Raw genomic sequence first — 72,089 nt, 5'->3', positions numbered from 1 at the left:
TAGGTTATCTAGATTCAACACCAATTGCTGGATTATGGTTTGAATTTTGTTGACACCTCCATTTTCTGTGATAATGATGCGGCTATTCAAATTGCCAAAAATCTAGTTCAACATTAAAAATCCAAGCACATCGTTTGGAACAAATTCACACCGATAACAATGTGGCGGATTTGTTCACCAAACCTTTTAGTAAGGCTCGTTTCGATGTGCTTGTGGGTTTTTAGAAAATGATTCGTTTCGAAGATTAATTTTTTTTTATTTTGTTTTGTTTGTTTAAATTTGCGCATTTATTTTATTTCCTTTCTTCCCTATGCACAAATTTAGGGGGAGAAATCAAAAATCAAAAACAAATTATAAAATAAAAAAAATTATAAAATCAAAAATTCCAAAAATATGTCTTCCTATTGATCTAAGTGTTTTGGGACTTACAGATAAGAAAACCAGTAGGCCAACATTGGTTCCTTCGACCCACGGTACAATGAGGTAAAACTCAACTCAATAGAAGAACTCTGAAACACTGCGACGTGATCCCTTTTTTGCACTGCTTGCACCCATGAATCCACTGACACCAGAATCAGATAGAATCTTAATCAATAACCCAAAATCCTCAAGTTTGATCCAAAGTAAAACTTTGTAAAAAAAGTCAATGGTCATCGGAAGTCAACTAAAGTCAAAATCCAAGGCAGGTTGAGTACGCCCTATGTACTTAACTTACGCCCAACATATGTGGTTCAAACCTAATACACCCAGCGTACATAAGTTGGATTCAATATTTCCATTAAGCACTTTATCCCTTAAGACGTTTTGTCCAAAGCTCATATCTAAGTCCAAATGATATCTTAAATAAAGTTTCCAACTTTATGATGTTGCATGGCTAGAAAATGTGCAAATCCAAAACCCTAACTTTTCATAAGATTATAAGATTCAAAACTCATGCATGAATGGAAGAACAAGAACAAGACCAAGATTGCATTTTTATGACTTGCCACCCTCATATACATATGAAAATGCACCTCATAAGATCTGGGACAACCTACACTCAAATGGACCAATTTGAGGGACAAAAGGACATAACTTTAACACCTTAAACAAGATCTAAGGAAACATTCATAAAGCTTCTAACTTTATACCTTATGGAGATAAATGAGGGAGGAGAACTTCTAGATCCATGGTTGTTTCAAGCTTCTAAGCACAATCACCACATTCTTCATCCTTCAAAGACACTAAAAAACGCCTTCTTTAGCTCACATAACTCAAACTTAGGTTAGGGTGTCAAGGGAGGACGTTGGAGAGGTGGAGGCTGAGAATGGAAAGGGTTTGGGAAAGTTAAGGAGATTAAATAGGGCTCAAAACCCGGAAATTAGGGTTTGGGTTTTGATCGAGTACGCCCAGCGTACCAAATAGTATGCCCAACGTATGCTTCTAAATGCATGACTTTGCCATGATGGTATGCCCAACGTACCTAAGGTACGCCCAACTTACCACCCTCATTCCCAAATTTAACCCACTTTCAATTTACTACAACTTCTTCGATTCAACTTCGATTTTAACGTTCTTTAAATGCACGGAAAGGTATTGAAGATCCCCAAAATATTATCTAGATATCTTGGACTAAACACTTCTCAAACAAAAATCCATATTTCATATTTTCATATAAGAACCCGACCTATGACTTTTCCCTTTGTACCCTTCGGTTGAAAACAAAGTTCAAGGGTTAAATCTCTTAACTGTCATTACCTCCATCCAAAAGATCTAAACTTTACCTCCTTAAGGCCCAAAGCCTTTACAAAATCGACTTCCGGCCCACGACCCTGGAATAAGAAATGACAGGAAATAGGATGCTACAAAATAGAAATTACATTATCTTAAATCATTTAACCTTTTAAATGATATAAATACCACATTTGAATTAATCCATACCATATGATTTAAGATTCAATATTTGTAACGCCTTGTTTTGAATCGTTCGCATTTTAGGGATGGTGATCATGGATTGGGTGTTAGCAGGCTTCAGATCCTTGAGGAATTGAGTTTTGGACTCAGTTGGAGTTGGATAATGTAATTTGGATGCTCGGGTATTCAGTTTGACTTCTGGAGCCAAAGGGCATTTCAGTAATTTGTCAGCTCGGGCTTTTATGGAAATGGATGTTCATTCAGGATATCTTATGGCAAGTATGAGTTGATAATAATGTGGAGCTTCTTGATACCTTTTCATGGATATATAGATGGTCGAAATCGGAGTTGTATCGAGAAAGTTAATGTCTTAGAAAGAATTAGGGTTTGGGAAAAACCCTAGTATGTGGGGCGTACTGATGCGAAGCCGGGTACGCAAGGCGTAGTGAAGAGTACACATAGCATAGTGCGAAAATGGGTCGGGGTGCGAGACCTCGTGCGATGGGCGTACGAGGAAGTACGTTAAGCATACGAGGGGTAGATAGAAACCCTAACTTTTGGGGATGTACCTTATATAAGCTTAATGTTAGCCTCTTTCCTTCATTTATAAGTCAACCCCCACCCTCTAAAAACCCTAAATCGACCTTGTAGCCTCTTGGAGGTGTTCTTGAGCTATTGGGAGGCTTTGATGCTTATTTTTTCCCTTGGGAAGGAAAGAAGAGAAGTTGGAAGTTGTTTGGCTTGGTGGGAAAGCTTTGGATCTAGAATCATCACCTTCTGGGGAAGCTTTTTGAGGTAACAAGTTTGCATCTTGGCTTATGTGTGATTATATATCTTCATGGCTATCTTATTATGATTTTGGTCTTCTTGTTGAGATAATGGATGAGTTAGGTTGTTTAAGGGTTCATCCTTTTAGATCTGAGTTTGTTTTGGTATCCTTGAGCAAAAAGGTGCAAGATTTATGGGTATTATGGAGTCATGCATGCATTAAGTCAACCAATTAGTCCCTTTTTAAGCTTAAGAGCTCCTTCCAGTCATGTATGAACGTAAAGTTGGCAACTTTACGTGGTATTCCAACTCAAGGAGGTCAGATATGTGGTTTGGAAAGCTTGTCTTAATGGAATAAGTGAAAATAATGTTAGGCTGAATAAGGTGAGTACGTTGGGCGTACAAGAAGATACGTATAACGTACAAGCCTCCAAGCGAGTATGCTGCGCGTACATGCATGTGCGCCTCGCGTACTCGGTCTGAGTAGGTTTTGTGTATTTGGGCTTCGGTGTGGGCTATCTTTTGGGCTTGGCTGCTTGGGGCTTTGTTGGGCCATTTGAGAATGTGTGTTTTAGATTAGGGATAAGTAGTGGGCTTTAGGGTAAGTCCCAAGTAGGGTTTGGTCCCAATTTGGGCCATAAGTGGGCTTTGGATGATTATTGGTTTGTGGGCCTTTATGATTGAGAGTTTGGGCTTTAGTCTTGGACCAAACTAGGTGAGGGGTAAATGGTCTTTTTACCCTATATATGGATTACTGGATTTGGTTTGGAACCCAATTGTTAATTGGGTGTTAATTATTTGATAGCGCGGGGACTTTTAGCGGATCAACATTCAGAGAGTTATTCATGGGTTCGGATGTCGATGTTGAGTCTTCTCACTATATCCATGGGTCGAAGGCACCAATTTCGGCTCATTACGTGTTATGTGATATGCTAGTTGTCTCTGTGATACTTGCATGGAAGACTCCGGGGGTAGCCCGTTAGCGGGTATGTATAATACGAATTGAAGTATGTTAGTGAAATGTATAAGATGTTTCATGTATACCACTTTTGAAGGGGATGACTGTTTGATCTTCACCTAACCCCAATATACGAACACCACATTATTCAGGTTCAGTAATGAAGATTTGCCTTTAGTTGTTTTCATAAGATAATTCAAAATAACATTGTACTTTAAAAGTACATTGTTATATTAGGTAGTAATGGTCCTGTTACTATTTTCTTGAAAAATAGTTTGAAAATCTTATTAAAATGTCATATGTTGCAAGATAATAAATAGCAATGTACTTCGAAAATAGCAATGTACTTTCAAAGTACATCGCTATAGTTAAAAAAATATTAAGTAATCAATAATAAATATTAATAAATTATAAAATGCATGACTGAAATGACGAATAATTAAGTACTTTAAGTAAAAAAAAAAAACAATGATAATGATAATAAAAAGTCAAAATGTTGACTTAACATAACTTTTTTTTTTTTAATAACTGAACCAAAAGTTTGAATAAAATTAAATGGCCATTTTAACCTTCCAAATATTCTATATATTTTATGTCTTTAACAAATTTATACAATATAGTTAGAATCAAACATTTTATAAATCATTTATATGATACGGTAAGATGAAATTTATCAAACACAAATTGATGCAAAATCATAGCCTTACACATCTAAGTATTCCTCGTTACATTCCTATCAAATATATAAAATAAAGCAGTAAATAGCTCAATTGAAATGCTTACAAAAATAATGCCACCACCATAAGTGAGGGTGAAGAATCGCGACACGGCCAACCATGACGCGATAAATAAGGGAGTCCCGCGACTGTTTTGTTATGACTGAACCACGGTGCCGCCAAGGATTTGCCACCGTATGGTGGCCGTTGACCGTTGACTTTTTGACCAACTTGACTTTTGGTCAATATTGGTGAAACTGAGTCTTGGATCATTGATTAAGGGTAAAATGGTCTTTTGCCCGAAGACGAGGATTAGAATGAGAGACTTGTTTAGAAAGGAAAGTTAGGTATTGTGCCTTATTTATTGAATTAGGGTTATTTTATTGTGAAGTAGATCGAGGAAGCATTAGTACCACTTAGCTCATTGTATGGATTTTCCTTATTAGTCATTCAGATGAGTTCTCATGAACTTACTTATTATGTAAACTATGTGATATTTGTATGTTAGACCATGAAAAGCCTCCTGAATGGAAATGGTCAAAGGATGGCTAACTAGAGAAAAGTCAACTAGGCGGTCATCAGCTAGCGCGATTAGATACCATCCTTTAAATGAATCAAGTTCCATTACAACTCGGTTATAAAATCAAGAGTATAGACAAGTAAGACAAAGTATATCATTTGAATTGATAGCTATAAAATGTCAAAAGTTGTACAAGCAAAAGATTAGTCGAATTAACCAAGCATAGAACCATAGAAGAAACCTAAAAATAATCCAAGTGTTTACACATACCAAATAGGCATAAAACAAAACAAATCACCTCCCATAAAAACTATTACCCACAAATCAACAAACTTACTCTCCACCACCACCATCTGAACTAGAACCCCTTGCCAACTTTGACACGAAGATATGTAGTTCAGCAACAAAACTAACACGAAAGCCTGATTCAGACAAATAATCACCACAAAACAAGTTGGCAAATGCATCATTCATTCGTTCAAGCCGGTCGGAATATAAAAGAGTACCTTGTCTTTGGGCAACCCCAACGAGAATTCTTGGTTGATAAATTCACATTCCAACTGTTTACCATGATCGGTACAAATTGATTGCAGCAAATGATTCATCTCAAAGAAGGGATACCCATCAAAAACCTGGTCCACAACTCCATTAATGCCTTCAAACAATATTCAGCACATGTCGTCCTCTATTTCCTCACCTGTTTGGTCAACCTAGTAACACTTGCTTGTAAATATGTATTTGTCAAGTTCACATTAGCAATATCATGCATCGATTTGCGACTTTCGGTCTTAAGAATATCAACTTTATCCACCAAACCAACTTCCTCTAACTCCGGTGAAGCAACCTGAGCATGCAACATATCAATCTCATCCTCCAAATTAATACTTTGAAAAACTTTTACATTCAAATATCCTTCTCTTCCTTTAACAATACCACATCCCTCTTCAACACCTCAAGCTTAGATTAAGGAACCATATGAACATTGGAACTAGCTCCTTCCAGCTCGATCTCTTTCTTCGACATAGCAACGAACTCGTCTCTAAATAACTGAACATTCTAAGACAAGCTCTCATATGGAATAATAAAGGGTTTAATAACTTATGACACCACCTTAAATTGATCTCTCAAATCATGGCTCTCTCGACTAATACCAGAACACTCTTCATACCACCCAAGGACCTCACTAGCCAATGCTAGACTTTCGACAATTTTCACCTTAAACATATCATGTACGGTATCCCTATGACTAGTGCTTAAACCAATTTGGGTACAAGGGGAAGCAAACTTCCCTTTATGTTCTGACTATCCCTACGTTATTTTTTTCGTTCCGACTATCCCTATATTATTTTTTCCGTACGTACTATTATTGGGTTATCTTTTCGTTCGGACTATCTCTGTGTTATTTTTTTTTTCATTTGGACTATGTTTGTGTTATTTTTTTCGATCGGATTATCCCTATGTTACTTTTTCGTTCAAACAATCCTTAAGTTATTTTTTCGTTCATACTATCTTTGTGTTATTTTCTCTTCCTGACTAGCCACGTGTAATTTTTTTATCCGATCCCTGATCCTTGTGTTATTTTTTCGTTCGGACAACAATATGCTTCAGTATTTGCCCTCATCGCCCCATTCAATAGAAGGTTAGAGTTACATGCCTTACTTGATAGGAGGCTTTAGGGAAAGAGATCCGAGAGTTTTAATTGATAGTAGTTTCCTTCTTCACCCCATTCAATAAATTTTTTTTACGAAAATCACAACAAAAGAATAACACGGGATAGTTCAAACAAAAAAATAGCACAATGATAGTCCGAATGGAAAAATAACATGTGATAGTTCGAACAAGAAAAATTAACATAGAGATAGCTCGAACGAAAAAATAACAAATGGATAGTTCGAACAAAAATATAACATAGGGATACTTGGAACGAAAAAATAACATAGAGATAGTCCGACCGGAAAAATAACATAGATCTAAATGAAAAAAATAACATATGGATAATCTAATCGAAAAAATAATACAAGATTAGTCCAAACGAAAAAAATAACACAGTGATAGTCTGAACGAAAAAAATAACACGATAATAGTACAAATGAAAAAATAACATAGTGACAGCTGGAACAAAAAAAATTGCACAGGGCTAGTCAAAACGAGAAAACTACACGAAGATAGTTCGAATAAAAAATAACACAAGGATAGTCCAAACGAATAAATAATATATGGATAACTCGACTGAAAAAAAAAAATAATAACACAATAATAGTCCAAACAAAAAAATAGCACATGGATAACCCGAACGAGAAAATAACATATGATAGTCTAAACAAAAAAAATAATACAATGATAGTCCCCCAACTAACAAAAAAGAAAAAAAAAACAAAAAACAAAAACAAAAACAACAAAATGAAGATAAAAAAAAGATTTTGTCAAATAAAAAATACATACAGTAACATCCAAAAAATGTCGCTTTATTTATATGTATTTTGTGTCGTGCCAACTTGGCATCAGTTCCATGTTTTTGTCAACATTTAGGCAATCGTGTTTTTTTCGTACACATTTGATCCTTAAACTTGTTTGACATGTTCAGTTAAACAATGGCAGTATGGTTGGTAATTTTCGATGATATTACCTTATTATGAACAATTCAAACAAGTTTACTGTTCAAATGTGTACGAAAAAAATAGTTACCTAAATATGGACAAAAATTTAAGTTCCTTACCTATTTTAGTAATATTGAGCCTTTTATTGTAAATGCAAGTAGTCATAAAACACACAGATGTGACATGGAATCGGGTCATCGAGTCTTGGTGTCATATCTGGATTGTAGATGTAAAGTAGGTGTTGTTAGTGAGTTACTTGATTCCTAGCTACCATGAGGGAACAAAACCATTAGACAACATCACAGATTGCAACTATAGAGAGACTCAGACGATCAAGTAAAAGCCATGTATATGAGGAGATGATTAGGTCTTAGGCCAGCCCAGTTTAGGCCAAACTAGGCGCTAGGTTGTGTGCGCTTTAGGGCATGCTAACTACACCTTCTTCAGATATGGCACCATGACCTCCTGCTAGCCTGATTATATGTCACATCAATGAGTCTTACTACTAGCATTTAGCATAAAGAACTCAATATTACCAAAACAGGTAATGAACTTTGGTTTTTGTCCATATTTAGATAACCATGTTTTTATACACGTTTCACCAGTTAACTTGTTTGGTATGTTCATAACAGGGTAATATCACTGGTAATTGCAAGTCATATTACCCTATTTTGAAAAGGACAACGAGGTTTAATGGTCAAATATTTACGAGAAAAAAAACATGGTTACCTAAATATTGACAAAGATCAAAATTCGTTATCCTCCTTAACTCTTATGTTATGTCAAATAGTGATAGAAACATGAGTGAAAATAAATCTTATATTTATTTTTTATCTTTCGTGTATTTTTTAAATACATATAATAGAAAAAAGAGGAGCAAAAAATAAATTGTTGGTCACTGGAGCCACGTGTGACACTTGTGTCCAACTTCGGGGTATGTATACTTGATACTTGATGATCTAAATTAGGGGTGTGCATCAAACCCCATAAACCGCCCACACTGCACCATACCGCACCACATAATGTGGTTTTCAACGTTCTCGGTGCGGTTTGCGATTCATAATTTTTGTAAACCGCAATATGCGGTGCGGTTTGCGGTTTATGATTACAAAACCGCGATTTAAACTGAACCACACCACATAATGAAGCATTTTGGTTTATATATATATACTATTATATAAAACATTTTAGACATTTCTTGAAATTTAAGAGGTACCACACCTACTTCATCATGTACAATCAACGTATGCTTACCATTCAATACACATATTACATTTCAGTTTCAGAAATTAATCAAATTAAACATTAATGCTTCATAAATTAAATCAAACGATATTCTTTCGTAAATTAAATGACTTTCATTCTTTATTCCCCCAATCACGTGTTGTTATCTCCGAACTTCCCCTATTAAAACACACACTCAGTTTATCTAGCCATTTCAATCTTAAAAAATGAATCCTAAATCTCATATTCTCTGTTTACAAAGTTCCAAGGAATATGGACACATAATAAAAGGGTTCATGGCCTAGGGAAATTTTCTACAATATTCTTTCTCTCTAAATATTGCATTTTTTTCTTACCGTAAACCTAATTGGATTTCTTGTTAAAATAATGTGCCCTCAATAGAAATAATGGTAATTTTGGGTCTCGATGGTGATGACAATATCATTTATCTTCTACACCTCCTGATTAGATTATTAAATGCATGTCAATATGTCATTTTTTTGTGGAATCGAGTATCTAACACCGCCATCAGGAGTGCTAAACCCATCATGGTTGCATATTGTTATCTGGGTAAGCAACCATGAGTTTCTCTATTACAAATCATCTCTACTTTGTTCTCGGTAACTAATCATGAGCTTATTTGTTGAAGGTTATATTCAATCTATTCATGCATGACTATTTCAAATTTGTGATTTTTTTTATAATCCACTCATAATCATATTGACATTTCTCAACAATTGCATTCTTCATTCTGTCAAGTTAGAGATGACTTTGGATTTTTATGTGGAATTTTGTCATCTGTCTAAGAAGGTATATGGTAAAAATCTTTTTTAACACAAAAACAAAGTAAAACATCTTTCCATTTTACCCATTTGTTTGTATTGTTGGATTCTATTTGTTTTGATTTTTAATAAGCATCTAGGATTTTAATGGTCCTATCCAATTCAGAATCTTGGCTCAGGTAGATCTAGAAACCTTCCACCGCCATTTCTTGTCCATGTTTTGGCCACTTATCTCGGCTTCTTCATTTTCTTGTGCAAAAATCAAGAATAGTTGGGATCTCAGGAATGATGGTGGCTAAAAAGAGCAAAATTTGCTTAAAAAAGGTGAAATCGGCCAAATTTAATTTAAATACAAGTACCATCTTTCCCAATGTTGCAGTTTTTGTTTTTATAGGGTCTTTATATTGACTTTTATTAACTTTTCTACTTTGTGGAGCCGTTTGTCCATGAGTCATATCTCCCTTGCAGAAAATGACTTCAAAAATAAGAATTCTTAATTCCAAATCTTTTAAATTTGGGTTTCTCTATTAGCAAATTCTTTATTTTTTTTTATTCTCCTGGTTGTTTGGTACACTATTTTTAAAAGGTAATTACCTTTCTTTTTTTATTTGTCACATGTGTGTTGGATTTAAAAAGCTAACTATTTTACCTTTCTTCCTTCAAAAATATGTGTGGTGTTTCAAGATAAAATAAGGACATTAAAATTATTTTAAATATTAGGCACGATGGAGAGAATTGATTATTACCATTTTCAATAGATAATTTAGGAGTGGCACAAAGTAGTATAAGAAAAAAAAAAGCAAATTAACTATTTTTAAGAGTAATATTTTAACTCAAAGTAACTCTGGCATATAATTTAATGTTTTTTTTTAAATAATACACCTTTGATTACCTAATTAGTTATTACCGGTCTCTATTTTATTATAAACAATTTCTTTTTAAGCAAACGAAGCATTTTAAAATCAATATTTGGTATCAAATCTATAATCATTGTATCATGGTGTTTGTATATTTACTAGGTTGAAAATCTTAAATATGGGTGAAATACGTTCCAGTGGTTGTCTTCACACCATATGGTTTTTCGGAGAGGTAATTATAAAAAATTTGAAAAATACATTGTTAAAAAATAAAAGTAAAATGCAAAAATAAACAAATAAATAGATAAACATTTGCGTTAAATTTATAAATTAAAATGGTTTCAAGATTACAAAAAAACTTTATATATATATATATATATATATATATATATATATATATATATATATATATATATATATATATATATATATATATATATATTAAAAAAAATCAAATTGAATTACAACCTACCAAACCGGTCAAAGTTCTGAAACAAGTTACTGTTATTAGAAGTTAACATTATGAATGAGTGATTAATTGCAATTTGCAAGGAAGTGACACATAAATGGATTTATCATGTTTAAGGATTATAAAAACGAAAAAATGATCAATATTGCAACTTGGTTATACTTAAAGGTTTTTATGGTTTGATCCGATATCCGCAAGGATACTATTAACCGAAATAAATTAATAACCGTCCAGAAACTATTTGTTGCCGCCGCTTTGCGCGGGCACACGTGTGTGTGTGTGTGTGTGTGTGTATATATATATATATATATATATATATATATATATATATATATATATATATATATATATATATATATATATATATATATATATATATATATAGAAGTAGGTTCAACGGAAAATGAATAACTAGGACATCATATGCTGGAACCAATGATCAAGTGACACGTGTCTATTTTCTTTACTCATGTATATATATATACACTAGCCGTCTACCCGCGCAAAGCGGCGGACGACGAATAATTTGATCTCTTTAGAGTTAAAACCATTTTGCGTTCACTTCGAGAAATGAATATTAAATGACATCTATTTTTCAAGAGCATTACCATACCATATTAAAGGGGTGTTTGGCTAAGCTTTTTTAAAACAACTTATTAGGTTCCACATCACTATAAGTTAAAAAAGTGTTTGGATTAAAATAACTTATTCTGGTGGGGAACCTCTAATATGTCATTTTTTCATAAGTTACCCTACACTTACTTATTAACTTATAAGCTAATAAACTAATAAGAAATAAGCTTTTTTGCCAAACACCCCCTAAATGGTTATTACTTCCATTTATCGTCCTCTTTTTTTTTTTCGTTTTCCTTAATTCCTTTATTAATTTAATGTCCTACTAAGTAAAACGCTAAAATATATAAATAATAGTTTATAAAAATAAACCTTTAGATTGTGATTCAAAAGTCGATAAATAGGCCTTTGAGAAGGCCAAAATACTCAGGTGTCAACTTGTTCGTTGTGATTTTAAACCAAGTTTGGTCACAAATTAAAACATTTTCAACGATGGTATGTAATTCAAGGATTCATATTGATTTAGGTTCTCGAAACCTTAAAATATTGAACAAAATCTATATAGAACCTTATAATAAGGACAATAATCACCGTAATCAGGAAGTCAATGTGATGAAACTTGATAGTATAAGGACTAATGATGAAAAATGTTTCATTTTTAGACTAAACAAGATGAAAAATATACAAACTACCTTAATCATGTCAAATCTTGTGTTTAACCGCTCTTTATTGCAAAAGTAAGATGCCAAAATATACAAACTAATGATAATATAATGCTCTAACTGGCCCTCTTGGTTGAGTTCTTTGAACCTGCAAATCCAATACATTAAAGAAACATAGTAAAAAACCTTTTTAGGAACAAACCTGACATAATAAAGCCTTCACCCAATATATTTATAAGATAAAAATACAAAAAGTTAAAAATGATGAAATCAATTACAAGTAAGGATTAAAATAAAAACCTGTTAAGAAAGAGCCATCTGCAGGAAGGATATTTGAATCAACATGTATTTTCTGATGGTTTCAAATTTTGAATTATCCGAAATTCAGGGAAGGAGATAGAATTTGTTGAGATGTATAAGGATTCAAAACACAGGTTAAAATTTAATATTATTTTATTGATGACTACTTGTACTATTAGCTTAATGATTTGAACGTCTTAAAAAAATAATATTATTATATTCAATTTATTTTTAGAAATAGTGAGATTTCTTTTATAAGATAGTAAAGATATATATATATATATATATATATATATATATATATATATATATATATATATATATGCTTAGGTTATTCTATTCAAAGTAATTATTGTGTTATTGTATGCATAAATGTGGGCCAATCATTTTACTTATTTTAAAAAAGTGATTAATACATATTATTTAATTAAATATGATTGAAAAATACCATCTAATTTAACTAGAAGGCTATTTTAGTCGGTTAACATAAATTTAATAAAGGAAATTTGCATATTTTAAGGGATCAAAGATTCTATTAATTTTTAAAATCCGATTTTACAAATTATAAGGTTTTTAGTTTGTACATTCTGATAGAATATGTTTGAGTATGTTCAAAAATAAAAATATTCTTGAACCATAAAATAATAAAAATATTCTTGAACATATTTTTTGATCAGGACTTTAAAAATTTCTTGTAGAATAACAAAATTCTCGAACCATCAATTGAAGAATTAAAACAAAAATTACATTAATTCTTATAGAATACGTGTAACAATTGCTAAGAATTACATTTATTTTTACAGCATAAAACTAAAAAACTTTCAAATCGGGAAAAAAAACATCAAAATCTAACAAATACACTAATTCATTCTAAAAGAATAATGTTGCTAAGAAACATTTTCAATTTTTTTGTCCGTTCTTCAAGCATCAACTTCTGTGAAAACAAATTCAATTGTAGTTTAGAATCCAATAACGTATTAGCAAATAAAAAATAAAAAACAAAATTCCTTTGGAAAAATATGTGGACTTGTGAATTGCACCAAAACCAATAACCAATCATTGTAGAACATGCATAAATCAGTGAGAAAATATTCATATTCCATTCCAACAGAATTGGAATTCGTGATTCCATTCCGATAGAGTTGGAATTCAAGATTCAATTATTGTATGCATTCTGTTGGAAAAGTATCCAAATAAATCAGTAGAACATGCATAAATCTGTCAAAAAATATCCAAGTAAACTTTTGGGATACCCGATATCATATGAAAAATATTTGTAATTTGTCCAGCATTAGAAGATTGAAATAATGTTATAACGGGTATACCAGTTTCCTATTGAGAAGCAGCAAATAAAGGACAAGATAATCAATCCAACTTAAATAGAATTAAATACATGACACGCTACTCTGCAAATTTCCACCATTCAATGTTTGAATCTAAGTGTCAAACATGCACCACATTTTATATTTTCAAATACATCTTTTGGTGCCATAAGCTTATAAAGCATCATTTTTGCATAAAGTATCAAAAGAAATAGCTTAACTGAAACACATAATATTACCTTTTGCAAAGAATAGTTCAAGAAAGTTTGTGAATTGGCTAATTATGATTGCTTTGGCAGAACCATTCCCTTCAACCATGAGTCTATTTCCTCCATATGGAAAACCATATAAATAAATGATGTCTACAATAAAGAAAATAAAAATTGCCAAAATATGTCAAGCGTATTAAAGGACAGCGTACTAGATCATCAATTTTTGTGTTGTTGCGGAATTCTTGAAGATCGATTCTGTGAAGTATACTTGCTGGCTTAAAGCCTTGCAAATCACTTTTATGTGTCTGGTTACTAGTGGTTGTAAAATCGAATCACGTTTTGTTGTGACGGCAATTGCAAAGACGATGGTGATGGATGGCGATGGTGGCTCGGTGATTGCTGGTTGTGAAATCAATTAGGAAGCTGATGAAGAAGCCCCTAGTTGCGACGATCGCCGGTGGCATAAACTACCTTCGGTTTCCCCAATCGTTGCTCAGTTTTCACCACCACATGACCTCCTTTAATCGATGTTCTTTTGACCTGATGATGCCAAGACGAGGACCGAAGTCGCTTTCTCAGCCCCCCTTGCGATCGATCGAAATGTCCCGGAAATGCCCTTTGTAGAAATCGGTTCTTATTGAAAAAAAAACCGCAGAAATCGCGTTTGGGCATGGTACCGCTCTATGAAGAAGACGATGAAAGGCAACCCACAAAGTCGCTGGCGTCAATTTGTTCAATTTAGGGTTTTCAAAATCTGTTTTTAGATAAAGGGATTATTTTTGGAGACAATAGGGATTATTTTTGGAAGTTATTAAACAAATGATTAAATTATCCTTATTTATTTATTTAATTATTTAATTTTTTATTTAATTTGATTGGTTCATATTTATGTATACAATAATATAATACTTAGTTAAAATATTTATATTTGAACCTCTATATATATATATATATATATATATATATATATATATATATATATATATATATATATATATATATATATATATATATATATATATATATATATATATATATATATATATATATCCATTAAAAACATCAAGTTACCTGGGAATATAAGAAGATTTCGGAATGTTGATTATAATAAACCAAGATTTTGATTAATCATAGATTTCTTACTTAGAAATGGTATAATTATAATTTTCTAATTAGAACATAGGTTTGGTCGTATATACAACTTGTTCATTCTATATTGTTTCTTGAATTAAAAACATTATATTTAATATTAATAAATGGCTTCTATGATTATTTTTTCTTTCGGTGTTCTATTGGTACACATGAAAAGAAAAAGACAATAGAACTTATACCTCCTGTCTCTTCGATGGAGTATAGTAGAGACCAAAAAAAAGAGTTTTTCTATTTATGCTCTTTTGATCATATCAAAAAAAGTAAACAAAAATGAAATATACTTTTATCTATATTCTCGAATGTTATTATCAAAACACAAACAGCATCAAAAGCGCCTGCGCCGCACAAAACTGCATAATGCGGTTTAGAACCTTCGCGGTGCGTTTTGCGGTTTCCGAAAATCTCAAACCGCACATGTGATGCGGTTTGAAGTTTTGATTTTAAACCGCACCAAACCGCAACGTGCACACCCTTAGTCTAAATTACATCATTTTAAGAAAGAAAATGTTTATTGGTTTTATCTAGAAAAATGTAATGGATACCAATATAGAAGCAATTTCGCTAAACGAACTCATCCAAAAATAAATTATTACAAAGATGGTCAAATGATAAAACCATCCATTTTTGTTTAATTTTTCGACAAATTTTTATTTATTTACGAGTCATATCTCAATTTTTTATCATTTTTGTGATTATAACTTTTAAAACGCAACAATCCAAAATTACCACAATCTTAAACTTCAATTCAATCAGTTTTAAGTATTTTTTTAAAACACAATATTTTATCAAACCATTATTTATTTTATATCATTTAACTTTTTATATAAACCTATAGAATAAATTAATAACCACCTTACTACTTTTTAAAATCTAAAAAAGTACCCTTGCATTATCTTATTCAAATAGCGCCCAACCCTATTGCACAGAATAGCATAGAAAACTTTATGAACATGACCAATAATATTGTCACATTCATCAATCATTACCCATTTTTATAAAACTTCACTACTTTTCAAGTTTCAACTGCTCAATTATAGCCACAAGTGTACAACTACTTTTGAGATGGATTATTGGTAGGTCTTTTCCATATTAAAATATAGATATAAAACTGAGGACAAGGTACAAATTCCACTGCACGACGTACACATGAGATATTTATCAAAATGGTTGACCTGTATAAATGGTGTTAAATGATAAACAGAATAATGAATTTTGGTGGTTGGGGAGGGTAATCAAACTGGGAAAAATAATGGTTGTTTTTTTTTTATACAGCTTTTGAAAAACATTTCAAGTAAATTTGAGCTTTGACAGCTGTATATAATAATATAGTTAATATGGTGCATGAAAACCGCCTTGCGATGTTCTCGAGGGTCCCACAACCTACAAAAATATGAAATTTTCATGACAACATCAAAGCTTTGATATTATTTTGAAAAATCTACCCAATTAATTATAACAATTTCATCCGTATAGAAAGCAATTTTCAAACTATATTTGGATTTTTCAAACCGTAATAAGAGAGAGTAAATTACGTTTTTGGTCCCCAAGTATAGCTGATTCTTTCCGTTTTCGTCACAAAAAGTTCTCTTGCAATTTTGGTTCTTATTCAAAGTTTTTATAACGTTTTTGGTCCTTGTCTCACGTAAAATAACTTTTCAGGACCAAAATTGCAAAAATCAGCTTTACTCAAAGACAAAAAATAGTTGCATTTTATATGGAACAAGGACCAAAAATGTTACAAGAACCTCAAATAAGGACCAAAATAGCGAGAGAAAACTTTTTGGGACCAAAATTGCAAAAATCAGTTACGCTCAAGGACCAAAAATGTAACTTAGTTAAAGAAAAAAAGTAGAAGTAGGATGCTATTTTCTTGCATTTAGCACTTAGACTCACCTCTCTGCATGCATCAGAAGCAATGCTGGATCTATTTGTACAAGGGTGGAGCTGTCCAAATCCCAATCTCGAATCAAAACCCAAACCCAAACCGGGCCCACCATGTTCACCTTCCAATGACACGTCAGCACCAACACCAACATGATTGTCCCTTTGACTTTGAGGTTGATCAAGTTGAGACCCAAATAACCTAATCCCTGAAGCAGAAGAAGAAGAAGTTCTTCCTCCATTTCGATTCACTAAATCATTCATTCTGTTATTATTCAAAAACCGATGATGTATTTGGCGATGTATTCTCCTCCTATCTCTTAAAGTAGTAGCAGGTGTAAAATCACCAGGTTCAGGTAAAACCAAAACACGTGTTTGTTGAGATTGAGGTTGTTGTTGTGTGAGGGGCGTTTCGGGAACATATAATTCGTTTAAATCGAAACCTCCGGGAATGGGAGATCTGGAAGAAGATGGTGGTAAAGGATCTGATGAATTTAAGGAACCGAAAACAGTCGGCCTACAGCCGTCACAATACCAATTTCCTTCCGGAACCTCCCTTCCTAGACCAACACAAAAAGTATGTGCAGATGAATCGCATATGTCACATAACAACATTAATGCGTCTTCCCCACCATGGTGACACTCTGTACATATCACACTTTCGTATGGGTCAAGATACCCCCTTAACTCTTCTTCAGATGGCTCATATACCTGTCAACAACAAACAATTCTTTTAATAAATGACCATTTTACCCTTGCATTTCAGTAAAATAATTAGATTACTAACCTGGTCGCATTCAGGAACAGGGATGACAACTGTTCTTGAGTCAAATCCAGTGTCTGATTTTGCAGCTTTTGTGATTGTTGAAAATCTTTGTTTACATAAAGGGCAACGGGATTCCACTTTTGACCATTCCATGATGCATGAGAAACAGAAGTAATGGCGACAACAATTTAGGACACCTCTGACAGTTCTTTTTGCTTCTTCTGATAAACAGATTCCACAAACTTGTTTTCCTATTTCGTCTTTTGTGTTTTCTTCTAGCTTTTCTTTACCTTTTCTTATTGGGTATTTTTTTCTTTGGGTTTCTTCTTGATTTTGGGAGGAGGAGCTTCTTAATTTAGCTCTTAGATTTGCACAGTATACTCTTGCTTCTCTCATTTGTTCTCTTTCTTCTTCTGAGATGGTGTATTCATGGTCGGATGATGGAGGACTCACAAAATCTGAATCGGATTCTGGTGTGGGTTTTTTCGTCTTTTTGTCTTTGGTAGAAGCTACCTTTCGGGGGTTTCTTTGTTTTGGCCTTGTGGGCTTTTTCGTCTTTTTATGTCTTCCACGGATACTCTTTTTTTGTGGTGGTTTCTCGGGTTTTTTCATCTTTGGTGTTTCGTCTTCATCATCAAGAAAATCACTCTCACTTAACTTGAATTCTGCATCGTTTTCATCTTCTTCTTCTTGATTGTCTTCTTCAGATGAAATCCTACTTTTTTCTTGAGGGGCATTTATTGGGTTTGACTTGTTACTTGTGGAAATAAAGTCAGAATCATCTTCTGTGTATGAAACCTTCCTCTTCTCACGAAGATTCTTTTTCTGGTTTACCTTCTCACCTGGATACATAAACTCTCTATCATCATCATCATCATCTTCAGTGTCTGAAACCCTCTCCTTTTCTTGAGGCTTCTTTCTACCCAAAGAGACAAATCCTGCATACTCTCCCTCATCATCATTATCATCATCCTCTTTTGTATATAAAACACTTTCCTTTTCCTTAAGGTTCTTTATCTGGTTATCTTCCTTATCATCAACCTCATCATCATCATACTCTTCTTTATATGCAACCATATTCTTTTCCCTGGGCTTCTTTATCTGTTTACCTTCCCTACCAAAAGATATAAACTCTTCATCATCATCATCATTACCAAGATCATCATCATCATCATCATCCCCTTCTGTATATGAAACCCTCTTCAATTCCATAGGCTTCGTTATCTTGTTAGCTTCACTATCCAAAGACATGAATTCTGCATCATCATCACCATCATCATCATCATCATCTGCTTCTGTATCCGAAATCCTCTTTTGAAGCTTTTTTCTTTGGGTTCTATTTCTACCCGTAGACACAAATTCTGCATAGTCCTCTTCTTCTTCTTCTTCTTCTCTATATGAAACTCGATTCTTTTCCCTAGGCTTCTTTATATGGTTAGCCTCCCTACCTGAAGACATAAATTCTGCATCATCCTCATCCTCTTCTGTATCTGAAACCCTATTCTTTATGTGGTTTCTACCCTCGGACTCGAATTCTGCATAGTCCTCATCATCACCAACATCCTCTTCTGCACATGAAACCCTCTTCTTTTCCCTAGGGTTGTTTACCTGGTTACATTCCTTACCCAAAGACATAAATTCTGCATCATCATTATCCTCATGCTCTACCCTCTTCTCTTCGTGACACTTCTTTCTCTGGCTTCTCTTTCTACCTGAAGACATGAATTCCAAATAGTCCTCTACATCATCATCCTCTTCTGTATATGAAACCTTCTTCTTTTCCCTAGGCTTCTTTACATGTTTACCTTCCTTACCTGATGACATAAATTCTGCATCATCATCATCTTCATCCTCTTCTGTATATGAAACCCTCTTCTTTTCCTTAGGTTTCTGTCTCTGGTTTCTCTTTCTACCCAAAGACACAAATTCTGCATAGTCATCATCATCCTCCTCCTCCTCCTCATCATCATCATCTTTTGTATATGAAAACCTCTTTTTTTCCACAGGCTTCTTTATCCGGCTACTTTCCCTACCCGAAGACATAAATCCTGCATCATCATCATCTTCTTCTTCTTCTTCTGTATAAGAAACCCTCTTCTTTTCCCGAGGCTTATTTCTCTGGTTTCTACTTGAAAACATAAATTCTCCAAAGTCTTCATCATCATCATCTTCTGTATATGAAACTCTCTTCTTTTCCCTCCGCTTAGCTTCCCTACCTAAAGACATAAACTCTTCATCATCATCCACTTCTGTATATGAAACCCTCTTCTTTTCCCTAGGTTTCTTTATCCGTTTAGCTTTCTTACCCAAAGACATAAACTCTTCATCATCATCTTCATCATCATCATCATCATCATCACCTGTATAAGAAACCCTTCTCCTCTTACGAGGCTTTGCTATCTCATTCCCCTTCCTACCTGCAGAAGTCCTCCGGGTGTTTCTTGATCTAGCAACCCTCCGTGACTTTCCAAAATCAGCTAATATCTCTTCTGATTCATCACCATCTAAGGAATAGCACTCATCTGACTCATCACTATCTTCATCTTCAGCCACATTATATTCCTCATCTGACTCCTCTGAGTCCTGTTCTCTTTGCTGAATCTTTCTCCGCTTATTTCCCTTGACACCAACACCATTTCCTCTTGTCATCTGTTCTTGCAATGCAGATAAGCACAAACAACCTCTCACTCTGAATAAAATAAGAGTACACATATCAAAATATGTAGAATAATATGTTACAGAGAAGATCTAGACTCCTAGGTGTATTCAATGAGATCAGAAGAAGAGGAAAGAAGTGAACTACACATTACTTGTTAAGAACCTCGTCATTTGGAGGATATTAGCAAAACAATCTTTGAAAAAAGGAAATCGGATATTACATTAAACCTTCCTTGAATCCGCCAAAAAAGGTTACAACTTGATATAAACCCTAATGAAATCCAATGTAATATAATAAATCAACAAGTATCATTTGGATTTTTTTAATTTTAAAGTATGAATTGCTTTGAATTATAATAGAACTAATTACAGAAACAAAGAAACCCAAATTTTATATCATAAACAGCACGAAAATGAAAAAAAGGAGGAGAATTACCAATAAAATTATTAAAACCTCATAATTAAGTCGTTGCTATTGATGTCTCTATGTCAAATCAAAACCCTAGATCATCCCAACCACCTTACAACTCAATTGACCAACTCCATGAAAAAATTCGATACTGTTCACAAAAGTTAGACATCTGATAATCGTTTGCTTGAAATCATCTGCAGGAGCAGAATCATTTAAAGGGGAAATCGTGTATAGAAATGGAAATTAACGGGGGAAAAGCAATCCAGCGAAATCCATATAAGGAAAAATTAGCATATAAGCAACAAAAGGTTCTAACAATTCCGATGAACAAGCACAATGAAAAGATTGATTCGAGGCTTTATAGAGAAGAAGAAGAAAAAAAAAAGAAGGATTTGGTTACCTGCAGAAGGAGAGGAAGAAGGTGCATCCGAAGCCCAAATAAAGAGTTTACCGCTCCTTTATATAGATGCAATCAACGCGGTAAGTACAAAACATAACTCTCACTTTAGTTTATTACAGTAATACAACTCAAAAACCAATTGATAAAAAATTAAAAATACACTATGTTTTTACAAAATTATATATATATATATATATATATATATATATATATATATATATATATATATATATATATATATATATATATATATAAAGTTATTATCATAAAAGTTCTGATATAGGAATTTTCTGAATTAAATCCTATTTTTTCTAAAAAAAATCTTGTAATTTTATTTTTGATTTTCTCCTAAAAAGCTCTCACCTAGGTTTTTGTTTTTTTTAGAAAACCTTCGCATTTGAAAAAAAAAATTAAAAAACTGTTAAAATTGTTAAATAGAATATATATATATATATATATATATATATATATATATATATATATATATATATATATATATATATATATATATATACTAGGTGTGAAACCCGTGTATTACACGGGTTGCTTAAAAAAGTTAAATATAAAGTGTAGTTCAATCTTTACTAATAAAAAAAATATTATCATATTTAAAAACATCATGTTGAATATGAATGTGTAAAAATTAAGTATTTTTTAAAGCAAACTTTCGAAATAAATACAATAAATAGAATAAACCAGAAGGACCATTTATGTAATTTGTCTTAATTAATCTATACTAATAAAACTAATTAATATAAATTCACAAATGGAATTCATTAAATAGAAATATGAATTCATAAATAGAATATTTACTATATACATTAATTCACATTACTTACTATAAGGTGACATTTAATAGATGGAAGTTGAATAAAAATGAAAAAAATACAAAAATTACAAGTGGAAAAAAAATAATTTTAAAATTCTAAGAAAATGATATGTATCAAATTCAATAAGAAGTTGACATTTGTCAAAATTATCTTTATTTATTAGTATATATATATATATATATATATATATATATATATATATATATATATATATATATATATATATATATATATATATATATTAAATCTTTTATGACCTTGATGATAAAATACTTTTTTTTTTAATTAAACAAAATATAAAATATATAGTTATTATATGTAGTAATATATACTTTCTACATAAAAAATGATTTAAAGCAATAAATATATTATTAATGTATGTCCTTAATGTTGAATTAAAGAATAATATACGATAAAAGCTTTACTTTAGATATTAAGAAAATATAAAAGTTTAATTTTGTAATTGCATGTATCATTTGCTTCTAAATTTGTAATCGTTTGAATAACTAGTTTAAAGACAATTTGATCTGTGGATTTCGATCAAATCTAAACGGACTGAAAATGATGTTTAACCAAGTTATAAATTTGGTGGATACGTTACTAGAATTGAATTTTCTTTTTTAAATGTATATATTTTATTATTCCAAAAATAGGGATAATTTGAATTTTAATTTCTTTTACTTCGTTGTGGTTAAACACAAGATATTGTTTATTGGTATGTTATGGTTATCATTATAACAATTATTTATTGTTTTTATTAATGATCAAATCTAAATCTAAATACTATTATAAAAACGCTGTTTTTATTATTTCTATTTGTATCATTATTTTATTATATTGAATATATTGATAAGTATGGTATTATTATAACTATTCATTAATATTATATGTTATCTATCATGTTACTTGTCAAACTATTAATTATCAATTTCAATCAAATTTTAAATTTTCCACTCTAATTACATTAAATTAATAATTGATTCTCCATTTTAAATTTCAAAATTAATTTTTTTCACTTTAATTATATTAAATTAATAACATTAGATTAAAAAATAAAATAAAATTAGTACAGATTATACAGTGATATAACTTTACGTATTTATTTAAGTCAATAATTACAATTTTATATAACTAAAAAAATATCTCTTAAGTAATAATTTATTTAAAATAACTGATTAATAATTTTGATTTTTTAATACGGTAATTTAATTAAATTTATAACATGATTCTCAGGGGTTATAAACTAGTTATATTATATAGAATTGAGTTATTTTGATAACCAATTTAGAATAATAATAATAATAATAATAATAATAATAATAATAATAATAAATCTTCATAACCAACTAATCATCTCGTTTAAACCAATTGCATGTCAAAAGTCATAAAATAAAAAATAAAAATAAATTAAAGAGAGGTAGAGAGAGAAATGATCTTTTCTTTTGTCCCAAAATTAATTGTGAAACTCGTGTATTATATGAGTTAATTTAAAAAAAAAAAGTTAAATATAAAGATCAAAATATTTGAGATTTTGAATTTATAAAAAAATAATGAATTATTATAATGGAAATATGTTTTTATCTTTTAAATTTAAATAAATAAAACTAATGAGCTTTAATTTTGAGAATTTTGAAATTAAAATGTAAGTTCATTAATGAAATTGATATTAAATTATTACTACATTTATTACAATTATTATATTAAAATATTATACTAAATTTAATTAAATAGAAAAACTCATAGATGGCCATTTAAAACACTCGAACTTCATTCGGTCATAACTCCTTCATCTCAAGCTCGTTTCCAACGAACTTTATGTCCACGAAAATCTGATGAGAAGCTCTACGCTTCTAACGACTCACCATTACCTTAAAACTTCCCGCACAAGAGCCCAAATTCCATAAAGGCCCGAACTAGAAAATTATGATTATACCCTTGGGCTCCGAAATGCCATCGAACACTCGGATCACTTAAACTGTAGTACCCACATCCAAAAAGGGTCAAATCCTTTCTTCCCCAAGTCCCTAAGCCTCATGATAACTGACGATTAAGCCACAACCCTGAATAATGAAAGAATTTTGAAACCGAGTGTTACAACTCTCCCCCACGTAAATTAGATTTTGTCCTCGAAATCGCTCCTTACTAACACTCAGATCATACCAAACAACCCAGGGAACACAACCGAAAATTTTGAGCCTAAAATGACCTTCCCAAGACAACTGAACCCAGACAGAAACTTCCAACCCAAAGGAGAACAAATCCTTAGCCCCTGTAGAAACCACTTTTACCTTTCTGAAACCTAAAAATTACATTGGTATGACTCCCTAATAGATCGCCCATGCTTAATCATGCCCATTTCCTTATCGAATAACAGACTAAAATGAGACATGCAATTGGTTATCTTGATGCTACCAATGGAAACTAATTCACTGACCATAAACAACTGTAGAACACTTATACTTTATAGAATGCTCAGATAATCCTTCGAGTAGAAGATCCATCCCTGTAATGGTTAGACTGAAACGAGAGCTGCGCAGCAGGGTCAAATCAATTGTTCTGAGATTATTTAATCCAAACTGCAAGTGACCTAGCATTTCCTGAACAACAAGCTACTTCACACACACGAATCCCAAATCACTAATATTGCCTGAAACATCACGCTGCCTCCTAGCTTCTTTCCGAAAGCAACCAAGACCTCTTTGGTCCTAACTTGCCTACCAACTATCTGAAATACCGGATTCCTTACCGGTTGATGAGCCAAAAGACACCCATAAAGTCGGATAATGCGACTTTCGAAAGAAAGCCTCAACTGGCAATAATTACCCGAGCCATCTCGTCACCAAACTCAATGTTAAACTAAACGCTACAAGACCTATTGTAGTCTTACATCATATTCGGTCTCCTACGACCTACCATTTTATGATTCCAAGCATGTTGTGACCCTCCCACAGCCTTTCGAACTGACCCACCCTGGTCTAAATCATCTGAAGAAATCCGTGACCAAATCATAGATTTGTCACACTTTCACCGCTGCATCGGGACCGGTGAATGCTACGAGTCACCCTGCATTCTTACATTACTCCCACACTAATGGATAACTAGTGAATGCTACGAGCCACCCAGGAGTCTTAAAACACTCCCACTTTGCCATAACCACCGCTCATGGTCTTACCGTTCATTTATCTATTCGAACACACCCAGAGTCAAACATGCATTTGACCAAGCACCCAAACTGAACTCGAGACATGATCGGAATCCCCAACCCGGGTCCATCAAAAGCCTGCTAACCATCACCAAGAAGGCTCTAACCTACCGTTAGGAAGTTTCCCGAACTTGCAACTCGCACAATCCTCAATCTAGACGGCCACTTGGGCCACCTTCCTCCTCGATGGGGATGTGAAACTTATCCTAACTTCAGGCCTGATTCTGCTCCTGAATACATGAACGGTCCTCCCCCACTTTGATTCAGCTAAGCTCTCACAACACACAAGATTTGAAGGGTTCCCAATCCATCTTACCCTCCAATGATCGAACTGCTGACAACCCGCACTTACCAATGTTAGTTATCCATTACTAGCCAAAACCCAAGAGACCGCACAACCCCAGAAGACCATGATGAACACTCCCTGAAATCCTAGCAAAACTGATAACCCCAGAAGCTTTAAATGATAAAAAGCTCAAATCTTAAAGCCCTCTGAATAGATGCTCATACCAAAACCTCAGAAATAGACCACTTCCCTTGACACCCCCAAGAGCCAACCAAGCACTATTGCTAAATCCACTAAATCCTGACCATAGACCTTCCACACAATACCCCTGAACCGATCCCGACTAAGAAGCAAAATAACAATTGGACATACTAAACCTACTCAACAAGATGCAACCCCTTCTGACCCATTAATGATTCACGAAATGTGAATGGTATATAGCAATTCTTGAAGATATAAGCCAAACATAAACAGATAAATAAAAGAAGGATAACGCCTACCCAAACCGATGCAAGATTCCAAACAACATAAATATTGATAAAACCGAGGAGAAAGAAAAAGATAACATTCTCGCAATATCTCCTGCTAGAGTCCTGACCTCCCCTATCTGAAACTGCAATGCCCGACTCCTCTCTGTTAGGCTCCATTTCTACCCTCACGACCATCAATGATCCTCAAAGTAGTCAGGACAGCTGCACTCACTGCTCCTCCCCTCAACATCGGACAATCGGCCTTATTGTGGCCCACCTAGTTGCATTGAAAACATAACGGGCTTGTCCCCTGATGGTAATCCCTGCTGACATGACCAACCCTGCCACACTTGTAGCAGTCCAAACCCCTGGAACGAAAAACCTCATCGTGCAGTTTCCCGCACGTGCTACACTGACTCCGGCTTGCTGGACCCTCAAATGTTAATCCGAAATCTTGGGTCTCTTCTCGGGGCCCTCCACTACCTGCACCTGATCTGGCCCCCTCTTCCCAAGGTGCTCCAAATCGATTTCCCGCTCTCGGGTTCTAGAAATCATATCATTTAGGGTCTTGCACCCTGAAATACTCACAAACTCCCTGATATCATCTCGCAACATATCATGATACCTCACCTTATTCATTTCCTCATATGGTGCATATTACAAAACCAATAAAGCCCTCTCCCAAAACTTGGCAGTGATTTATGCCACAGTCTCAGTAGTCTGGAGGAGATCCTGAAACTCTCACGACAATTGTTACACCTAGATCACCGGTGCAAACTCAACTCGGAACCTGGCCGGGAAATCCTTCCATGACATAGAATCAACAACATCATCACCCACCTGATGACCAACCTCTTCCCACTAATCCCATGCACTAACTTTCAAAAGGTAGGAAACATATCTGACCTCCGCCTCCTCGGGGAAGATTCTCATCCAGAACGCGTTAGCCATATCTGCTAACCACCTCCTACTGGAAATGGGGTTCCTCTCCCCATAGAACGTAGGAGCTCCACAAGCACGAAACTCATGGAAGAAAGAGTGTGAGCTCCAACGATAGCCATAACCTCAGCACAGAACGCTCCCAAGCGCTCATCCAAGATCTCCAAAATACCACAAGAACCCTCCGATGAGATGAACTCCCGCATCTGCTCGCTAATCGGCTCGTTACATGCACCTGAGCCGGAGCCAGAACCTGAACCTCCTCCCATAAGGTTCTTAGATTCTCCAAGACTTTCCCCGATCCGAGTATGGATCCTGTGCTTTCAGTAGTATGGGCCCAATACTGATGGGTTTTGAGCATATCTACATTCCTATGTGATCATGCAACCCTAATTGATTTGGATCTAAGTTTTTCTCTATTGAACATACAAATATAAACACCAATGCAATAACCCTATAGACTAGCATACAATTTGTAATTTCTATGTATAAACTAGGGTTAGATGATTACCTCACTTGTTATATTGTAATAACAAGAGAATCTTGGAAGTCTTTGACTCTTGAAAACCTAGTACCACAAGTGTTGCACCTCTAATGGAGTCACAAACACTTAATGCAAAGGATGAGTAGGAGAGATGAGGAAATCGACTAGGGTTCTCTTAGAATGCTTGCATAGGCCGAAAATCCCATAGTGGAGGGTTCCTTATATAGCTGTGGGCTGCTAGGGTTTGTAGAGGAAACCTTAATTCCTGCTTAAGGCCTAAGCAGCCCATGGACCTCCTCTTTATAGCCCTTAGACGAAATCTTATGGTCTTACCCGTAAATTTCGTCCACTCCACTCTATGGAGTCCATCAGCCCCGTTTTGCAACTATCAATGATTTGCAAAACAGTCCCTCCATTATTAATCAATTCCTTTAATACCAAAATTAATATCAAATTAATTTCTGATTAATTACTAATTAATAATATGATTTCCAAATAATATATTAATCTTATAATATATTAATAAAATCTTTCTAAGTACTAATTTATTATTCATATAATAAATCCTACTATCTCTCTCTCCACTAGTCAGCCTATCAAGTTGCATGAGTGAAGGCAACCCAAAAGGACCATGCTACAAATCAAATCAAGTACATACCAATTATAGTTATGGGCTTAGACACCTAATCCAATAGTCTCCCACTTGGATATGTCTAATAACTATTATTGCAAGTATGAATTCAAAATATGACTAGCAATAATAGCTGTCAAAAGCCGTTGTTGAACTCTGATCTTATCAGTAACACGTCATTTAGATAAGGGATCAAATATTCCTCCATTCTACAAGATATCGTATGGACATGAGACATGTATTATAATCATTCTCTCTGTCCAAGGTTTGTTTCCCGACTTCCGATTTATGACGCCTGACTAATTTGAATAAATCAAATCAGTCCAGGCTTGGCCAAGCGCTTAGGGTGTCATCACTAAATCATAAAGGGCCCCACAAATATCGCTTTTATCCCATATATGGTAAAAGGAATGGATAAACTTTGACTCATATGCTTGTACTATTTACTCATCAAATCACACACAACATTACGTTTTATAACATCAAGTTACGGATGCATTTACGTATTATCAATGTACAACTGAGTTGTAAACAACAACTATATGTCTTTGTTTCAAGAATATAAGATATTATCGTCTCACAATCACTCGTGATAAAATCCATGAAGTGATTCAAATGAGCGTGGGTTTAATTTAATACTCAAATTCTTATTTTAGGAGTACTCACAAACACTACAGCAGACATTTGCTATGTCTAAGTACTTAAACAATCTACAGTCGGATTCATAACAGTCTTACCTCATTACTTACTTCCAAAGTATGATCGACTGTGGATGTTTGAATAATCTTATTATTCGGGAAGTAAAACATGCGAAGTAAAACACAAGAATAACCTAATCCAATATGGTCTCAAAACTTTTGAATATAAATAAAACACTTATTATTGAATCACCATATTGATTAGCCCTATTTCATTTTATAATGTTTCGAACAATCAACTTATTACTCGAATTAAAACAATAGTCATCCCATGCTCCAAGCATGCACACTATGTTTATCTATGGTCCTTTCCTTGTGCAATAGATCAATCGAACACATTTCCAATGATGCTTATTTCACAATTCCAAATCCTTATCACAAGTGTAAGAATATCAAATTCTTGTCACTACTATAATCTGTTAGAGTCTAAGCTTGCATGCAATGATCCTTTTGTAATATCAAGGCACCGAAGTCACAGATACTTGGCCAATGATCTTACAAAACATTCCATTGGAGATTTGTTACCAAACAATTCCAAAAAAATGAAGTCTCACGTTCAAAGAGCATTCCTTGAACACCCTTCTTGCATTAAAGTTACTAACTCACACATAGATCTTAATATCGAACTCCCATTATAGAACATTTTGATAACTGTCATATGACAATACATTCTTAATAGAATCATATCTATTCAGAATTATATCAATATGGTCCATCGATTACTACACTTCCAAGTGTCCACAAGAAACCAATCTTCGGTAAACCTTAGATTGTCCTTGACAGTTGTTTAACAGCTTTAGTCATACCTGGTTCCAGTCCTTTTTCCCTCTTAATGTGCTAGGCATTTGGAAAAATCAGAACAAGCAAATATTATAGCATATGCAATCGATCCTATTCCCGAAGCATATGGGATTCGATACATAATGTCTTACATAAAGACATGATACTTAATCAGTCTCGTGCTATAATATTTTCATATATTGAATTTCTTATGTTGAATCATTTCAACATGACATTCATATACGTTCATGACAAAGTTCTATTTCAATCTAAATTTTTAGATTCGAAATGAAGTATAAATGCCCTCTCCCTTAAGCCTTACTATAGCAATAAGTCCCGAATGTTCAAACTAATTGCCATTTCTCATAATTCAAACTATGAAAAGGGATGTCGTAATCACACTCGAATTTGAGAACGCAATCACCACACCTGCTAACTTTAATCTTTAAAATCTACAAGTGAAATCGTTTCCTCACAAGTGAAGTTGTAACTTCAGATCTGGACTCCTCTAAGTCCCTATAGCCATAAAGTTATCAGATTTAGCAAGCTAAGGCTCTTCTTCTTGTTTTAAACCTTTCCATTGGCTTGGTTTTGGCATCTAGGACCATGCATGTATGTAAAGTTTGCAACTTTAAGTGGAAACCATGCCCTAGGAGGTTAGATCTGCAATATGGAGCATTAGGGTAGCTTAAAAACATCTGGATAAGAAATCGACTGAAGGGACTCGACGAATCGTATGGTCGACTCGACGAGTCGGTTGAAGATTGTATGTGTTGATTCTGAATGAACTCGGCGAGTCAGTAAGAAGACTCGACGAGTCAGTTAGGGTTTTCCTGACATTTGGACGCGCATGGACTCGACGAGTTGGTTGGAAGCTCGGCGATTCAATTAGCGTTTTATGATTTCTTGAGTTCTTACGGAACTCGACGAGTTGGGTCAACATGGACTGTTGACTTTGACTTCGACCAAGGGTTGACCAGTTGGACTTTGAGGGTATTTTGGTAATTTGGGATTCTGATGGACTTGGTCCTATGGTGGTTATAGGTGGTTGAGTTCGTGTCTGTGATTCAGAAGTTTGATCTTATCACTACAGTTCGACATCGTGAGGTGAGTTCTTCTAACTATATCAACAGGGTCTAAGGCACCAAGTCCGACCCTTATGATTTATATCCTGGGTATAGGATGGTTGCTATGTTAGTGATCTGTTAGATCGGTATCTTGGTTATAAGATGGTTACTATGTTAGTGATCTGTTAGATCGGTATCCTGGTCATAGGATGGTTGCTATGTTAGTGATTTGTAGATCTGTATGCTTATCTGTATATGCTAGCTAGCATATGATATTTATGTCCACATGTTTTTTTGGTTTGGGGGATTGGGTTGAGGAAGGTACTGCTTTGTGCTATAGTTCAAGATACCCAGGGCGGACCAGATAGACTGCAGACCTGGTTAGGGCATACTAGTCAGACCGAAGGCCCGACGAGCGGTCTGAATGGGCTGAAGGCCCTACGAGGCGGTCCTGACGTGCCGAAGGCCCGGAGAGTGGTCCAGATAGACTGATGGTATGTGAGGCGGTCCAATTATATTGATGGCTCATTATGCATGTTATGTTTGTTTATATGATATGGTTATATCAATATGACGTTGGTATTTTGGGAGAACTCACTAAGCTTCGAGCTTATAGTTGTTGATTATGTTTCAGGTACTTCTGATGATCACGGGAAGGCGAAGGCGTGATCGTGCATCTCCTTATATTTTCATAATTTGATTATGGGGATACTCTGATGATTAAACTATTTTGAAAACAAATTGTAATAACTTAATGGATTTGAAATGTTTTAAAAAGTTTAAATTTGGCATGATTTTTATGGATGTTACATATAAACCTACTTAGAACATGTCACTCAAGGTAAAACTTGGAGTAACTAGAGTATGACTCTAAGACTCGATTTTGGAACGAAGTATGACTCATTTTCTTGATTTAACCATTTCAACAATTCCTTATTTCTCTTCTTTTTCATGTAAATGTACTAAGGTGTACTTCGAGTATCAATTGTGACATGGTTCCATAATCCTTAGGATGATCATAAAACACGATACTAAAGTACTCTCCTTTCCTTTCAGATTGGAGAAACTTTTATCTTTCTGTTCAATTTGATTTTTCTTATTCGTTCTGCTATATACTGAAACTTTTTCATTGTATCAGAATTACACTTAAACTTGTAAGCATAACCATATTTACTGAACCATTAATAAATTATGACGCATAGATTTATCATCCTTTGTGGTGGATATGACAAGTGCACATCAATGTGTACTAGATCCTATAGTCTTTCACTTAACTCACATACATATGTGAATAAGGAATCGGTCCCAATTTTCCAAGGATCAAGATTCCCATACATCACACAATTCAAATTATATGATTCCAAGTTTCTGTCCAATTGAAACTTGGGTGATGAGAATTCTTCCTCACTTGGTAAATTATGACACTACCACAAGCGATATAACTAAGAATAAAATCCTTTTTCAACATTGCTATCAATAGAAATATAAACACTAATTTTCACAAATGCCATTGCAAGGGTACGTAAAATAAGATAAAATCAAAATTTAATTTATTTATAAAATACGGAAAAACTTGTCTTTACAACGCAAATACATATGAAAACTATGTTACTAAATATTCCTAAGCAATCTATCATAACTCCTAAGTAGCAGCTCAAAAATATGATCATCGAACGATGCGACCGAAATCCACTTCTTCATGATTAGACTCAGCTTACTTTTCCTTTAAGCTTCCTTCTTTCTCCTAGATTCTGCAAAACATCAAAATTTAACTTTACATCATGTAATAAGAATCTATAAATAGGAACTTAATAAAGTTAGATGGTGAATGTACCTAAAGTAGAGCCATACAATTTGACTTTACCATCTCTTAGTATTCTCAGGTAGTCAGGGCAGCTTCGCTTCTAATTCCCCTTCAATTAGCCGTAGAAACAAATGGACTCACTAAATAGCGCCACTAAACCCAATAAAACATATCCTAGGCTCTCTTAGGTTCCCGACCTCACCCTGCCCTCAGCTGTTGAAAAGCTCCCACTAGTGTTAACTAACTACCTCATAAACACAGTTACATGCAACAGAGATCAGATAATCCTTCGAGTAGAAAACTCAACCCTAGAACGGTTGAACTCAAACAAAAGTTGTGCAATAGGGTCAGATCAACCACTCTGAGAGTATTTAACCCGTGCCACATGCGACTTAGCATATTCACTTAGTGGTTGATCCACACTGCTAAGAGCCCCACAAAGCACAAAGCAAGCAACATTCATGCAATGGAAAATCTAACAGCATACACTAAACAATCCATTATATCCACTTATTTGGAATCCTTACCAACATGAAATTCTAAAGCTCATATAATCAGGCATATAAAGGCATATCTCCTATCATATAATATTGAGCAGACCCTTAGCCCTAATCTAGCATACAATTCTCACAATCATATCATATATCATAATAAACATGTATTAGTATTCTGGGAACCACTTACTTGGGCTCGACCGACTGGACGCATCACACCCCTTTCTTTGATTAGAAATCCTTTTTGATAAGACTTTTATTTTATGAAAAATTTCACCAAACCCTCAGTTTGAGTCTAGGAATACTCAAGAGTATGTCTGAATCCCTCAAACCAAGGCTCTGATACCAATTTGTAACATCCCGAAAATCATAGGGTAACAATTTCATTTTTAATATATACTCAAACATTCATTTATCTTTGTTCAAACATTTAAAGGTATTCCAGAGTAAACAATTATCATAGTAAAATACCAAAAACACATCTTGCGGAAAAAAACAAGTGTATGTGTTGCGATCAAGCCAGACCCTTCCCTTCCGAACCGGAAGTACCTGAAACCATAATAACAAATTGTAAGCACAAAGCTTAGCGAGTTCCCCAAATACCACATACAACACCAACATACTGTCAGACATATCTAAGTGCCCGACCTACTCTGCCGAGCATATCTGGGTGCTCGACCTACCCTGCCAGACATATTTGGGTGCTCGACCTACCTTCCGGTCCATTTCAACCGGTTACGGGGTCTATTTTATCCCTACCCTTACCACATAATAGCATACATAAATCACATGATCATCAAGCAATACGTGAACAATGATAATTATCACACAGACAACCATCATACTATGCAATAAATAAAGGGCTGGCCTTGGTGCCTTCGACCCATAACATTCACGAAGGGAGACTCACCTCAACAACTGAAACCACAAAAATATTTTTGCTTGAAGATCCACTAGAATCTTCGCGCGGTCAAACAAATAACACCCAATTAACAATTAGGTTCCAAACCCAATCCGATAATCTATACATGGGGTAAAAAGACCATTTTACCCTTCACCTAGTTTGGTCCAAAACTAAGGCCCAAACACCCATCATAAAGGCCCACAAACCAAAAGTCATCCAAAGTCCACTTATGGCCTAATTTTCGAAATTGGGTCCAACCCTTACATAGGCCTTAACCTGAAGCCTAAAACTTTTTCCTAATCCCAAAACACATAATCATAGCTGGACCAACAAAAACCCCAAACGATAGCCCAAACCCGAAATGACACCACAAGGCCCAATAAGGCCCAAATCCATCATGGACCTATCCTGGGAAGGCCCAATATCCAAAAAGGCCCAAATTAATGAATGGTCAACCCTAGTTAACTCCTTGTCAATGATCAAATGTCCAAAAGGTCAACAACTCTAGAAAACCCAACCTGATTGAGTACGCCCCGCGTAATCAGCTGGGATGCCCAACGTACACTCTTTGGGGCCAGTACGCGCAACATACCAGATAGGTACGCCCAACGTACTCCCCTGGACCCTAACCATTCTAAAAATCACTTAATCACTTAAGCCCTTGCTCCAAATTCTTAGATTTGATTCCTATAGATGACTTATCACGTAAAGTTGGCAACTTTACTTGCATACATGGATTAATGGGACTCTAGAGCTCAAAAGAGCTTAATGAAAGGTCTTAACACATGCATGAGTCCAAATAAACCATAAAGATCACATTTTTATGCCTTTGGGACACCTAAAACGTCCAGATCCACAAGATCAAACCTCTGGAACAACCATAGCTCACAAGAACCACCAAAAGAGGCTAAAAGGACTAAGAACAAACCCAAAAGAAGACATAACCAAAGAGTGAGCAAGATAGAGAACTTATACCTTCAATAGATTGCAAAAGATGGCAAACTTATGGATCTACAAGCTCTCTTCCAGGTGGTGATTCTTAAACAAGCTCCAAGCTCTTCCAAGAGCACAAAAATACTCCAAAATCCTTCACAATGGCTTAAAAGCTCCAAGATAAGGGTTAGGGGTTGACTTTTAGGGTTTAGGAGGCTTAGAGGTTGATAAAAGATGAGGCTTATGAAAGAAATGAGGTTTAAATAGGGTCAAGGGTCATAATTTAGGGTTTCATGGTTAAAGGGAGTACGCCCCGCGTACCCCTTAGTACGCTTGTCGTACTCGAAGACCACCCACGACCTCTCCACTTGGTACGCCTTGCGTACACATCTAGTACGCCCCGCGAACTAGATACCCCTCCAAAACACTCGAAATTCATTCGGCTATAACTCTTTCGTCCCAAGCCCATTTCCAATGAACTTTATATCCACGGAAAGGTGACGAGAAGCTCTACGCTTCTAACGACTCACCATTTCCTTAAAACTTCCCGAACAAGAACCCAAAATTCATAAAGGCCCGAACTAGCAAATTACGATTATACCCTTGGGCTCTGAAATGCCATCGAGCACTCTGATCACTTAAACTGTAATACCCACATCCAAAAAGGGCCAAATCCTTTCTTCCCCATGGCCCTAATGTTGGATTAGATGTCTAAGCCCATAACTATTATTGGAATGTATTCGACCCGAGAGTAGCATGGTCCATTTGGGTTGCATGGCATCGAAACAATTGGATAGACAAAATAAGAAAAAGGATACTTATAATTTATATTAATATATTATAAGTTCTAATATATTAATATGAAATCATATCATTTAATTAGTATTGATCAAGTATTAATTTAGAATTAATTTAGTGATCAAAATGAACTAATTAAATATGGACTCTTATATATATATATATATATATATATATATATATAGGATGGGCCAAGTTCATTTAGGTTGGGCTAAGCTTTCATGGATAGTCCATGGAGTTTTTAACCCATGGATCCTATGGAAATGAAAGGTCATGGGTATTAGGGTTTACATGAATGTTGATGGATTTTGAGCATTCTAACACCTCCTAAGTGTACATGCATCCTTAATAACCTTGGATCTATGTTTGTCTAATAATCATGCAAAGTTGTTTTCCAAGGTTATGAACCTATCTAGCATACATGGGGTACAATTTTCTTTGTATAAAAGATAGAACTACATACCTTGTTGTTGAAAGTGTTCCTTGAAACCTTTTGAGCCTAGCACCTCAAGTGTGATGCCTCAAATGCTTCACACAACACCAAATGCAAAGAATAAACTTGAGAGAATACTCTAACACATGCAAAAATCGGCCAAGCCCTCTTGTTTTCTTAGTGTAGCTGATTTTGGGGAGAGTTACATTGCTTATATAGTGTGTTGCATTAGGTAAACCCTAATGTTCCATGACTCTTCATTTCTTGATCCATGGGTTAACTCCATGGAGCATCCATGGAGCATCCTATGGGTGGAACCCAACTTGATAATCCATGGAGCCTCTTAGCCCACTATATAAGATATGGAAGATTTACATAATCTACCCATATCTTTAATTAGTTATCTTTTGATCACTTAATTAATTCTAAATTAATTCTTGATCAAAACTAATTAAACAATATTATTAATATATTAGAACTTATAATATATTAATAAACCATATGTGTTATTTCTCTCATTTAGTTTATCCAATTGCATGGTGCCATGCAACCCAAATAGACCATGCCGGGTCGGGTCAAGTACTTACCAGAAATAGTTATGGACTTAGACACCTTATCCAACAGTCTCCCACTTGGATAAGTCTAATAACTATAACTGCAATACTTCAAGAACCAATCGGCAATCAAAGCTATTTCAAGGTCTCTCGGATCTGAGAAGATGTTGATACGCCATTTAAGATAAGTGATCATATAATCCTCTGTTTTAGATATCAGCCGAACAATTACATGGAACAATGTCTTACTTATTGTCCAGCAGTTTGTTTCCCGATTCTCGATTTGTTTGACAAAGAACTTAATTGAACGCATCAACTTAGTTTTGACCGGGCCCGGTACATAGGTCAAAACAAAATCATCGAGGGGCCCAGATATCAGCTTCTAATCCAAGAAGGAACAGATAAACTTCGACTCATATGTTTGTTCTACTACTAGTTGAATTATACACAAAAGCACGTTTTATAACATTGAGTTACCAATGCGTTTTCATACAATCAATGCATAATCAATTCATAGGCAACAAATCATATCTCTAGGTTTGAAGACTTATATGATATTACCGTCTCACGATCACTCGAGATAAAATTCCATGACGTGATTCCAGTGAGCGTTGGTTGATTCCAATACTCAGAACTTATGAGTACTCATGAAGTGTTATCTTATATCCTGACACCTACAACCAACTTCATGACAATCTTACTTCATATCTACTTCCAACATATGACTGACTGTGGAAAGTTTGAATAATATGCGAAACCACACCATACTATTCTGGAAGCCAAAACATGCAAAAGAAATTATAGTAAACGATTGACAAAAGATAGTAACACTTTACTCATAAATAAACACAAATTTTTATTCATCATCAAATGTCAATTACACTTTACAAATTTTGTAATTTATCTAACTACTAAAACTTATACCATCCTTCAGCCCTATGCTCCAAGCATGCTGGAGATGTTTAACCCTACTCAGTCCCTTCGTAAGGGGATCTGCTGAGTTCTCATCCGATGATACCCTCTTTTCCACGAGGATTCCTTCTTCTATGCGATGTCTGATAAAATGATATTTTCTGTCGATGTGTCTGAATCTCCCGTGATCCCTTGGTTCTTTGGCTAAGGCAACAACACTTTCACTATCACAAAAAATTTCCATGGGCTCCTTTATAGTTGGTACTACTCCAAGGTCTCCTATGAAGTTCTTCACCCATATAGCCTCCTTTGCAGCCTTGCTTGCTGCTATATACTCTGATTCACAAGTGGAATCAACCACCTTCTCCTGCTTGGAACTCTTCCAAGTGATTGCTCCTCCGTTTAGGGTGAGACCCAACCCAACTGAGAGCGGAAATTATCCCTATCAGTCTGGAAACCAGCATCACAATACCCTATAACTCTCAAGTCATCACTCCCAGCGAGGGTAAGGACCCAGTCCTTAGTCCTCTGTAGGCAGTTGAGGATATTCTTTACCGCAGTCTAGTGAGCCTTGCCAGGTTTCCCCTGATACCTGCTAACCATGCTCAAGGCAAAGGCTACATCAGGTCGAGTACAAGTCATAACATACATGATCGAGCCTACTGCTGAAGCATAAGACACTCGACTCATTTCTGCTATCTCAGCCTCAGTACTAGTGCTTTGTGTCTTACTCAATCTGGCGTTACTCTGGATGGGTAACTCTCCTTTCTTGGAGTTCTGCATGCTGAATCTCTTCAACACCTTGTCCAAGTAGGTACTTTGACTAAGTCCAATTAGTCTTTTACTCTGGTCTCTCAAAATCCTTATCCCTAGAATATAGGCAACTTCTCCTAGGTCCTTCATAGAGAAACACTTCCCAAGTCAGGACTTAACTTCCTGCAGAGTTGGGATGTCATTTCCTATGAGTAGTATGTCATCCACATACAATACCAAAATGCTAACTATACTCCCACTAGCCTTGACATACACACAAGATTCATCTTCACTCCTACAAAAGCCAAATTCCTTGACTTTCTCATCAAAGCAAAGATTCCATCTGCGAGGTGCTTGCTTTAATCCATAAATGGATTTCTCAAGCTTACACACTCTATTAGGGTACTCGTTACTGACAAAACCTTTTGGCTGACTCATGTAAACATCTTCAGTCAACTTTCCATTAAGGAAAGCGGTTTTGACATCCATTTGCCGTATTTCATAGTCATGAAATGCAGCTATGGCTAACATAACCCTAATAGACTTAATCTTGGCTATTGGAGAAAAAGTCTCATCATAATCCACTCCAGGAGTTTGAGAGAAGCCCTTTGCAACCAGTCGAGCCTTATAAGTGTGTACATTACCATCCATGTCGGTCTTCTTCTTGAAGATCCATTTGCACCCTACAGTCTTACGACCTGGTACATTCTCAACCAAGTTCCAAACTTGATTGCCATACATGGATTGTATCTCGCTATCCATATCCTCTTTCCATTTAGCAGAATCAGAGCCTGCCATGGCTTCCGTGTAGCTGTTAGGTTCATCCAGACTTACTAGTGTCTCATCACTAATAAGTGTCTCACTTTCCGCAATAATATGGAAACCATAGTAATGCTCAGGTGCATTCCTAACTCTCGTGGAACACCTCAGAGGTACAGACTCGTCAATTGAGTCAACAGGAGTTTCCTCCTCAAGTTGAGGGCTAGGGTTTGAAGTTCCTTCACCACTTGACTCTTGAAGTTCTTCAAGGTCAATTTGCCTCCCACTGTCTCCTTGGCTTATAAACTCTCTCTCTCGAAAGACTCCTCTTCTTGCTACAAAGACCACATTATCACTAGGTCTGTAGAAGAGGTAACCAAAGGATCTTTGTGGGTAGCCGATGAAAATACACCTCTCGCTTTGGGGTTCTAGCTTATCATGAGACTCGCGCCTCACAACCCCAAATCTTGATGTGGTCTAGTTTGGGTACTTTACCAGTCCACATCTCGTGAGGAGTTTTGGCAACTTTCTTTGTAGGGACTAGATTAAGAATATGGGCGGTAGTCTCTAAGGCATACCCCCAGAATGAGATTGGTAGCGAAGCTCAACTCATCATGGAACGAACCATATCCAACAAGGTTCGATTACGCTTCTCAGCCACACCATTCAACTACGGTGTCCTGGGAGGTGTCAATTGTGAGACAATCCCACATTCCCTAAGATAGTCAAGGAACTCTGAACTAAGATACTCACCACCTCGATTGGATTGAAGCATCTTAATGTTCCTGCCCAACTGATTCTCGACTTCCTTTTTAAATTCCTTAAACCTTTCGAAAGTCTCTGACTTAGGCTTGATTAAGTAGACATATCCATATCTACTGTAATCATCAGTAAAAGTCAAATAATAATGATTAGCATCCCTTATGGCATGTTTGAATGGTCCACACACGTCCGTGTGTACAAGGTCCAACAAACCTTCACCCCTCTCACAAGAACCTATGAAGGGAGACTTTGTCATTTTTCCAAGTAAGCATGATTCACAACTATCATCTGACTTTAGGTCAAATGACTCCAAGACTCCATCCTTTTGGAGTTGGTCTATGCGTTTCTTGCTTATATGGCCAAGACGACAATGCCATAATGATGCTTTATCCAAGTTATTATTATTAGGAGAATCAATACACAAAACATTATTTCATAAGTTATCAACCACATATACAGTTTCATACACACCATCACAAGGTAATGCTTTAAAATAAAGAATATTATTAAAGAAAGCATTAATCGAACCAACTTCGTTATCAAATGAAAAGGTAAAACCTTGTTTATACAATGCATGAAAGGAAATAATATTTCTTTCCATTTCTGGCGAATAACAACATTTATTCAAATCTAAACTAAACCCACTACATAGTGATAAAGTATAAACTCCAATCTTGGTGACAGGTGAAGCTTTCCTGTTTCCCATGATCAAGTTTATTCTTCCTTGATCCACATTCTCACTTCTTCTTGGTCCTTGTAAATCAGAATAGATATGAATACCACAACCGGTATCAAGGACCCATGAGTTAGAATTGGGTGAGTTATCAGATAAAATAGTGTAAATACTTGCATGGTTGGGTTTGACTTTCCCATCCTTCACATCTTGCTGGTACTTTGGGCAGCTCCGCTTCCAATGTGCCTTTTCATGGCAATAGAAGCATTCAGCCTCTTTTGGGTCAGAAGAAGGAGTGATGAAACCTTTCTTGGTTCCACTTGAAGAAGAGCCATCAAGGGTCCTAGCCTTGGTACCCTTCGAAGAACTCTTTCTCTTTTTCCCTCGTCCTTTCCTGATTGCCAAGACAGGGGCGGAGTTGGTAGGAGTAGGAGTAATAACAACCGCCTTACCCTTAAGACCACTTTCCGCGGTCTTTAAGAGTCCTTGAAGTTTGCTGAGAGTGACCTCTTCCTTGTTCATGTGGTATGTCAAGCGGAATTTATCATAACATGAAGGTAAGGAGTGCAAAATGATATCTATTGCTAGCTCCTCGGGGAAGTTCACATTAAGCTTCAGCAAACGGTCCACAAATCTTTGCATTTTCTGCATGTGGCCTGTGATGGGTTCACCATCCTTCATTCGGGTTGTTATCATGGAGGAGATGATTTCGTACCTCTCTTGTCTTGCACTTTGATGGTATATTTCCATCAAATCTTGGTGCATTTCAAAAGGGTAGAGGTCCTCGTAGGACTTTTGGAGGTCGGCTGTCATAGTGGCCATCATGATGCATGCCACCTTGGTGGCATCCCTTTCATGTGCCCTAAAGTCAGCAATCTCTTGAGGAGTAGCAACTGTCTCATCAATCTCCTTAAGCTCCATATCGAGGACATATTCCTTGTCCTCGTAGCGGGTAATCATTCAGATGTTTCTGATCCATTCATCAAAGTTGGATCCGTCAAAAGTGACTTTCCCACACAAGTTCATAAGGGTAAGGAGCCATTAGGATTAGAGCCAGAAGCAGAAGTGTTTGCAAACATCTGAAAAGAAGAAAAGTTTAGTTTAGAAATAGAGACAATCCTTAATAAAACACCCAAATGTAGTATTAAGGCTAGGACCCAATCACAATATATTATAATTAGAAGAGGTATGTCGTAATCTAAGTAATAACATATTTGAAAGGTAGGTGAATGACGACTCACCAATTTCCACCAAAGACGAAATATTAAAAATATTTAATTTGGTTCTTAGAAACTCCTAGATTCTTTTGAGATTCAATGAACTTTTCAAAGGTATGTTTCAATCTCGAGTGTGCCCTCCAAGTTTTGTGACTGGGATGCCGAGGATCACAAAACAAGGTGTGAAGTAACCATGCAAATTACTTGGTACCCTTAATGTATTACCCCTCAATCGATGTGCCGGTTAACCACACACGCTCCATCGATACTATGATAAACATCAAGTCACCCTTTACCTACCTTGTTAAGTTCAAGTTAGTGTGCCGGTTAACCACACACGCTCCACTAACGACTTAGACAAAGTGTAAAGTGTAATTTCATGGATTAGCACCTTATTCACATTTTTCCTAAAGTAACTGAGATTGAGAATTTAATAAAACATTTAGTTACTTTATAATTATCATTATACTTTTAATGAGAATTTATAAGTCCTTGTCCTACCCGTTCGACTAACGACCCTACACCAGTCAAGCAAGTGGTGGGTGAGAGTGGACACCCATTAAGTTGCCATTTTATAGGCAACAACCTTATACCCACCTTATAGACTGGCTTCGTGAATGAGGCGTACTAGCGGTAAGACGACTTTGATCTTATATATATATATATATATATATATATATATATATATATATATATATATATATATATTAGTATTAACTTATAATATTATAAGTATAAGGGTTGAATTTTAACTTTTAAAATTCTAAGGGTTGGAACTAAAGTTTTAATATGACTTTACTTGTTCCAAAACTTGAGGGCAAGTTTTGTAAACTTTCAAAACTTTTCATTTCTTGTAACTTATGAGTTAATTAGAGTATTAAAAATGAAGACTCTTCATTTTTATAACCCATGTGTTCTTTTAATGGTTTTAAAAACAAAGTGTCTTTTGGTTTTCCATAACCTGAGGACAAGTTATGGACTCCATTAAAGCACATAATGATCATGAATTAATCTACCACATAGGTTACAAATAATTCCTATGATCATCTAAACATCATAAGATCAAGAACATGAATATGAACACTTTCATAAATAAAACAATTACACTTAAAAAACTTGTAATTTTGATAATTTGTCATTGTAAATGGATTAACATGAACATTACACCAACTAAAACAAGTTATAAAACATCAAAACAGTTTAGGGTAATGTTCGCAGTCCATTTCTAGCAACAAAAATCAAAATTCTGAAAACTACAGCCTCTACTCGTCGAGTGCATGAACTGACTCGACGAGTAGCTTGCATTTGGTCATGGACTCGTCGAGTCCCCCCATGGACTCGGCAAGTTCATATGGGCAGAAAGTAGAAAACTCGATTTTTCAAGCAGTTTGCACAAAAATCAAACAAGCAAGCCTAGGCTCTGATACCACTGATGGGTTTTGAGCATTCTAACACTTCCTAAGTGTACATGCAACCCTAATAACCTTGGATCTATGTTTGTCTAATTCTCATGCAAAGTTGTTTTCCAAGGTTATGAACCTATCTAGCATACATGGGGTACAATTTTCTTTGTATAAAAGATAGAACTACATACCTTGTTGTTGAAAGTGTTCCTTGAAACCTTGTGAGCCTAGAACCTCAAGTGTGATGCCTCAAATGATTCACACAACACCAAATGCAAAGAATAAACTTGAGAGAATACTCTAACACATGCAAAAATCGGCCAAGCCCTCTTGTTTTCTTAGTGTAGCCGATTTTGGGGAGAGTTACATTGCTTATATAGTGTGTTGCATTAGGTAAACCCTAATGTTCCATGACTCTTCATTTCTTGATCCATGGGTTAACTCCATGGAGCATCCTATGGGTGGAACCCAACTTGACAATGCATGGAGCCTCTTAGCCCACTATATAAGATATGGAAGATTTACATAATCTACCCATATCTTTAGTTAGTTATCTTTTGATCACTTAATTAATTCTAAATTAATTCTTGATCAAAACTAATTAAACAATATTATTAATATATTAGAACTCATAATATATTAATAAACCATATGTGTTATTTCTCTCATTTAGTTTATCCAATTGCATGGTGCCATGCAACCCAAATGGACCATGCCGGTTCGGGTCAAGTACTTACCAGAAATAGTTATGGACTTAGACACCTTATCCAACAAATGTAACCCTAATCATACACACTATGTAAAGAGGTATCTAGTTCATGAAATTGGCACTAGTGCATAGACAAAAAGGGCTATCCGATTTTGGTGCAAGTATTCTTTTTCTCAAGTTATTCCAAGGGTTTTTGGTGTTGTGTGAACTATTTGAGGTGCAACACTTGAGGCACTAAGCTCTTAAAGGTTGAAGACTTCAAGCTCCATCAAAAAGGTATGTCATTCTACTAGATTCTTGTATTGTATATACTTCATATTATGTTAGTTAGGATGAAACCTTGGAATATTGAATATTTGCATGTATATTAGACTTAGAGAAAACATAGATCCAAGGTATATAGGGTTGCATGTACACCATAGGAGTGTTAGAATGCTCCAAACCCATTAGTGGTATCAGAGCCTAGGCTTGTTTTCTATATACTTGATGCAAAATGCTGAAAAATGTCGAATTTCTACACACTGCCCAGTTGAATCACTGAGTCCATCATGGAACTCGACGAGTCCATGCATATATTCAACCAACTCGTCGAGTCAGTTCATGCACTCGACGAGTTGGTAGGCCTGAGTGCAGATTTTCAATTTTTGGTGCAGGAATTGGTCTAGAATCATTACCTTAAACTGTTTTGGACTTATAAAACCTGTTTTTGATGTGGTAATGATTATGGTAAACGAATTTCAAGGTTATTATCAAAATTTCAAATTTTATATGTGTTTATATGAGTCTTGAAATTGTTGATATGATTGTTCATACACTTATGAGTTTTGGTAGATCATACGAATTATTTGCAAATTGTTTGTTAGTTAATTCTTGATCTAAATGTTTTAATGGCATCCATGATTTGTCCTCAAGTTATGGATTACCAAAAGTCACTTCTTTTAAAGATCCATTAAAAACTCATAAGTTACACTATTGAAGAGTCTTTTTCATCATAAATTGTCTTATGAACTCCATAACTTGTCCTCAAGTTATGGATGTTCAAGAGTCTCTTCACTAAAGTTTTTAAAACCTTGATTAAACTCATAAGTTGAAAATCCAAAAGTTTTTTGAATTGTTCAAAACTTGCCCTCAAGTTTTGGAATTTGTAAAGTCTCATACACACTTTAATTTCAAACCCTAGAGTTTTAAAAGTTAAAATTCGACCCTTATACTTTATAGTATTATAAGTTAATAATATATATATATATATATATATATATATATATATATATATATATATATGTATGTATAAGAGCAAGTCAGTCTTACCGTTAATAAGCCTCATTCACGGAGCCGGTCTATAAAAGGGGGGGGGGGTATAAGGTTGGTGCCTACAAAATGGCAACTTAATGGGTGTCCACTCTCACCCACCGCTTCCTTGACTGGTGGAGGGTCGTTAGCCGAACGGGTAGGACAAGGACTATAATTATTATTATAAGTATAATGAATAAATATAAAGTAACTAAACCTTTTATAAATTCTCAATCTTAGTTACTTTAGGAAAATGTGAATTTGGTGCTAACCCATGAAATTACACTTTATACCTTACCAAGTCATTGGTGGAGTGTGTGTGGGTAACCGGCACACTAACATGAACTTGTAAGAGTAGCAAAGGGTGAATTAATGTTTATCATAGATCGGTGGAGTGGTGTGGGTAACCGACACATCGATTAGGTGATAAAGATTAAGGGTACCAAGATAATTTGCATGGATATTCACACCTTGTTTGTGATCCTCGGCATCCCAGTCACAAACTTGAGAGGGCACAATCGAGATGTAAAGATGCCATTGAAAAGTTCAATGAATCTTAAAAGATCTAGGAATTTCAAATCCAATTAAAACCTAATACCTATTTCGTTTTCATTGTGGAAATTGGTGAATCGTCATTCGCCTACCTTCAAATATTTTGTAGCTTGGATTACGGCATCCCTCTTCCAAGTTATAAAATATTGTGTTGGGTCCTAGCCTTAATATTTCATATTGGGTGTTCTATTATGGACTTAAATCAACTAACTTGAATTCCTCCCATTGTAGATGTCTGGTTCAGACAACTATGATCTTCACAAATCTCTTGGAACAAGCTTTCCTAATGAACATGATGTCCCACGATTGGATCATTGAAATCATACTTCTCTTCCTCCACCTCCTCCAATTATACTCCCTGACCCACAAGCTCGAAGACTTGAAAATTTCAAGATCACTCAAGCGCTACTTGCAATGAAACATAAAGATGGAAGACTCGTGTGTAATCATGTCTTAGAGATGAAGTCACACATTGACAGGTTGAAAATGTTGGGTGTCGATAACCCAAGGATGTTGGCTATTGACTGGGTTCTACAGCCACTTCCTGAGTCATATAGTGAGTTCACTAAGGACTACTATGTGACAGATCACGACATGACCCTTATTGATCTTTCTTATTTGCTTGTTGCTGCTGAATCAGACTTCCATGGATATTGACAATGGTAACATTAGAAGTCCAGAAAAGCTTTCTCTTCCCAATGGAAAGGGATCTACCATGGTCAACCCAGTTGACCAAAAGGTAAAGGGAAAGGCTAAGTCTGTGATAGTCCCGTGTACGATTCCCAAAGATTCTATATGTTTTTATTGTCAAGAGAAGGGGCATTGGTTTTGAAGCTGCCCTGACTACCTGAAAGATCTTAGAGAAGGAAAAGTCAAAAAGTTTGACTTCGCTTCAAGTAAGTCCACTATCTAACTCTGTTAAGTTCCTAATTGTTGATTCTTAATACATGATGTGACTAGGTTTCATTTTGATGTTTTGCAAGATCAAGCAAAGGGAAAGAAACTTAAAAGAAGAGTATGTTGAATCAGATCGCGAAGATGGATTTCAATCACATGGTTCGAAGATCGGATTTTTGAGCTACTACTTAGGGGTTATGATAGATTGCTAGGAAATATGTAATAGCACAACTTTCATTTAAAGTTTCATTGTAAGGAAAAAGTTTTTTTTTCCGCATTTCATAAATAAATAAAATTTTGTTTTTGTTTTATTCTATATCTCCTTGAAATGTCATTTATGGAAAATTGATGTTTGTATGTTTCTAGCAATAACGGAAATATGAATTTGATTTTTTCATTTGTGGTAGTGTCTAATTTACCAAATAAGGAAAGATTATCATCACCCAAGTTTCAATTGGACAGAAACTTGGAATCATGCAAGTTGTATTGTATGATGAATGAGAATTTTCATCTTTGGAAAAATAAGACTAATTCCTTGTTCACATGTATATGTGAGTCAAGTGAAGGACTAAGGGATTGAGTACACATTCTTGTGCATTGGTCAAGTCCACCACAAAGATCGATAAGACTATTCGTCATGATTTACTAAAGTTTAGTAAATATGATTATACTTACAAGTTTAAGTATAATTCTGAAACATTCGAAAAGTTTCGATGTATGGCAGAACGAATGAGAAGAATCAAATTAGGCAGAAAGATAAAAGTTTCTCAAATATGAAAAGATGGGAGAGTACTTTGGTATCATGTTTTGTGATCATCTTAATGATTAAGAAACCATACCACAATTGGTCCTCTAAGGACATCTTAGTGCATTCCTATGGCTAAAAAGAGGAATCATGAATTCTTGAATTGGTTCAAAAGGGAGAGTACTTTAGTATCATGTTTTGTGATCATCTTAATGATTAAGAAGCCATACCACAATTGGTCCTCTAAGGACATCTTAGTGCATTCCTATGGCTAATATGATGAATCATGAATTGTTGAAATGGTTAAATCAAGAAGATGAGTCATACTTCGTTCCAAAACAATTCTTAGAGTCATACTCCAAGATTGTAACTTGAGTGACATATCTTAAAGAAGGTTTAGAACACTTGTCAGATGTAGAGTAAACGTTTTCTACTCTTGTACATTTGAAATTGGTAAGCTGTGATGTTTTGGATAAAACAAACTAAGGCCAATTGTATGAAGTGTTTGTCTTGATAAAGAATCCGCACTATCTCTTAAATATTTGTCTGTTAAGGAATGGTTCTTGGCAAGAGAGTCTTATATGTCAAGAGGACAGTGGGAGTCTTAAAGATCCTGAAAGAGTTTCAAGAACTAATCAAGAATAAAACTTGTAGTTTATCACTAGCACACGACTTGAGGTTTATAACCTATCGTGTTGACATATTCTAGCTTTTGTGCCCATTCCAGTTAAAGTTGGCTTTGCGTATGAGTTCTGAGAGTTCTCAATTGGTTGCATAACAACCTGGAATCAATGGTAGGCCCTTGTGCTGCCATGTGGCAAGAAATTAAGAATAAACAAGTTCAATCCATATGAGTTTGGATTTGTCACTAACCTTGTCTTGTGATTATGATTATGACAAATTTACATGGATAGGAACACATACACCATAGAAATCTAAGTTTCATAAGGTTTCTCTTCGTTTCATGAAAATGATGGTGAGGAAATGCTTTCACTGAGTAGATTCTAAGTAGATAGCAATTATGATATTTGCATTCTCAAAGTCGTTAGCGGAACGTGTGTGGTTAACCGGCACACTAACATGGACTTGTGAGAAATGGCAAAGGTCTAAACAATTGAGACTATGATTACGGCATCCCTTTTCATAGTTCTAAAATTGTTTAGACACGCATGTGAGCTATCTAAGGAAAGGTGTATAATTTTAATAAAGTTTTATCAAAGCATCTCGTATCAGAAATCTAAACTTTGGTAAGAAAGTCAATAAAGTATTGATTTCTAGAAGTCCAACTAATTTCTGAGTACATGTCAAAGCTAGTGTGATCATAAGTGTTATGCTAATAATCATCATGTTAGTGTGAGCATGATAATTATGATAAGTGTTGCAAGTTAGCAATGTTAATTATAGAAAACAAAAGTTTCAATTGGGAAAAGTAGTTTTTCTATAATTAAGGGAGAGGAAATTATACTTCATTTCAATTCTAAAAGCTTAGATTGAGATTTTAATCATCTTTAGTCAAGGATATATATATATATATATATATATATATATATGAATTTTATGTTGGAATGGTTCAACATAGGGAAATTCCATATATATTGCGTTCTCAAATTCGATTATGATTACGACATCCCTCTTCATAGTCGAATTATGAAAACAGGGCAAATAAAAAACATATTGTAGCAAAAGACTGATCTAGGATCATGTCTTTATGTGAGACATCATGAATCGTGTCCCATATGCTTTGGGTATAAGATTGATTACATGTGATATAATATTTATCCTTTCTAAATTTTCCAAATGCCTAGGGCATTAAGAGGGGAAAAGGTCTAGAATTGGATATGACTAAAATGATTAAGCAATTGTTGAGGACAATATGAGGTTTTACCAAAGATTGGTTGCTCATGGACAGTTGGAAGTATGGTGTAAATATTTGGAAAGGACCATATTGACACATTCTGAGAAAGAGGCAACTCTTGTTCATAAGTGATAGTCAAAATGGGAATATGGAAATGTCTCCATAGGTGGAAGTTATTCAGTCTGTGTAAGATTAGAAAAACTTAATGCAAGAAGTATGTTCAAAGGAATTTACTTTGAATTTGAGACTTCGTTTCCATGGAATTGATCACCATTGGAGTACTTTGTAATGTTTGTTGCCAAGTCTTTGTGACTTTATGCATAGTCATTACAAGAGGATCAATGCATATAAGTTTAGAATATAACTGATTTCGGTAAATGGCAGGAATTTGGAATTCTTACACTTACGATAAGGATTCGGGATTGTGAAATTAGAATCATTGGAATTATGTTCAATTGATCTATTCCACAAAGCAAGGATCATAGACAAACATAATGTGCATACTTGGTGTATGACATAACTATTGTTTGGACAAACATAGTGTGCATGCTTGGAGCATAGGATGACTATTGTTTTAATTAAAGTATTAAGTCGATAATTTGAAACATTATGCAATGAATAATGTGTAATCAATATGGTGATAAATACAATGTGTTTTATTTATATTCATAAGTTCTGAGACCATATTGGATTCGATTATTCTTGTGTTTCACTTTGCATGTTTTGACTTCCCGAATAACTAGGTTATTCAAACTATCCACAGTCGATCATACTTTGGAAGTAGGTATTGAGTCAAGACTGTCATGAAGGGTCTGTAGTTTGTTTGGGACAAAGTGGCTGCAGTGTTCATGAGTGCTCTTGGAATAAGATTCGAGTATTGGATTCAACCCACGCTCATTTGAATCACTTCATGGATTTTATCACGAGTGAATCATGAGACGATAATATCTTATATTATTCAAATGGAGACGTGTGAGTTGTAGTTGCGCATCAGTTGCACATTGACATATGTAAACGCAACCAGTAACTTGGTTGTTATAAAACATATCTTTGTGTGTAATTTGATGAGTAATTACAAGCGAACACTTGGGTCAAAGTTTATCCATTAATTTTACCCTTGGAGGGATAAAAGCGATATATGTGGGCCCCTCGATGATTTAGTGATGACACCCTAAGTGCTTGGCCAAGCCTGGACTGATTTTATTTGTTTAATTAGTCAGTCTTCATAAATCGGAAATCGGGAAACAACAAATGGACAGAGAGAATGATTATAATCCATGTCTCAGTCCATATGATATCTACAATGGAGGAATATATGATCCCTTATCTAATGGACGCGTCATTGACTAGGTCAGAGTTCGACAGCGGATTTAAGAGCTACGATTGCTAGTCGGGATCTTGGAGTCATACACAATAATAGTTTTAGACTTATCCAAGTGGGATACTGTTGGATTAGATGTCTAAGCCCATAACTATTATTGGTATGTATTCGACGCGAGAGTAGCATGGTCCATTTAGGTTGCATGGCATTGGAACAATTGGATAGACAAAATATGAAAAAGGATACTTATGATTTATATTAATATATTATAAGTTCTAATATATTAATATGAAATCATATTATTTAATTAGTATTGATCAAGAATTAATTTAAAATTAATTTAGTGATCAAAAGGACCTAATTAACTATGGACTCTTATATATATATATATATATATATATATATATATACAGAGAGAGAGAGAGAGAGAGAGAGAGAGAGAGAGAGGATGGGCGAAGTTCATTTAGGTTGGGCTAAGCTTTCATGGATAGTCCATGGAGTTCTTAACCCATGGATCCTATGGAAATGAAAGGTCATGGGTATTAGGGTTTACATGAACTTAACCCTAATCCTCCAAACTATATAAAGAGGTCTCTAGTTCATGAAATTGGCACTAGTGCATAGACAAAGAGGGCTAGCCGATTTTGGTGCAAGTATTCTTTTTCTCAAGTTATTCCAAGGGTTTTTGGTGTCGTGTGAACCATTTGAGGTGCAACACTTGGGGCACTAAGATCTTAAAGGTTCAAGAATTCAAGCTCCATCAAAAAGGTATGTCATTCTACTAGATTCTTGTATTGTATATACTTCATATTATGCTAGTTAGGATGAAACTTTGGAATATCGAATATTTGCATGTATATTAGAGAAAACATAAATCCATGGTTTATAGGGTTGCATGTATACCATAGGAGTGTTAGAATGCTCCAAACCCATCATTTAAGCCACGTGATAATTGACGATTAGGCCACAATCCCGAATAATGAGGCAATCCAAAACCGAGTATTACATTACCCTTTCGTTTAGATTGCTTAGGATAATAATCAGTTTATCCAAAATTCACTTTTTACGACATGCATAGCCGTGTTGGTTTAATGGCAAAACTTCAAAGAAGCATAAATTTTTCATACAAAGTCGGATTTCAAAGTTATTTATATGTACGAGATCCTCGTTACATCTACTATAACTCTGGTTAATATTATTTATCCTAAATAGTCTTCTATTAAAATGTCGTTTTAACGCTTATCGATAAATTCCCTAAAAGACTTATAATATTTAGTTTGCGATGGGCAAGACTAGCGATATCCATATTCAAGGGCTCAAATTATAATAATTATTACTTATTATATCTTAATTGTCTATCCGGAAGTTGCCGGCGTTACACGTCCTTTTGAGTAATAGGGATTCTAATGCATGTAATTATATGCATTGAGAGCTCTAAATATCATCCACACAAGCCTTAAGGAGGCGAGTAAATAATCATACCTAGTGGTAAGAATGTGTTTGGATATATCTTGATGTATGTATTTAGTTGTGATTGGTTATTATGTTAATGGTTCTGATGGAGAAAATCCGAAGGAATGTATTAATATCCTTTATGTGTTAAATGATAAATTATACACAGCGAAAATGAGACTTATTCGTTGATTTCAATAACCATGACAAAAGTGGTAATCCATGTGACTTTTTGAGTATATATTCTTTATTTAATGATGCGAGTTGCTGAGTGTCTAGTTGATATTCTTTGGTGTCAAGACCCATTACGGAAATGGTGAGACATGTGACTTGTTGAGTGTCTAGTCGATATTCATTGGTGTCAAGACCCATTGTGGAAATGGTGAGACATGTGACTTGTTGAATGTCTAGTAAATATTCATTGGTTTGAAGACCCATGGAAGAAATGGTGAGACATGTGACTTTGCTGAGTGTCTAGTCAATATTCATTGATATCAAGAACCATGACCTCGGACTTGTTGTGTGTCAATTTGATAACTGTTGGTATAAATACTTGTGTGAATGTGAAATTATTTCTAATGTAGTTATATAACATAGCTGATGTCGAATTTTGGTAATGACTTGTATGACTTACTACCCACTAAGATTTTAAGCTTACACTTGATTTATGGTGGTTGCTACATGATCAAAGACATGGAAAAAACGAAATGTGCTATGGATTGATCGTGATTATATCTAGTTTATACTTTTGATTGTAAGATTTTGTAAACCCGACTTGATCCTTGGACATATTTTGATATGTTTGGATATATGATAACTATTTGCACTTGTGTCTTAATGTCAACCGTACACCATGTTATATTACTAAAATGACTAAATTTTTTTGATGTACTTTGTATTGAATAGTCGAGTGTTACATAATTGCATGCATTTATTATGGAAACAAGATTTATGGTGTATGTGTGTGTGTATATATATATATATATATATATATATATATATATATATATATATATATATATATATATATATATGTGTGTGTGTGTGTGTGTGTGTGTGTGTCACACCCCCGAACCAAACGCCGGAAACGTCCGAGGGCTCGTGTGACTTAAATTGAATATCATCACAATGAATATACATGAATCATAACATAAACATCACCATGCATCAATATATTACAACTGACATTATTCACATCAAGTACATTGTTTTAACGTTACAAATCCATACAAAAATTGTTTGATAGTTTTCCAAAGCAAAACACACTAACATACTTGGTACTTATTCCTCAACTTACCTGTTACCTGAGAATACAAGTTATTTTGAAAACGGGTCAACATATGGAATGTAGATGAGTTCATAAGCAAGTTTGATATGAAATGTTTTGTGTAATTTGAACGAAAACAACGCAGAAAATCCGATATTTTCTGAAAAGACCATTGTTTATAGAAAGGTCTGAAGATCCGTAAATATATGCATGATGATTTCAAAACATGTATAGTTGAAAAAACTTAGTATTAAACGTACAAGTGAAAATGTTGAATTTCCCCGGAAAACCCGATGTTTTCCAAAATAAAAATATCATATAACGGTTTGAATGGTTGTCCATCACGTGAATGATTTTGAGTTACCTTGATTACTTGATATATATCGGATTTATTTATGTGAGTCGTTATAACCATGCATGATAATGACTAGTTCGTCTGTCTTGGCACTTTGGTGAACGCCGTAATTGATCTTAAGATTTTGTCACCCTAGACTGGCCGAGTCTAACTGTAGCGAACAGCTGAGGTGTGGGTGAGTCACCCCCGTATAGATCCATATACAAACTTTTGCTCTCCCTCCAGGAGACTTTGATTATAACTACAGACTACGACCGACACACGTTGGTGCCACCCGTTATTACTCACTAAATCCCAATTGACTTTGATTACTATTGTTTATCGACCTGTATTTGTTTACTTTGATTACACATAAGCCTAACATACGAGAAGAAGGGAAATACAAAGCCCTACTACTTTCGTGAGTTATTTTAGGCTGTTGGGTATTCGAAGGACACGTTAGCTCAATTCGCAATTGATTACTTGGACCTTACTAGCAATGCTAAAGGGGCCACTAAGGCCCAATAGCACTTAGAAGCCATTAAGGGTCTTTTAAATATGAAATTGGGTCATAGATGGCCCAATAACATTTATAATTACCCCTTGGGCCCAAAATTATGTTAATGGGTCACAAAGGCCCAATAAGCATGTATGGAACTTCAAAGCCCAAAGAATTTAATGTTTACTTGTTGTGGGTATAGTAGAGTTGTTGGAATGTTTAATTTGAACAATTGTTAAATTTGTATTGATACGAGTCCGATATTTAGAATTTATGCATATTCATCTTGCCATTTGTCATATGTTGTGGTTTGGTAATCTTAATAATAAAATAATTGACTCAAAATATTGGTTTGACCATTTCAACAATTCTTGGATAAAAATGACAATTTTAACCCCTTATATATATAAAAAGACATTTTAGGCCCTAAAACCATTTTCTTATTAGTTTTGACCCATAGACTTTGTTTATGTGGTTGTTTTAGCTCAAAATTTACTTTTATCAGTTTCAGCCCTTCCAAAAAGTATTTTACGGCTAAAGTCCACACTTTTTGCAACTTTTACAATTTTGGCCCAAAATCCAAAAACTTTACATTTTTTATCCTTTTTGGTAAAGAAAAGCATTTTAACCCATGAAATGATTTTTTTTACCCTTTTCATCCCCTTTTTTGAGAAATTTTTCATTTTAGTCCTTTGAAAATCAGATTTTTCGTAACCTTGGGCTTAATGGGCCGAAAAGCCCAAAAAATGGCCCATTGAGCTATTATTTACATTTTAAGTCCTTTGAAGAGAATAATTGTCACAAAAACATTTATTTTAACTGTTTTGACTTTTTTCCCCTCAAGAATACCGTGAATTGCAACCTTTCCACCAACTTTTGTTTATTTGACAAGTTAAGCCCCAAAAATTTGTTTTATGTTACAACGTGTCTATTTTAAATCTTAGAGGGTATTTTTCTTGATTTGTTTAGTGTGGTATAACTTATATCATGTTTGTTTTACTTCTTATGCCATAGATCTCGAGATTTCTACTCTTTTTGTTGCATATTTACCACATAAACACATACAATCACACATATATGCATAAAATCATACATAGCATACACATACACATAGATCTACACATTTTACTTGTATTCTGTTGGATTAGTGTCTAAGTCCATAACTATTTTGGTATGTACTTGACCCGATGGTGCATGGTCCTTTTGGGTTGCCTTCACCAAAACAACTTGATAGGATGAATTATGGAGAGAAAGGATTAAATATGATTTATTAATATATTATGAGAATAATATATTAAAGGAGAAATCATATTGTTTAATTAATATTAGTCAAGAATTAATAAGAATTAAGTTTGTGGCTAAAAGACATTAATTAAACTTAAGGGGCTAGAACTGTCAATTGTGTGATAGTTGAATATTGAGCTAATGGACTCCATATTAAAGGGGTGGACGAATTCTATGGGGAAACCCATTAGAAATCGTCCAAAGGCCTTTAAGAAAGGAGTTCATGGGTTGCTTAGGGCCTAAGCATCCAAATCAGGGTTTCCTTGTTAGATAACCCTAATAGCCTCACTATTTAAGGAACCCTTAATCCCCAAAAATGTGGTGAACTAATTGGTTAGGGTTTCCACACGTTTTGGGCAGCCTCATTCTCTTCTCTTCTTCATCCTCTTGCTCTTGGTGTTTGTGAACCATTAGAGGAGTGACATTTGTGACTCTAAGCTTTCTAAAGTCAATACAAGGAGGATTTGGGATTGTTATTGTGATGAGTTAAGAAACTCTTTGATCGTTTAGATCTTCTAACAGGTTAATCACAAAAACGAAAAACAGCAATATAAAACACAAGAATGAATCAAAATGTGTCGAATGATTCAATAGATTCAAGCCTCAGCAGAGCTCGATAAAGAACTTCCGCTGTAGAGGCTGTTAGGGTTACAAACGATAAAGATCAAATCTTTTAGAGTAATAAACTTCCAAATCCTACGTACTAAGATGCATGCAAGCACCTATAAATATAAAACCCTAGAAAATAACTCACGGATGGATAGGCCCAATCCGGAGACTAAATGGACTAAATAGCGAGCCCAAGACGCAACACCTTTCAGACCCTACAATCTCCCCCTTTGCGTCAATTGGAGCGAGACTATCACTTCGGCTTGTTGGGTCCAGCTGCAGGAACTTTCTTAGTGGTTTCAAACAGACGTGGGATGAGAGCAAGGATGGTCTGTTAGAAGCGAATGTACCACTGAATCATGTCATCAAAATACTTCTTGTCATCTGCTGAATTTTGCTTGCATCGATGAATGATTCCCAGAACATGTTCCAAGCATGCAGTGGTGTAAAGGTGCTTATCTGACAAGGCGAACAGGCATTTTTGGCCTTCGTTCCTTGTAAACATGACATAATTCCGCTTTGGGTCGATTCTTCCCATCTGCATCATGTTCAAATCACTAGCAGAGCCAACAGGAGAAATAATAGGCTTTTTCTTGAATATGCTAGCGATCTCCTGATCCATCTTAGCAACCTCCATAATGTAGCATACGAGCATCCTTTTGAAGTGATCAATAATTGGACCATACTCAGCTTCGTTGGTGAGGAGGATATTATGTAAAATAATCCAATCATGTGGATTCAGGTTGGGAAGATCAGCAAGTGATATAGCATGTTCGGTTTTAGCAGAACCTCTCAGCACTTTGAACCGAACGTTCATGAAGTTCCCCTCACGAAACGGCTTGAGGACCCGAACATTGTTGATTTTCTGAGCGCTCCATGTCTGATACTGAGGTTGAGCAGACTTCAGATAGAATTCGACAAGCTCCCTATCAACTTTTGGATGAGGATGAGGGACATCAGCAACATTATCAAAATCATGGAAGATGAAGGCTTTTCGGGTCAGTGGCATGTCGAACTGAGAATCGACAGAATTGATTCGATCCAATGAAATAATTGGTTCGAGCCACAGAATGCTGGGAGTTTCAATTGCTTCTTTTATAAGCTTCTCAAGAGTCCACGGAGGAAAAAGAGTTTTCCTACTCTCAAGAAGGTCATGAGCCTCCTTCATTTTTCATTCGTTCGCCTCAAACTCTCTGGCAGCGCAAGCGCTCATGTCAACATCTTTATCCCGGTCTTGTTTCTTTAAGAGATCAGCGATGGTCTCTTTATCATCATCATCACTGTCTTCAGCAATCTTCTTTCCTTCGTCTTTGACACCCAAACCTGAGGGTTGACCTGCTGGAGGAGGTTCGGTTGCTTTAGTTGCTGTGGAAGTGGGAGGCGGTTGAGACACATCTTCTCCCTCTTGTTTCGGATGGGCCACGAACTCAAGAAGCCCTTAAAGTTTGCTTAGTAGGTCAAGGGTAGGAGCAAGCTTCTCTGCGAGAGTGTGCCTCAATGAGTAATTTAGGATCTGATCATGTGCTTAAATGATGTTGGAAAGGGCGGCGTGGACATCCGAAACACACGATGAAATAACAGCATGCTCAGATCGAAGATATGCAACTTCCTTTTTAGATTGGAAAAGATAAAGACTGTTGACCTTGAGAGTAGTGGTATTGTGAGCAAGAGCATCCATCACCGAGTTCTCTGAAGCGAGATCTTCTTGCAGCTTTGTCAGGCGCTCCTCAACAGTCGCCTGAAACAATTTGTTGTCATCGCTGAGAGATTGACGAAGAATGGCAAATGACTGCAGTTTGGAGGCAACTGAGGTGGCCAGCGTGTTGACAAGAGAGTCAAGCTTCTCTGCATTGGAATCAGCGGTTCCCTGTAAAGACTGCAAAAGAGAAGTAGCGTCAACAAATAGTTTTTTGACTTTTTCGGTCGCTGCAGCACACGCCTTGGTTGAGGCATCGATAGCGGCAGTGGCAGAGTTGATAGAGGCTTCATGAGCCTTAGTAAACATATCAACGAGCACCTGAATAGCAGCCTTTGGGATAGTAGATCGTGAGGAAGAAGAGGAGGAAGTAATGAGAGAATCGATTTTCTCATGAAGCTCCTTGAGATGCTTCTTGGTGACTGGAGCATCATCATCATCATCACTCTGCATTTGATACGGACTGTAATAGACCGAGTCAAACGTCATGTCCTCTCCTCCAAGAAAAGTTTCTTCATTATCTGCTAAGTGAGCAGGAGATGAGGGTGAGGGTGGAGGCTCGGTTGTGGAAGTAGGTTCGGGTACGGATGTATGGTCAATAGCGGGAGTGGTTTCGGGTGCTGTAGTAGGAGCCCCCGTATCAAATACGTTGGTTCTAACGCCAGTGGTGGTTGTGGTGGTAGCTTTAGTGAAAATAGGAGGCGGTACAAGGATAGAGGTGGGTGGTATTTGAGTAGTGGAGGTTATGGGGGGAATGGAAATAGAGATGGAGATTGAGGGAGGAGAGACATGTCTAGTGGAAACAGGTACCTCAGGAGTAGGCGAACGTGGAGGAGTATTAACTCGAAGGGTGTAACAACCCGAAGTTGTTCATCGCCGAAAACCCATTCTACCCGTATAACTCGTCATAAATCGAAATGTCCCGATATCGTTTTTGGGTTTAGTTAGTAAAATTTATATGTTTATTTTAACTCAATGAGTGTCCAATCCATTTAGGAACTCATGAATCTAGCCCAAAATTATTTATTTCATAAGTTTTAGAAATGTCCTCGCCGGGTGACGGAAACTCAATCGGGTGCGACCTAAAGCTTCGTTTAAGGCCGGTATCGGGTAGAATTCCACCGTGTCCAAGTTTTAAGAACTATATAAACGTGTTTAACCTTTCATTTGAAGCTTTTTCCTTCTCTCTCTACTCTCTCTCTCTAACCTCTCTCCTAAATCCAAAGATTAAGGGTCCAAAACTCAATATTAAGGCCTCAAATCCCTAAGATACCTTCCTAGCCTTAATCTATAGCATATTTGGCTTCCAAATTCGACATTTAAACATGAAATGGGACACAATATATGATTTTACGGCCCAGGAGGCTGCCTAGGCCGTAAACACCAATTTGAAGGGTTTTAAGCCCTTAAACTCCTTCCTAAACTCATTTGGACTTTAGATATGGCTAAAGGACTTCAAGATATGGAATTAGAACATTTAAAACATGGATTTTATTGGATTTGAAGGAGTTTACGGCCAAGGCACAAGCTTGGGCCGTAAACTCATATTTAAGGGGTTTTCTTGACCTTAAACCCTTCCAAATCACTAGTATGGCTTAGATATGATTTATAGAATATTGGTTTTAGCAATTGGACACTTGAAACATAAATTTTGAGGGGTTATTGTGAGTTTACGTCCAAGGCAAGTTCTTGGGCCGTAAACTCCTTAAAATGAGGTATAAATTCATTTTTAAGTGTTGTTTAGCCCCTATATCACCCCTAAAGCCTTGGAATGAATTTTTGAAGCCCTTACAAACAAGTTTTTGGCATTAAAACACAAGGAAACACCCTATATAAGATTTTACGGCCATGAGGGGGGTCTCATGGGCCGTAAACTCCAAAAAGTCATTCAAATCTTCAAACAAATGCATATAAGGTCTTAAAACAATTTTAGCAATCACATGTGATTTGTTTTAGCAACATTTAACACCATTTTCATGAGGGTTAAGGAGTTTACGGCCAGGAGCCTATGCTAGGCCGTAAACTCCCATAAATTAATCATTTTGGTGATTTAAATCCATTCCAAGCCTTTAGAACCAAACCTAGAAATATTCCCTTAAGTGTTACAAGCCATTTTTGCCCTTAACTCACCCCACCATGAGTTTACGACCGTAAACTCATGGGTAGAGGGTCATGAGGCTGTAAACTCCTTATGGAGTGTTCCTTTGATGTCCCAATTCATTATCCTAACTATATGTGTCCCTAAACGCCACCCGGGTCCTTCCGAACACTTGTATCGGGGTGTTTTCGCGACTAGAAACAATTGTCCCTATCAAATAATCAATTTAAGTCCTAATTAGATACAAATGTGTATCTTTACATTATAATTAGGAACCTCGTGTATTTACAAGCCCCGGATCAACTCTTAGCATCCAAATCGTCATATTTCTCGTCCGGTGAGTTCATACCCCTACGCCTTTTTCCGTGTTTTTCAGTGTTTTCAGGGGGGGAATACAAGCAAAACTATAACTGTTTTCAAATTATAACATTAATATGTTTCGAATATTATCTGGAAAATTTATAAACTCTTTTACTCCTTATGTATTATGTTGAGCATAAGGAATGATTTATCGATTACAACTAAATGGATTTTAGTTAAGAAAATAATCAAACTAATCAAATTATTATGGGAATAATTTGGGGTTCTATGTTTCTCTTTATATCATGTACTGATATCTGTATTAAGTTATTAGATAAACTATGTCTGATTCAGTTTATCTCTGTATCATTTGAATGTTTTGCCAGATAGTTTCATTGTATGTATCTATTTTTCACTGTATCATGTCTTGAAATCTTTGTATGTTTGGTATCGTATTGGAATTCTGTGAATAGTTTAATACTAGCTTGTGAGATAGTCACTACCCTTTATGGATGATCAAGTAAATCCTCTCCGGAAGTGTAACCAGAGTCTCCTGGAGGGAGAGCGAGGAATTTGTGAATAGATCTATTCGGGACTGACAATCCCACACCTTAACTGCTAGCTACAGTTAGGCGGGCACGTCTGGGGTGACAAATTCTGTATATCATTCGACGTCTGACTAACGTCAAGGAGGTCTCGTTGTCGTATCAGCATGGTTACCCGACTCACAATACGTATTAATATAAACTTATTCACAACTAGGATTTTGTTTAGAATCTATATCTCGTTCGGGATGATAATCCCATGATCTTGTGTCTATATCTTGTTCGGGATGGTAATCCCATGGTTTTAAATCTATATCTTGTACGGGATGATAATCCCATGGTTTTATGTCTATATCTCGTTTGGGATGATAATCCCATGATCTTGTGTCTATAACTCGTTCGGGATGGTAATCCCATGGTTTTGAAACTAACTCTTATACGGGATGATAATCCCATGATTTTATCAATCTATCTTATATCTATTTTCGGGATAGTGATCCCATGGTCTTTATCGAACTATCTTATAACTGGTTCGGGATGTTAGTCCCAAGGTTTTCAAAATACTTTCTATTTACAGTTCGTCTAAATTATAGTTTTGTATATTAAACTATACTCCGTGTTATTTAATCAATCTTGCAATTAGGAAAATATGGGATTTTCCTGGGGTTAACTTATAACTTGTAACAAAACTGTAACGAAAGATAACTTAACTACTTTACATAAGAAAATATGGGATTTTCTTGGATAACAAACCTTTTCGGAAAACTAAAGGAAACCGATACATTTTCACAAAACAAAACCGCTTATGAACTCACCAGCTTTATGCTAATTTTCAAACTGCTTGTATTCTCAGGTCCAAGTTAGACAGGTACCCGACTATACCTTTTGGTGAAGACGGAGTGCTCCGAAGGCTCGTCTCGTTTTGTTTATATGATATATGTATAACTTTTGTACAATTTACTTTTGAACCAAATGTAAACTTTCATATATATGTAATGTAATGGTTGTTTACTGTGATTACTATGTACATTGGATTTGATATTCAACGTGGAGTCAACCCCGGGAACGTTTCCGCCTTTGGTTTTCGGGGTGTGACAAAGGGACTCTTCGGAGTCTGAACTCTCTTCCTCAGATTCGCATGAGGAGGAGGCAAGAATAAGCTTGCGCCTAGGTTGAGTCTTCCTCTTCTTTGGTGGAGGGGATTGAGCTGCCTTGGAAGGTTTGCGTTTCTTCGGAGAAGGACCTTTCGCTCCTTTGACAACTTTCTTGTATTTTCCCTTGTCATGTTTCTTTCCCCTGGGAGCAGGCCTATCAGCCTCATGGATTGATTGAATCATTTCAGGAGTGAGCTCTCTGGGACCTGAGCGATGAAACTCCTTGTAAGTTCTGATAATGCGGCTGTTGATTGGAACACATCCATACATTGACTCAGGGATTGAGCCAACGAACTGAAATTTAGAGGAATCAGAGACGATTATCTTCATAGTGTGGAAAGTTCCTATCGAGGAGAGAGGAGAATCAGCAAGAATAGGAACGTGATACTTGTCCATCACCCACTTTGTGACCAGCGTCCAGAATCTGGCATAGGAGATCTCTGAATGGCGAGAAGTAGACGCTAGACTCTGAATCAGCTGCTGCCATAAAACCGATCCAAAATCGAGATTGATGCCGTGGTACAACCCATAAAGAATGGTCATAAACAGACGACTTGCCCCGTCTGAACCTGCACTTCATTCCGATAGCCCCTTGAACAAAACTGTGAAGAAGCCGTTCCACTGAGGAGGTAAGCAAGATTTCTTGAACTTTGTAACAGTCGTCAGAATTTCAGTGTAACCCATGTTATAAAACATGGAGAACAACTTTCCCACTGGAATGGATTCAGGGTTAACCCTAGACTCATTAGGTTCAAACCCTAAAAGCGAACATAATCGCTGTTTGGAGATGGAGGCCTTGTTATCAAGAATGTCGAAGAAGATTCGACCAACAGACTTGTAATAGTGGGCTATGGAGAAGATTTGCGACAGACACTCCATTGGAATAGGTTCGACTTTGGTAAGTGCTGGAACCAGTGGCGAATGCTTGAGACATTCCACGATTGGAAACATGAATGCATCGTAAACTTGTGGAGTGAGATCGATGATCAGGCTTTGTTGAGGACAAATGGGCAGATGTGAGAAGTAGCATGAATTGAAGAGGAGTCCGCCATTGAAGAGAATAATTTGGGGAAGATGATGAACAGTAGGAGAAACAAATCTTTTCTTGCTCTCTGAATATTTGGTGTAGTAAAGAGGTAAATAACGGTAGAAGTTACCTTTTATACCGTGGTGAGAAGAGAGAGAAAAATCTGTTCCCAAATCTTCAAGGAAAATGTGAAGCATTTCCTTAGGTGATTGACGTGTGACAGTTTAGAGCCCCGATGATTACGCAGGAGAGAGAAAGACTGTCCCGTTTCACACGCCTTCCCATCAGGCGCCGTTTGAAATGTAAAAAATGGTTCCACTTCACACGCCTTCCCATCAAGCTCCATTTGAAATATCAAAGCGATTAGACTTTCGGCTGAGTCAGCAACTTATCCTTTTAGAGTGAGTTGTCGTCATAACGCAAAATAACCACGTGTAACATTGTGAGCCACATCTCTTTTGTAACCTTAAATCCCATAGCCAAAAATAGCTTGTAATTAACAAAATCGGATTTATGGAAAATCAAAAAGATTTTCATGCATAGAGCGTAAAAGAAAAAGAAATAAAGCAACACATATGTGGGAAATTGTGATGTCAATAAAGACACGAAACAATTGATCCCGGGCACGAATCTCTTCCTTCAAAGTCAAGAGAGACCTTAAAGTGTTTGTGTGGTTTCCCGTTGAATTACGATCAGACACTTATTAAGAAGTGTTGAAAGGCATCTTTTAATAAGGCTAATTTGGGAGGCTTTCGCTTCAGTTTAGAATTCCTGATCTTGACATAAGAAAGAAATCGACTGAAGTACTTGTGAGACCAATGTGGTCTGTTGAACAAGTAGGCGTGAAGAGATTTTAAGTGGCATGTTGAAAATACTTTTAGGTGAAATCTCAAAGAAAAAAAAAATTGAAGCTGGATTCTATGGGAAGAAATGTTATGGGATTTAACAATTTCATAAGAATCACACAAAACGAAAATTCAGAGATTTCAAGGTACAACCCCATGGGTGAATTCGTTAATTCATTAGTGAAAACTAGAGCAAATTTAATTATTCACCGTCAATGCATAGTAGGTATTGAATTGTGGGTTTCACTTAGCACGTAGTGGCACGAAGCTAAGATCATAAACACAGAAATTGTGTAACCATAAACCTCAGTGGTAATTGCTGAGAGTCTCAAGGGTTACGTGTATGAAGCGAATAGGTTGGAGAAAAATATTGGAGATGGTGTAAAGAAACCAAAGTACCTCTGCTGTTAAAATAAGGACCAAGCAGAAAACTCTTATCTCATGTGAGAAGAGAGTAAGGTAGCTCATGATTAGAATAAATATAATAGCCTAATTAGGAAGACAAGGTTTGTATATACCACGTCAGTAAGGCTTTATTTCGAATCAGTTGAGGCTTTGGACAACATACAACAACATGCTTCTAGGGACACTTAACTATTAAAAGATGTGAGAACAATACCTGCCCCATTGATTATCCACAAATGATAAAAAAATAAAAAAATTTAATGAATAGAGAAAAAAAATATTTTTGGAGTTTTTGATTCAAAGAGAAAAACAAAAATAAAACAAACAAAAAATTTGGAACCGAACCCGAAATAGACCGAACGCTCGGTTCATTTCAGTTTAAAAAAATGTTTGAAAAAGAAAAAGAATTGGAAAATAAGAGAGAAATAATTGAGAAATAAGGGTACAAAAAGTTTACAACCAAAGAAACCAGGGGCGGATGCAGAAATACACAGTAGGTGTTGCCGAGGTTGAAATAGGTGTTGTCGATGTAGAAAAATAAGGTAAAAAAATCGAAAAATCGTAATTTTTTCCACTGCGGACAGAAAAATTAGGTGTTGCCGGTGCCACACCGGGACACCTACTAGGTCCGCCCCTGAAAGAAACTACCTTTAAGTGATAAGCGAAGACAAGTGAATAGGACTGAACCCGAGCGTTCGGTTCATTTCCGCACTCACGTGAACCGAACTCGAACGTTCGGTTCATTTCGCTTCCAACTTTTAGTTTTGAGAAGTAGTTTTTGGTACTGACTCCGATTCCATCATACCTAGCCCTTGTAGAATTTTATTAAAAGTTGCTTCAGGAAGAGCTTTGGTGAAGATGTCAGCCAGTTGATCAGTAGTTCGAACAAAATGAATCTCTACGTTTCCGTCTTCTACGTGATCTTTAATGAAGTGATACCTCAATGCAATGTGTTTGGTTTTGGAATGTTGCACTGGGTTATGACAGATCCTAATTGCACTTTCTGAGTCACAATATAGTGGGATCTTTTTCATATTGAGTCCATAATCCCGGAGTTGGCTTTGGATCCAAATTACTTGAGATGTGCAAGAAACGGCTGCAATATATTCTGCTTCGGCTGTAGACAGTGAAACACATGTTTGTTTCTTAGATTGCCAGCTCACCAACTTCCCGTCGAGGAATTGACAGCCTCTTGTGGTGCTTTTCCTGTCTAAACCACATCCTCCAAGGTCTGCATCTTAGTAGGCTTGAACAAAGAAACCTAAGTTTGAGGGATACCAGAGACCGAGAGAGGTGGTTCGCTTCAGATATCAGAGTATGTTTTTCACTGCTAGCATGTATGGTTCACGAGGATTCGCCTGAAACCTAGCACAATAACACACAGAGAGCATTATATCAGGCCTGCTAGCTGTGAGGTACATCAGGGAACCAATCATTTGGCGGTATAGCGTTATATCGACTGCCGGTTTTTCCAAGGATGGTGTGAGTTTGGTGCCGAATGCCATTGGAACTTTGACCTTTGAATCTCCCATCATGCCGAATTTAGCAAGAAGAGTCTTGGTATATGCTTCCTGGTTGATAAAGATGCCTTCGGGTCCCTGTCTAATGTTTAAACCAAGGAAAAAGTTAATCGGACTCATTGAGCTCATTTCAAATTTAGTCTCCATCAGCTGTTAAGCTAGGATTCATTGAGCCAAAGATGATATCATCAACATATATTTGAACTATCAATAAGGTGGTTACCTTCCTTTTTACGAAAGAAGGTTGGGTCAACCGAACCTTGTTTAAATTTAGACATCTTTAAGAACTTAGTTAGTGTTTCACACCATGCCCTAGGCGCTTGTTTCAGACCATAAACTGCCTTGTCTAGAATGTAGCAGTGATTTGGATGCTTTTCATTCACAAAACCTGGAGGTTGCTCCACATAAAGCATTTCTTCAAGTTCTCCATTCAGAAAGGCACATTTCACATCCATTTGGTAGACCTCGAAGTTCTTGTGTGCAACATAGGCAAGAAATATTCGAACAGATTCCATCCTTGCTATCGGAGCAAATGTTTCTTCATAATCAATTCCTTCTTCCTGGCAGTATCCTTTCACCACAAGACGAGCTTTATTACGAATCACATTTCCCTCCTTATCCATTTTATTTCTGAATACCCATTTGAGACCAACGACTGAGGCATCTTTTGGTGTTGGAATGAGACGCCAGACCTTATTTCTTTCAAACTCATTGAGTTCATCTTGCATTGCTTGGACCCAATCAAAATGATCAAGAGCAATATTGACGGTCTTTGGCTCAACTTTGGATACGAAGGAATTATACATGCAGAACTCTACTTTGGAGAATAGGGGGGTTTGCTTTGTCTTCACTTGAGATCGGGTTAGGACCTTTTCAGATACATTACCCACTATCTGAGATACAGGATGATCTCTGGTCCATTTAGTGATAGGAGGAAAGTTTGGATCATAGGATGGATCCAATTCAGCGTTGACCATTTCTTCCAACTCGGATTGAATATCATCATCATAGAACATGTCGGAATTCTCCCCCTCAACAGATGATGAATCATTTGGATCTTCAGGTTGATTTGGACCTTCGGGTGCTACTGAAATTTCAGGTGTAGCCGGGCTTTCGGGTGTTACTGGACTTTCGGGTGTAGCCGGGCTTTCGAGTGTTACAGGACTTTCGGGTGTAGCCGGGCTTTCGAGTGTTATAGGACTTTCGGGTGCTATAGGGATTGAATTCTCCCCCTGAAAATGTGAGTCCGGTTGATTTGAAGAGAATTGATTCTCCCCCTCAACTGAAGTACCGTGCTGAGGAGGTTCGTTTCGAACTGGTTCTCCTTCTCCCATTTGATTGGCTGCATCTTCGACAATCTGCTTCAGACTATCGATTTTGTTGTCTGCCGCCTTGGCTTCCGAGAGAGCGGCTTTCTCAGGTTCATCGAATAAGTCTACGAACTGATCAAATAAATTAGCAATCGTGGCTGTGACTTTACCTGTTTGAGAGAAAATCTCTCCAATTGCTTCTTCAGTAGTCTTTATTTTCTTGACGAAATTATCATCGAACGTCACATAATAGGTTTCTTCAATCTTTCTAGAACGTTTATTTAAAACTCGGTATGCCTTTGAAGTAAGAGAATATCCCAGAAAAATTCCTTTGTCAACTTTAACATCAAACTTGTTACGATGTTCTTTGGAGTTGAAGATGAAGCACCTTGAACCGAACACATGGAAGAATTTTACATTCGGATTCCTGTTATTGATGATCTCATAAGGAGTGAGAGAGAAACGCTTGTTGAGATAAGACCTATTCTGCGTAAAACATGCTGCAGCAATAGCATCAGCCCAGAAATATAAGGGAAGAGAAGCAAAGCTTAGCATAGTTCGGGCCACCTCACACAAGGATCGGTTTCGCCTTTCGACAATACCATTCCATTGAGGCGTATAAGGGGCTGAGAAGTTATGACTGGTTCCTTTTTCTGCCAAGAAGTCTTCGAATTCTTTGTTCTTGAATTCTAGTCCATTGTCGCTCCTAATGTTTCGAACGACTTTTCTCAGTTGTACTACGACCTGCTTGATAAACATCTTCAGCTTAGGAGTGGCCTCAGATTTGTGCTTCAGAAAGAATACCCATGTAAAACGTGAGAAATCATCAACAATAACAAGAATATACTTGCTACCGCCAATGCTCTCTATAGATGATGGACCACACAAGTCGATGTGAAGCAACTCAAGTGGTTCAACAACTTTTGTGTTTATAATTGATGGGTGACTTTGACGACTTTGTTTCCCCATTTTGCATGTAGCGCATAAGTGTTCTCGATAAAATTTGAGCAATGGAAGACCCCGAACATGACCTCCGGTGACATGTTTGTTGATGTCTTTGAAGTTGAGATGTGAGAGCCTTCGGTGCCACAACCAACTTTCGTCTGAATGAGCTTTGGATAAAAGACATATGGCTGGATTCCCTTTGATTGGTCTTAGATTCAGAGGAAACATTTCGCCTTTTGATCTGATTTGAGAATGACCTTGTTAGATTTCTTCTCTATAATTTCTGAGCCTTCGTCGTTGAACGAAACTTTAAGACCGGTACCTCCCACCAGTTGAGATACAATGATGAGGTTATGCTGCAATCCTTCTACGTATGCCACCTTTCTTATTGTGAAGTCTCCATTGGTTATCATCCCATAACCCTTTATTGTTCCATAGGAGTTGTTACCGAACTTGACATTGCCACCATTTTGAAGTGATCGAAACTCCTTTAGCCCTTCCTTCCTTCCTGTCATGTGACGTGAGCAGCCACTGTCAATATACCATTCTTCGACAAATTGCTCGTCACTAATAACCTGCAAAAATTAAGCAGATTTAGGAACCCAAAGTTTCTTGGGTCCACGTGAGCCTTTCACAGGAACAGGAGTAGTAAGAGAAACATCAACAAGATACGTTCGTTTTATTAAGGTTGTTTCATCTTTTCTTTTAATGGTAAAAACTTTGATTTTATTAGGATTAGTTGCATGATTTTTGGATTCAGATTCTGGTTTATGGACTTTAGTCTGCTTTCGGTCTTCCTTGGCTGAGGAAATCTTCCTTTTTCCTTTCAAGTTCGTTGATGATCTTGAATTTTGTGTAGGAACAGAATTGGGTTTAGAAGAAGATTGAGAATGAGAAGAATTAGAGGAAAAGAAATTAGAATGAGAGTCTTTCCTGACTTGGGGTTCAAAACGACCCTTTCGTTTGTGGTCATTAGAGGGACCGAACCTGGATCGTCGGTAGCCGCTTGATGATGAGCCAAAGTTGGATTTTTGGGTGTTGTTGGTTGGTGGTCTGAAACTTGGTCTTTTATTATAAAAGCTTGATGGACTGAAATAAGGTATTTGCCTATTATTATTTGGCGGACCGAAACTAGCTTTTCGGTTGCTGTTGGTTTCGGGACCGAACCTATCCTTTTGGTTCTGTTCTTCGTGTGGCCCGAAAGTCTTTCTCTCTGACTTAGAATCTTTATCATGGTAAGAGTAATGAGGGTTTTGAGAGCGCCAAAACTGCTTTCACTCTGAGAGATTTTTCTTGTATCTCAGGTTTCTTTGCTGCTTTTGATTTTTCACTTGTTTCGGTTGTCTGTGGATATTAGCTTTTTGTTTCAACTTCTTGGCAATCGGTTCACTCTTCATAGATGAGGTTTTGCTTGTGGAGATGACTTCTTCTTCAGGAATTTCTTTTGTGCCACTTGTACTTGGTACGTCAAAGTTGGTAGGCTTATTCAGCGGTTCGGGCACATATCTACCTTTGGTCTTCCAGGATGTTCGCTCCGACAGACCAACCGTTTCGTCTGCATTGTATATAGGTGTTGACCAGAAAAACTCATCATAGCCATCTGCATTATCATCGTTCACTTTGGCAGTGAGTTCGGCTGTTTGATGTTCGGTTACTCCTGTGACCTTATACACCTGATTGGGAGTAGTTCTAACCTTTTGAAACACAACGGCCTTTTCTTTAAGGGCTGGGGACTTAGTTTTGGACAAACGAGCGAATTCCACAGAATTTTTAGAAATCAGGTTTTTGTGGTTTTCGGGTTCACTCTTGACAAACTCGGAACAGTCGACTTCATCCCCTACAAAAATTTCACTCATATCATCGTCCTCATTAAGTTCAGATGCGTTTTCAACATCAATTTTGTTTTCTGAACTTAAATTGGTACTCAATGAGTCGAATTTTTGTATGGTTTTGGTCCTGAGTTTCAGTTTATCATTTTCATCCAAAAGATTTTTAAGCATGTCCTTATGGTCTTTGGACTTTATAAAAGATTCTATTTTGTCCAGACCATACATATAAGTAGGATTAATATCATCGGAAGATACAACACTTTCACAGTTGTATGCTTCGGCATCGATTTCATCCTCCTTAAACTCAAGGAAGGGTAGAATCATGCGATGTATCTTCTGCCCTATTTCACAATTTAGATGTAGTTGAGTAATGTTAGCATAAAGCCTTTTAGCGATCAAACAAAAAACATTCATTTGTTTTAACAATTTCAGATTGTCTCTTTGCAAATAAATGTTTTCATCCCTAGAATTAATTAGCTCCAACTCCTTCTGCTCAATCCACATCCTTCACTCCTCACTCTTGGATGACACCTTGCTTATTTGGTCAGTCAGATTAGAATTTGTGACCCGTGTTTGAGTTAAACAACTATCTAGATTTGAAATTCTTGAATTCAAGTTATTTAATTCCTTTTCATATGATTTTTGTGGAATTTTAAATGAAACAAAAACAGATTGTACCTTCTTGATCAGTTCATCAAGTTCACTGATCTGCACACTGAGAGGTTTTGATGTAAAGCATAAGTCCTCTCGCTCCTTGGCCTCTTCATTTCCACCATCAGTGTTGTATTCCCCCATCTGAGATACGTCGGTCACCATCAGACATCTTCCACCGGTTTCACCACCTTTTGCGACATAAGCCTTTCCATGAGAAGGCTTTCTCACCTCATCATCTTCTGAGTCGATCGACCACACCTGTACGCCACCGAACTCGTCATCCTCTGCCGAACCCTGCACAATAAGAGCATTCATAGAAGAATTAGTAGCAACCTTCTTCCTTTTTTTTATCTCTTCCAGTCTTTTCATAAGACTTGCTTCTTCATCTTTCTCTTCGTCTTTCTCTGCCATCTTCTTCAGCACGCAGTCCTTCGCGTAGTGATTCTTTCCCCCACAGTAGAAGCAACTGACACCAGAGTCAGCTTCACCCTTTTCTTCCTTTTTCGACTCCTCAACCTTCGGTTCATCTTTCACTCTTTTCGGAACTATAGCTTGCCTGCCAATTACGATTTTTGTTGGAAGGAAACTTTTTCTTGATAAACCTTCTAGGATTTGACACCATTAAAGCATAGTCTTCGGCTGTCAGATCGTGATCTCCCAGATTAAGATCCTCTTCATCTTCTTCTACACTTTTACCCTTGGACAAAAGTGCCAGAGACCCCAGACTAGAAACCACGCTTTTCTCTTGTAGCACAATCTTTTCTTGGGATTTCAGAATTCCCACCAGTTTCGCCAACGAGTACGATTTGAACTGCTCGTGTGCTTTAACTGTTGACACAACAGCTCTCCATTCGGATCTTAGACCATTCAGAAAAGTGACATTCTGTTCAATAAGCTTCCTTTCAATATCATGTTTGATCATCTTGCTGAGAAGACGATTAAAGCGATCAAACGTCTGTGTAACAGACTCATCAGGATTTTGCTTGAACTCTCCAAATTCAGACAGAAGCACGGTCTGAATTGAGTGCTCCATATCTTCATCTGTAGAATACAACTCTCGTAGCCGATCCCAGATTTCTTTAGTTGTACTATAGGAACTTACCAATCTAAACATGTCAGATTGAAGATCGAATCGAATCAGTCTCAATGCCTTGATGTTGCACTGAAACTTCTCCTTTTCGTCCTGAGCAACATCTTTCACATCTTTTAACAAATCATTATACTCCTTTTGAGTTTTAATAATTCTGGATGTTCCTGAATGAGCAAATGGTCCAGACACAATAGCTTCCCATATCAAATACCCATTATCTTCAGATCCAATGACGTAGTCTTCAAAGTGATGCGCCCAAACCTTGTAATCTTGAGCGTAGAGAATTGGAATCTTAGTTGTAGATCCTATACTGTTTGAGATGTTGATAGGATTGGATTGAGAATCATCCATGCTTGATCGTTTAACCTGTTGTAAGATCAGACTTGTAATACGTAATATTAGGGCAAGATGAATAAATAATGAGATACGTCAATTATGGAGTGACGACTCAATAAATATCAGTAAATGCGGAATAAACGCTAATCACTTCTTTCACAGAAGAGATGTGTATGAATTACACAGTCTCCTGCTCTGATACCAATTGATGAGTTAAGAAACTCTTTGATCGTTTAGATCTTCTAACAAGTTAATCACAAAAACAAAAAACAGCAATATAAAACACAAGAATGAATCAAAATGTGTCGAATGATTCAATAGATTCAAGCATCAGCAGAGCTCGATAAAGAACTTCCGTTGTAGAGGCTGTTAGGGTTACAAACGATAAAGATCAAATCTTTTAGAGTAATAAACTTCCAAATCCTATGTACTAAGATGCATGCAAGCACCTATAAATACAAAACCCTAGAAAATAACTCACAGATGGACATGCCCAATCTGGAGACTAAATGGACTAAATAGCGAGCCCAAGACACAACACCTTTCAGACCCTACATATTGCTACATAACAATCAAGGTATGATCTAAACCCTAATACATATGTTATATTGAT

The 72,089-nt window shown here is 36.0% G+C and overlaps 1 protein-coding gene and 1 long non-coding RNA gene across 4 annotated transcripts; both read right to left on the bottom strand.

The window, feature by feature from the left end:
• Nucleotides 1-13,042: 13,042 nt before the first annotated feature.
• On the bottom strand, nt 13,043-14,736 carry LOC128127037 (uncharacterized). The gene is made up of 2 exons (XR_008225090.1): nt 13,881-14,736; nt 13,043-13,253 (listed from the first exon to the last, which is right to left on the bottom strand). It is a non-coding gene; the product is annotated as an uncharacterized LOC128127037 (long non-coding RNA).
• A 1,395-nt stretch (nt 14,737-16,131) lies between these two features.
• LOC111921162 (uncharacterized) lies at nt 16,132-21,187 on the bottom strand. 3 transcript variants are annotated; one of them, XM_052765263.1, is made up of 5 exons: nt 21,123-21,141; nt 20,747-20,916; nt 17,674-20,341; nt 16,899-17,597; nt 16,132-16,385 (listed from the first exon to the last, which is right to left on the bottom strand). In XM_052765263.1, exons 3-5 carry the CDS (start codon nt 20,299-20,301, stop codon nt 16,335-16,337), a joined length of 3,378 nt encoding a protein of 1,125 aa, XP_052621223.1. In that variant the 5' UTR covers nt 20,302-20,341; nt 20,747-20,916; nt 21,123-21,141; the 3' UTR covers nt 16,132-16,334. The 3 variants fall into 3 exon arrangements, with proteins under 3 accessions (XP_052621223.1, XP_042752549.1, XP_023772512.1); XM_042896615.2 differs by lacking the exon at nt 21,123-21,141 and adding an exon at nt 20,463-20,581 and having other exon boundaries at nt 20,747-21,107; XM_023916744.3 differs by lacking the exon at nt 20,747-20,916 and having other exon boundaries at nt 21,123-21,187.
• Between the last annotated feature and the right edge of the window lie 50,902 nt (nt 21,188-72,089).

The sequence above is a fragment of the Lactuca sativa genome, chromosome 7, assembly GCF_002870075.4.
Source record: "Lactuca sativa cultivar Salinas chromosome 7, Lsat_Salinas_v11, whole genome shotgun sequence".
Classification (NCBI taxonomy): domain Eukaryota; kingdom Viridiplantae; phylum Streptophyta; class Magnoliopsida; order Asterales; family Asteraceae; genus Lactuca; species Lactuca sativa.
The sequence above is the reverse complement of the archived record's forward strand: the minus strand, read 5'-3'. Positions and strand labels throughout refer to the sequence as shown.

What these genes read in the sequence shown, in the direction of transcription:
- LOC111921162 (XM_023916744.3), bottom strand. Translation starts at nt 20,301, where the DNA reads ATGACAAGAGGAAATGGTGTTGGTGTCAAGGGAAATAAGCGGAGAAAG. An exon ending in CTGTTCCTGAATGCGACCAG is followed by an intron (nt 17,598 to 17,673) that starts GTTAGTAATCTA and finishes TGTTGTTGACAG; the next exon opens with GTATATGAGCCATCTGAAGA. An exon ending in CTTCTGATGCATGCAGAGAG is followed by an intron (nt 16,386 to 16,898) that starts GTGAGTCTAAGT and finishes ATATTTTTGTAG; the next exon opens with GTTGTGGGACCCTCGAGAAC.